At 39.5% G+C, this 72,089-nt stretch overlaps 2 protein-coding genes across 5 annotated transcripts in view; both read left to right on the plus strand.

Annotated features, from left to right (window-relative positions):
* Nucleotides 1–648: 648 nt before the first annotated feature.
* rras2 (RAS related 2) lies at nucleotides 649–42,227 on the plus strand. Of its 2 annotated transcripts, XM_056268575.1 has the most exons (7): nucleotides 650–1,010; nucleotides 11,664–11,753; nucleotides 34,270–34,357; nucleotides 35,773–35,875; nucleotides 39,015–39,123; nucleotides 40,525–40,647; nucleotides 41,240–42,227. In XM_056268575.1, the coding sequence occupies exons 4-7, from the start codon at nucleotides 35,808–35,810 to the stop codon at nucleotides 41,321–41,323; spliced, it is 384 nt and encodes a 127-aa protein (XP_056124550.1). In that variant the 5' UTR covers nucleotides 650–1,010; nucleotides 11,664–11,753; nucleotides 34,270–34,357; nucleotides 35,773–35,807; the 3' UTR covers nucleotides 41,324–42,227. The 2 variants fall into 2 exon arrangements, with proteins under 2 accessions (XP_056124549.1, XP_056124550.1); XM_056268574.1 differs by lacking the exon at nucleotides 11,664–11,753 and having other exon boundaries at nucleotides 649–1,010.
* Nucleotides 42,228–48,396: 6,169 nt separating this feature from the next.
* The window catches only part of tub (TUB bipartite transcription factor), a 125,897-nt gene continuing 102,204 nt past the window's right edge, over nucleotides 48,397–72,089 (plus strand). For all 3 annotated transcript variants that reach the window (XM_056268526.1, XM_056268529.1, XM_056268528.1), the window contains exon 1: nucleotides 48,397–48,621. In XM_056268526.1, the coding sequence (XP_056124501.1) occupies nucleotides 48,560–48,621 (62 nt within the window). In that variant the 5' untranslated portion in view covers nucleotides 48,397–48,559. The remainder of the gene's footprint in view (nucleotides 48,622–72,089) is intronic.

Raw genomic sequence — 72,089 nt, forward strand, 5'->3', positions numbered from 1 at the left:
TAGAAGATTCAAATGTACATTTATTCTTTTAGCACAAAGCAATGTAAAACTTAAACCAGCCTAAGATGGTTTGTTGGACTTGAAGGCATAGTTCACCCAAAAATTATGTAATCATTTACACACCATCAAGACAAGTTGTTCCAAACCAGTATGAATTTCTTTTTTTCTGCTGAACACAAAAAAAATATGTTTTGAAGAACATGGATGACCAAATTTGATGGGCATGGGCCCCATTGACTTCCATAGGGAAAAAATTAAATGGAAGTCAATGGGGTCCATCAACTGTTTGACTACCAACATTCTTCAAAATATCTTCTTTTGTGTTCAACAGAAGAAAGAAACTCATACAGGTAAATTATGACAGAATCTTCATTCTTGGGTGAACTATCCCTTTAACTCGTCCCCCAGCCTTGGCAGTGAATGACCATAAGATAGCCCAGGAGGACCACCATAGACAATATTCATAATATGGGTTTCTCAATGGCAGACTTAAACTTTTACTACACAATTTTTGATTTTTAGTAATTGAGATAGATCAATACATTCACTTGACGAGCTACAAACCAACACACACAGGCCGGGAATAGCAGTGTGCGCCCCCTAGCGTCTCTGCGTGTACTAGCTGAACTGATTAGCCCTATCTTCCCCTCATCTTGCAGCACAGGCAGTCAGTGCCTGGTAGCGATTTAGACGAGGGCGTATGGACTTGAGGCAGCAGTGAATGCATTTCCCACAGGCTGTGCTCGTACTTTTCTCATCTCGTACGGATTACCACTGAGTTCACACAGCGCCTTAACGCCGTATCGCATTTTTCCACTGCAATTCTCCATCTGAAGGCCTGTCACAGAGTAAAGTGGCTCGGTGTGCGTGTGTTTAGACAGCGGAGCGAGAGCAGCAGCGTGTCCCCGATGGCTGGCTGGAAGGACGGCTCAGTGCAGGAGAAATATCGCCTGGTGGTCGTCGGAGGTGGTGGCGTCGGAAAATCAGCTTTAACTATCCAGTTTATCCAGGTAAGCGGAGAGATGGCGGAATGTTATGAGGGTTTCGGCCCTTTGATGTGAGTGTGTGTAGCACATATGGGTGGATCTTGCTCACAGAAATGGGGACCCCATAAGCGGAAAGGGGGGTTCAGGAATCCAAGCGAGGCCTGCGTCAAATTAACTCTTCGCTTATATTCAAGAAAATTACTGCCTAAACGTAAACGTAAACATAAACATAGCAGGGAAAACGCAAGAGTTAATGATTGTAGGCTACTAGTTAGGGTTAAAACTCTGTAGCGATGCTGTAGTTCATAGACACGAGAAACACTTTCGTAAACTGTTGCATTTTATGCTGTTTTACTTAAAATGATTGAATATAGGACGTTTGTTTGACCTTTCAAAGGCAATATAGGGACTATAATTATATTTAAAGACTGTATAACAAAGTTATGCAACATGTAAAACAATATTGAAAGAAGTTTTTCCCCCTTCTTTTTGATATTGTCCCTTAGAAATTGACCATCTTTCTGCCAGAATACCTTGGTTAACTTACTGTAGTTTCTTCTGTCAAATCTGTAGTAATGAAAATGGCATTTCTAGTGTAAGAAGATTTCAGAATCATGTAATTTTAATTGTTGGTGACAGGGTATTTTACAATACCAAATTATTGTAGTAAAAAAATGCAGGAACAGGTTCGGTAGTTATTGTTCAGACATGGGACAAAACATGTATCCTGCCAACATTTACGCATTAAAATTAAACAGAGATGGTAACTAGAATGTTTGTAACACAAATGTACTATTTGTTTTGATTTGATCTTTTCAGACCATTAATCAGTACTTCATGTAGGCTACTCATATAAATATATTAATCTTAAGAAAACAGGTGTGTGTGTGTGTGTGTGTGTGTGTGTGTGTGTGTGTGTGTGTGTGTGTGTGTGTGTTTGTGTGTGAGTCTTTTATCAAGACATGCAGTAATTTGATAGAAGTATTTATTTAAATTAATTAATTTAATTATGCGTATGTTTATGTCCAATTATGGCATATTAAAGGCTTTAGTTTAAATGAAAATGATCCCATAATTTACTCAAATTATTAATTTACCCTCAAGCCATCCTAGGTGTATATGACTTTCCTCTTTCAGCCAAACACAATCGGAGTTACATTATAAAATATCCTGGCTCTTCCAAGCTTTATAATATGAGTAAGTAGCATCTGAGATTTTGAAGCCCAAAAAAGCACATCCATCCAACATAAAAGTAATCCATACGACTTTAGGGGGTAAGTCCTTCTGAAGCAAAGCGATGTGTTTATAAAAAAATATCCATATTTATAACTTTATAAACTATAATCACTGGCTTCCAGTGTGGTTATCACTGGCAGACCTCTGACCCAACGCATGATGTATTGACTAAAGCGGAATAAGCGCAGAGGATAGAGCAAACCAAAACACCTGTCACAAATTAGAAGTCTAAAATGAGAATTTTTAAAGAGAAATGTCAGAGGATTTCGATATGAGAAGAGGAGCTTGTGACCAGCCAGTCAGTCTCACGTCTTTCTGATTCAGAGCCGGTCCATTTTGTTGGACATTCCGGTCCATAGTGCCACATTTGAGCTTAATAATCAACATTTGTTGGCATCATGATCTGTGGCTAGCAAATGTGCTGAATAAAACACCTGTAGATAGTAATGAGAAGCAGTCTACAATTATACATTAACTAAAAAAACACACACACTTCAGCATGCAGAAAGGAAATCCGCTGTTAAGTGTGGGATGTAAGAAGATTGTGTTGAATTTCAGAGGTGCTAAATGTGTGAAAACAAGAGTAGCCCAAAGAAAACCAAAGAAGACCCTTCCTGGTGGAGTATTTCTAGAAGACTGTTCTAGTGAGAAAGCACAGCCCAGCTGTTTTCTGACTGCAGGCTTTCCCATTCAGATGTGTGTTACTCAGGGAGGTTTCATTCTGAGTCATGTTGGGTTAATGATCATGGCATGGAGAAGCCGGAAGAGGAAGTCCCTCCAATCCTGCTCGGTCTCTTGTATGTATTTGGGAATGGGAAACTATTCGCTGCCTCCTGACTCACACCTCTTTGCGGCAGTATGTTAGATGCATGTATGACATTCTTTGTTAGTTATGCTGTTGGGAAACAATTGATTGCAGTCAAAATTTGGTTGCAGAACTGCAGTGATGCATTAACATTGCTTGACTGCTATACATTTGTAAGTCGTATAGGCTACAGGGTGCCACAATGATGACTTCACTACAAAAACAGACTGGTTGATCTCAAGCTAGCGTCATGACATCGGCCATCAGCGGCAGTCAGGCATGTGACTCAGACCAAAATGGATTAGTTTACGTCATTGTGATGCAATCCAAGCTGTGTTGTAGTATATGGCCTTTCATGGAGTTTCATACAGATATTATTTAGTAGCAGATTAAATTTTTTCTTGTTTTATTGTAATTTTATGATTTATTAATAATATAATCTACTCAAGATCTCAAGTTGATTTTAGTCATTTTTTCAGTTTTAAACTTTTTTTTTATACCTTGTGTTGTGGATATTAATTAATAAATTGTTTAATTAATAATATTTGGTAATAAGGTCTCGTTTGTTAACATTAGTTAATGTATTAGCTAGCTAACATGAACTAACAATGCATTTGTTAAGCATTTATTAATCTTTTTTAATGTTAGTTACTAGTCAAGCTGAATTTTGTCATTATTTTTTTTTATTTTCTTAACTTTAAAAAATGTTGGGTGAATGTAGTTTGTAATCTTTGTGATTTACAGCTGCTAGAACATCATTGTCATCAACCTCCTAGATGGTTTTAGTGCTCAGCTGAGCTTCTTGTGAGTAACGGCTGTTTCTCATTAGCAAAAGTGTGAAAGTGAAATTGTTGCAGGCCTCACTGACCTTTTTATCGCTTCAGATGGTCTCAGAGTACACTAAGCATAGCATGGCGCTGTTGAAGGCACGATCACATGTTAGCTAATATTAGCTCTTATCACTGGCTCTCTCATTCCTTACGGCTATAGCATGGTCAGAGCTTGTGGTTATTGTACGTATGTGAGTGTTTTAGATTTAAACAAGGCCTATACTATAGAGAAAGCAGGAACAACAACGTCCAGCTCAGAGGCTCATGGTAATATTGTGAAATACTATTACAATTTAAAATAATGGTTTTCTATTTGAATATACTTTAAAATATAATTTATTTTTGTAACGCAAAGCTGAATTTTTATCAGCCATTACCTCGGTTTTGAAGTCATCGGTCGGTATGTTTTCGGTATACAGCAAGGTGAAAAAAACAACCTTTTTTTTATTAAACAGTGGTTTACTGAACAAACTATGTTTGTCTTTAAAAAAAAAAAAAGTCTGGTGCTGTTGTAAACTTGTAATTGGGGGAAGAGATTTGAAGTGCTTAGAAGGTTGGTTAGAATGTAGTGCTTAGAAGGTGGTAGGTTAGAATTATTGCACTTCCATTCTAATCCGCTCCATCTATGCGCCTCCACTCTTTCATTAAAGTCTGCAAAGTTAAACGTTGGCTCGCTTATTGTCAGGATAAAACTTTATGCGAAATAGAAATACTTGTGTGAAGTTGTAACAGTTACAGTTAAGTATACAACCGCAAGGTGTACACTGAGGAAAAGGCATCTCAAATGCATTAAACAACATTCGTATCTGAGAGTAGGCAAGCTATGTAGGTTTATGATTTAGTTTGAAGAGCTTACTATAAAACACGTCTTATGTTTAAGACAACATGGATCATGCACTTATTCAGGAGCAGCTCACTATGTGTCCTTTGTTATTTCTCAGATGTGTTCGCAACATCAAAGTAAATCGATATAAACAATATAGTCCCATTCTAGGGGGGAAACTCTTTAGTTTTAAATTATGTTCCGCACACAGAGAAGTTCTACAAATTCAGTGGATATATCAACGCTGAATTCGTTAGGTACTGACCTGTACAGATCATTTTCAGTATAAATATGTGTACTACACCCCTAAAAAGAAATGTTTCTTGAGCAACGAATGATTTCTAAAGGATTGTTTGTGTGACACTGAAGACTGGAGTAATGGCTGCTAAAAATTAAGCTTGGCCATCACAGAAATAAATTACAGTACATTAAAAAAATTAAAATAGAAACTAATAACTGTAATTGTAATATTTTACAGTATTACTGGTGTTTTTGATCAAATAAATGCAGCCTTGGTGACTTATTTCCTTAAATGTCCCTCTGTGGTGAAAATCAAGTTTTAATGGTGTTTTTAATATGGTTTAAGACAAACCATGTGCAAATTCATAAGTCAACACCATTGCTGTCACAGGAGGAAGACGAAGGTACACAGGATCCAATATGAAGTGATTTAATAATACAATAAACTGAGGAACTGACAGAAAGTGTTACAGAGGATGTGTGAAACAAAGGTTAAAACACACAACACGCAAACATCAACCGACAACTGAAAACTGAACACAGAGGAACTAAATACACAGAGGTAACGAAATAAATGATGTACAGCTGTGGTGGAAGATTAGTGTCCATGGGAACAGATGAGTGGCGCGAAACAAAGACAAAGAAACATGATTGATGAAAACAAACTGAAAGTACATGAAAGTGAAACGAAAGATGAATGAGTCCAGATAACTGGACAGAACGCCCCCTCCCAGTAGGCGTGACCCCACTCCGTAGTAGCAGAGGTGAGGGAGGGATGGAGGGATGCTTTGGAGGTGGCCGAGGTGATGATACAGGGAAGAAAGGAGATGATGGGGTGATGGTGAAATACGGACGACGAGCGGTGATGATGAAGGGCGTCCGATGGCACAGACCCAGAGCCCAGAGATGACAGCCCACAGTGGAGACAAGGGAGGGAGTAGCCAAGGTGACGTGGAGGCTGACATCAACTGGGAGACGACCGACGGAGGCAGAGCCGATGGATCCCAAGGTGCAGACGGAGAGCCAGTGGAGACGAGCGACATCGCTAGCAAAGGAGGCCCAGGCAATCCCGTGGCAACGATCGTCTGAGGAGGAGCTAGACTGCCCAAGGCCCGAGGCAATGCCGGTGTGATGGAGGACCGAGGCATACCCGAAGGGAAAGAGGAGCCTGCTGCAGTCATAGGGGTGGAGTGCAGCGGAATATCCGCAAGTCCGTGGCAGAGGAGGAGTGATGACTGACCAAGGGGGAGCCGGTGGGATGAGGGAACCCGGTAGAGTCAAAAGGCAGAGGGTGTCTGGTGGAGCCGAAAGTGGGAGGAGTCAATGTGGAGCTGAGACGTCGACAGGCCGAGACAGAGTATTGCTGAGTATTTTCTCTTTAAAACTGCATTGATCTAAAGACATTTTCAAAAACTCGGTTTGAAATCGCTAGTGTTTCTCACGTCACAAACTACCTTGTATCCAATCACGTCAACGTGCTGGCGGACTCATCACTATGCCCTGAAGCAAGGGAGTCTCATGAGAAACCAGGTTATGCCGATATTTTTTCTGTTGATATGAACAATCTGGTAAATTTAGCAATATAGCGGGTGTATGATGTATATTACGATGTTATGATGAACTATATGCCTTTCTCCTCTGATGTTCTGAGTTGTTCAAAGTGTTTCTAAGAATGCTTAAGTGTTAGAAGGCAGCTCTCTGACTCTGAGATGGGAACATGGTTTGTGTAACATTAGCAACACGATTAGATGTTTGATAACACAGTCAAAAGGCTAATCATATAAATTACCGTTATGTGTCCGACGTAAAGAGCAATACCATTGTGCAGCGTTTACCTCAATAAGTTGGCTGAGTGGATCTCTGCTGGTGTGAGTGAGTGGAGGCGGGGCTAATTTGCATATTCAAGGAACCACGTATACTAAATGAAGCAAGTGTGTAGAGTTAAATTCAAGTTATTTTAAGGCGTAAGGAAAAAAAATTCACAGGAAAAAACATTAAAATATGTCATTTTGATGATCAAAGATGAGTTTTAAGGGATGCAATTATTGACTACAGGGGGACTTTAAAAATATTTTAAAAATTGTACCTTCCCTAAACGTATGAATGGTAGGGTTAGTATCTATTGGTTTGAGGGATTACTGTTGGATCCTTTGATTTTTATCTCTTAAACCACTATTTGATGCACAACCTAGCATAAAAGGAGTTGATTTCCTTATCTTTTATATTTAGAATCGTATACTGTGGTTTAAAAGATTAGCCCCATAAAGATATTTTATTTACTCACCCTCATTTTGTTGCACACCAGTATAGACTTTCTTTCCTCCAAAAGGTTTGACTCATACACTATATTTTATATCTTCTGAAGCAATAGGATAGCTTTTTGTAAAGAAGTTGTCATTCTCTGAAAATCGTAAAACCGCTGTAGCCCTCCTTTTTGTCTTCATGAGAGAAGCAGTGATCTAGGAATGTGGTTATTTATTTTTTCAACAATGTGAATGTCTCAGTTGAGTATTGTTTGTTTGTTCGGTACATTTCATAGTGCTGGGCGGTATGACCAAAAATTTATGTCACAGTATTTTTTCAAAATTATACCGGTTTCATGGTATATGACGTTATTATTTTTTTTTTCAAGCATGACTGGTTGTTAACCACATTTTCTACTGATTGAGAGAGGAGATACTGCAGTAGATTGACTTAAAATGCCTTGGGTGCCATTCACATAGCGCCTAAAAACGCGTAGAAAACGCTAGGCGCGCCGCGTTCTCCTTTTTCCGCTTGGGCGGTTGCGCTCCGGAGGCGTCTGTCGTTGCTGTGGTTGATTCTTGTCACGTGACCTACGGTGCGCTTGCGGCATTCTGAAAAGTTGAGATGTTTTTATCTCGATGCGGCGCGGACGCGCTTGGAAAAAACAAACAGGATTTTGAAAAGTGGGACATGTCCCCCCTGTCCCCATAGGAAATTACGCCCGTGGTTTAACCTATCCATCTTCACTGTCATGTTTAGTAACACATAGGCTACTGTGCTCATATCATATCATATCATATTCATAACTGAGTTCTGAACTCTCGCCAAAACTCTCGTTATAATCAACGAATCTCTTTTTTACATCGTGTTTCCACCATGGACTGTTGCACATTGTACTGTTAGTTATGATAAAAGCATTCGTTAGAGTTTAGAAATCGAGTTTCAATGATGAGATCACTGCATTCATGCGCTCAACATGTCTGATCGGCTACAATGCTCATCACTGCAACCTTTCATACTTATTTCATATGCAAGGATGTTAGCCACTCACAGCAGTGGGCGTTTACACTGAAGTCTCACAGCAGACATGCCCCTTTAAACAGCATTCAAATCAGATTCAGCCTTTTATTTCTAAATTATGAAAACATTTTATGTAAAAATCATACTAACATTATAAGTGCACCCCAGGAAACATTATAAAACAATGCAGTTCATGATCCCTTAAAGTCAGATCTTTTTTTCTTATTAAATCGGATGGTATAGTTTACAAAACAGGTTTGAGTTATTTGTTCACAATAGGTTTGACAGTATTAAATGTGAAGGACTGTGTGTGGGAGGCTGTGTTTTTAAGTGAAGCAGCTAAAAAAGTGAGAGTATAGATGTTGTTTTCTTCCTGCAGACTCACCTGGTGATTTCTCACACTGCTGCACTGATAAAAACATGCTACTATTTTCTCTAAGCTTATGTGGCTTAGTTAAAAGCAGCCTTACCTGCTCAAATGAAGGACCTCTCAGCTTTCCCATAACTGTTATTCAAGGATGGATTAAATTGATCAAAAGTCACAATAAAGACATTTAAAACTGTATAATGTTACAAAAGATTTCTAAGCCTATCTCAAATAAATGCATGTTCTTTTCTTGAACTTTCTATTCATCAAAGAATCCTAAAAAAATGATGCAGCACTGTTTTCAACAATGATAATAATAATATGAAATCTTGAGCACCAAATCAGCATATTAGAATGATTTCTGAAGGATGCACCGGTTGACCGGTTTTTAGTTTTTTTTTTGGCTTTGCATTGCAATCATTTCCCAAAATGTAATTTGTGTAGAAATACTACGAAGTCTGTCAACAGAAGTCAGGATATTAACACAGGCCAGAGACGGGACACACTGAAGACGGACGCAAAAAGGAGAGAAAATACTGTAGGCTACCAGGCACAGCAAGCTCACTGTTCACGATTCTTGATATATAGGAAGAAAAATATAAATATTTAATTAGGGGTGGGGGGTTATATAAATTTATCTCTGGAGGGAACTGACTGTCTTCTGAAAAGTTTTGATGGCATTTTCTTTTCCTTACCTCAGTATAAAGTTGTGTTTATAAGCGCAGCGTTGCTTTGTACAGCGGTACCCAAATACATGCTGCTATTCCATAAACGCCCCCTTCTGCCAGAGAGTGAATTTGCATTTTAATTTATTATTTTTTAATCCTTCTGCTGTTTTTGTTTTGTGCAGGTGTTTTATGTAGCATAATTGCACAAATCTGAAGTCAGACCACTCTGTTTTGCTTTAAATCTTGAAATTATACAACATAAAATTATACAATCTAGTTCAAATAAAAAACAACTGCTCTTGCTACGTGTGTTAGCATCTTTGTTTGCATCATGATTAAAATGCTGTGGTTGCCTCTGATATCAAATGGTTACAGATATTTTTGGTTTAAGGCCAGTTTGGCCTCTTATAAAGCAAATAAACAACAAATAAAAAGAAAAATATCAGCAATGATTTATAGTGATGCACCGATCATGTTTTTTCATACCCATTTTAATACCAATAAATCATGCATTTTATTTAATTTATTCCCAGAGTGATAAACAGAATGGACTCTGACCAAACACCTATGAGTGGAGTCATAGTTAATGTCCTCATGTCTGATCTGATACTCTCTAGAGTAGCTGTTAGCTCAAGCCAACATTGCACTAGCTAAATATTGTTAGTTGTATGCGTACTTTCTCAGTTAGCACATAATAACAGTTTGAAAAATGTGATTGTCAGTTTGTAATGGGCCTGTTTTTGTTGGTCATGTGAACACGTTAGCACATTGTGGAATGGTCATCTTGGTGATGTTCTTTCTCTTTTCCCCAAATAATTTCTTATGTAGTGTCACACTAATGGTGTGACGTTTTGTGGGTTGTTGTTGGCCTGAAAATTGTTCACATTTGGGTGATTACAGAAACATTGTAGCAAGATACCCCCTAATGGCCTTGATTTGGATATTCTAGATTAAAGGGATAGTTTACCTAAAAATGAAAATTCACTTATAATTTTCTCACCCTCATGTTGTCAGAAGAAAGAAAGTCATTGAAACGACATGAGGGTGAGTAAATGATAAAATAATTTTCTGAATCTCTTTAAGCAGACAAAGAATGCTGCACTTTCTTTATTATTTATTCCTGCTTTTTATTTATTGCTATTTATTATTTCCATTTTTGGCGTGCTATCAACACGCATAATCGCTTTTCAGCGTGTTTATCAACGCCGTTGACTTAACGTTATATTACTGTATATATAAATATATGACCTACCCCAACCCCGACCCTAAACCTACCCGTCACTGGGGTTAATACCATTTATGAGTCTTCCCCTACCATCCTAGGAACAAAAATATCGCTCCCCAGATGTAGATCTACATTTTGCTTCGTTTCGCTCGGACATTTAACATACACGCGGAATCACTCGGACATTTAACGGCGTAGACATACACGCAAAAGATGACGGTTCGTTTCGGCGTGGACATACATGCGGATAGCTCAAAATGCGTATAGATAACACGCCACTTGACTTGAAAGTGGCGTGTATGTTTACGCAAAGTCATGATGTCATGTTGCACTTATAATGAGAACACTATAACATGTTGTAAATTCTTTGTGCTTTAGTTGCCAGTGCTTCAACGCCTTGTTACGGGAAGAGCGCATCCACAACGGGAGTTACACATTCTGACTAGCATGTAACTTAGTTCAAGTTTACTTGCATTTGCAACCTTTTATGCAGATACAAGTCTTAATGTTACGTTTATGTTGTGTATCTTTATCTGATTAATCTCATAGCCTACAGTATGTGTTCTATAGACTGGGCTTCAGTTTACTGATGTTCATTCACTCTTGAGCTTCACCTCATGCAGCTATTCATTTTAGATGTCTCTTTTTTGAGAACATTGATGCATTATTGTTAATCTAATTATTTAGAAAACCATGATACACTTGACATTCCAGAGTTCTTTGATAACAAACCCACAAACCGGTGTTTAGCATTATTTAATTCAATAATTGATTTGAATTAAATGGATTTCAGTGGAAAAATTAAGTCCTAAAAATATATGACATGACCTCTTTAAGGAATAGTACCTTGATCAGACCAGAGTCAGGAACGTCTACATGAGGCCTTTGCTTTATTTAAAATCCAGTAAGAGGCCCAGACGCCTCACCGTGATCCTTACAGAAATCCATTGAATCAAACTAGCACATTAGGCAGATGCTGTAAGCATAAACTTCTTAAAGGGGTTATGCTTCGTCCCAGCTGTATAGCTTACCCACCGCTGTGCTGACTTATCCGGTTCTTTAATAAAGCACAGCGACAGGCCAATTCATTGCAGTGTCTCAGGAGGCTACACCTCATCATAAGAAATGGAGCACATGGCGTACCTCATTTACTTGCCCGTCTATTGTAGGTTATACACGCCCGGCTCATCTAATAATACACCTCTTGGTTGTTTTTCAGCCCTCATTTAAATGAAGTCACTCTTTTCTGATTTGCCTTGCTTCTGGAAACACAGCTCTGCACTGGTTAGGGTAGCTGTTTGCAGTAGTGGTAAGTTTGGGTTACATGTGTTTTGAGTGTGTGTGTGTGTGCTTGAAGGAGAGGAGTGTGACTCTTCACGAGAGGGGGAGGGTATGTAGGCTATGTTTGTTGAGGGCGCCCACACACGTCTCTCATTCGCATACTGCCTCTTTCGTTAACTTCTGCGGCTTTTATGTGGCTCGCGTTCTTCTGAGGTATCCTGTTTACTTGTGCTAACTGCTGGATGAACATCTATTGACTGAATCATAACTCACACCTTCTGCTTCACGCTGTGCTCTGAAGATTATTCCACACCTTTTCTATGTTTCTACTCTAGAAGAAAAAACACCATTTCCATTGCGTAACAAACATATAATCTGTGGTATGCTTGAATGAGTAGATTTTGAGGTTAAACAATGCTTTTCTTGGAATTGTGCAAATTATGTTTGTTTTTCCCAAAGAATGTTTGTATTTCTATTACGCTAATCGTTTATTAGGTTTAAATGAGGGTAATATAAGGAGATCTGTCATGTCAAACAGTCTGCCACAACATCGGCTGAGCATATTCATAAGTTTGACATCTGATTTAATATCTGCTTATTGATATATCTGACATACAATTAAAGCCAAAACACTTCCAGTTATTTTTTGTGAATTTGTCTCTGTTCCAAAACAGACATGATATTTTTATTAGTCAGTTGATTCAAAATTTTAAAATTAAATTGAATAAAATTAATGGCATGATATGCTGATTAATTAACCTAATCGGTAACAAATAATAGCATATCAATATCAGATATTTGCTGAAAATACTCTTGATATTGTAAATAACTGACATTACAAAAAGTAACTTTAGGAATCAATATGTCGTTTTGATCCACAGCAATTCATTTTGCAGTGAAGTTTGTCAATATGTCCGAGGTAGACATACGTGTTGACACAGGACGTGTTCTTGCTTCCAGTCTACACTATTTAAAAAAAAAAAAAAAGAATTCTATGTACAGGTGATTCAGACTGACATCTTTGGTCAACGCATCATGTATCACAGTTATTTTCAGCATCAGAATCTATAGACACTGCGTCAAGTTTTAAGTTTAAGTTTTAAGTAGTTCAACTTTTAAAAACATGTTTTGAGACACCTGTTTTCTGTTGCATTATGTTACCAGACGTTCAGTGTTTTTTTCTAATGCTAGAACATGTCAGATAAATTTAAATATACTTTGCATTTAAGTTGTATTTCAGGCTTGAGTTGCTCTGTTGGTTGGAACATTTATTATTGGAGTATATACACTACCGTTAGTTTTTGGTTCAGTAAGAGGTTTTTTTTTTAATACTTTGTTTTATTCAGGAAGGACACATTAAATTGATCAAAAGATAAATTAAATACATGTATAATGTTACAAAAGGTTTCTATGTCAAATAAAAGATTTTCTTTTAAGCTTTCTATTCATCAAAGAATCACAGTTATATAAATATATATAAAAAAATATTGCACAAAAATATTATGCACAAAAAATATTGCACAAAAATGTTATCCATTTCAACATTCATAATGGTAACACTTTACAATAAGATTTCATTAATTAACTACTTTAGTTAACTTGAATTAACAATGAACAATACTTCTACATCATTTATTAATCTTAGTTAATGTTAATTTCAACATTTACTAATACATTATTAAAATAAAATGTAATTGTTACATTAGTTAATGCACTGTGAATTAACATGAACAAACAATGAACGACTGTCTTTTTATTAACTAACATCAACAAAGATTAAAAAATACTGTAACAAATGTATTGTTCATTGTTAGTACATGTTACTTATATACATTAACTAATGTTAACAAATGATACCTTATTGTTAAGTGTTACCTTAACGTTAATAATAATAATTATTATTATTGAAACAAATTGAAAACAGTTATCTTAAATTGTAATAATATTTTATAATGTTGCTTGTTTCCCCTGTATATTTAATCTAATAAATACAGCCTTGGTGAGCACAAGAGACTTCTTTCAAAAACATTTAAAAAAATCTTACCAACCCCAAAATATTGAAACAGAACTGCTCTCTATTCTATTTTTGCAAGCTTTGCAAGTTATTTGCTTTCTGAAGCTGGGTGGGTAACATGCAAGTCTTTATTGTGGCAGTAAGTGTGGAACAGTCGCACACGGGGGGATGTTGTGAAAGTGCTTACTTGGTATCACACCCCCAGACAATTGCAGTTGTTATTGACAAATGTACGTTTAAGCCTTTTGGCATTGCCTGCCCTGATGATTTTCCACACAGGCACGTGCCACGGGGTCAGTGGCTTTATAGGGGGCTTTGATGAAGTTACAGTTCAGCTGCTCTTTAAGTCACTTGAGTTAATGGCGCCTTCCCCCGGAAGTCTGGCCAGTGAATCAGCCCCCCTTCCCTGCATTCCTCATGTGCCCTCAGTGTTCATACATACCTCACCCTGTCCCCTGGTCTAGCCCAGTATGAGCCACCCATTCCCCTCAGCTCTAGCCCAGCATGCACCACCATCATTTAAAGTTGGCATGAAATGAAAATTCACCTTTTTTAAATGCATGTTATTGATCAGACAAAAAATGTATCCATAATTTTTCATATATATATAATAGGTAACACCAGGGGCATAGCCATCATTTCAAAAGTGAGGGGGACAGAATGTCAAGCGTTATACCATTTTTTTTCAGACCTTTGTTTACAGGTTTTTGCTTAATTGGCTTAATATGCTATTTGTTTAAAGCAATAAAACAAGAAAGAAAGAAAGAAATTCAGATGTTCTGTACTTTATATAGCACATGGTATTGTATATTGCACTATATTGTTTACATATTTCAAATAGTTTTTTGTGTAGTTGTTTTGTATGTGAATGGCACACAGTAATGGATACTTGCAAATTCACTCTACTTTATTCTAGTCCACATTTCAGGAAGGAATGTCACTCAAACCACACAATTGCAAAGATGTATTGAACTCAATTGACAAACATGTCACAGTAAGGAGACCTTAAATCAGTAGAACAATAAGATGCAATAAACAGTTAGTGTCATTTCATTTATGCCTTTCTTTTTAGGCTGGTTTGTTCAAAAGCAGCAGATTATTTGATCAAAATGAAGCCATGCAAAATCTTGGTACCACTGAGCCTGAAATTTTAGAATTTTGTCCAGAAGCTCCTGACACACAATAGTCTTGGGATCTGGTTGGTGGGGTTTTAATACAGGTACTGAAGACCCACCTCCTTTTACAACTGTCAACATGTCTGATCCCCTCTGCTCTGTCTATAAAAAAAGTACAAATTAGTCTGATAAGTCTAAGTTAAAGGTATCAGAAATATTTCAACATAGACCGTGCTGCTAAATATTTTGTATATTCCTTTCAGTTTACACATTCATACAATAAACTGTACACAACAAAGGCTTTTTTGTCTCCAAATCTAAGCCACATCCTTAGTCAATTTTAGCTAAAACTGTAGTCATAACTTTTCACAAAATGTGTAGTTACTTTGTTTTGGCTATGCAAGGCAGTGTAGACATAAAACACAATGAATGTGTAATGGAAAAAAACTAAACAATTTTCTTAACTTATTCTAGTCATTTGTTTTCCCTCACCTCTGAAGCCTCCTTGAAACTTTCTGCCTCATTCACTCTCAACTCTAAATTAACTTTTGGCTCTCTCTATTGACAATAAAGAAGCATTTGAAATATGGAGATACAGGGAATTGTGACATACAGAATAAATTAAGCACACTGCTGAACAATAACCAATAATTTGAATTAAATGATTTTTCCTATGTTTTCCTAATGGCAATTTTATGATTGGTCTATATATATATGGCACTACAAACACCTGTTGTAGATTTTATACAATGTATATAAAAAAATGCAATAGCAGGTGTTTTTAAAAGCCACACTATCACTTTTCACCTGTTTAGTTTCTTTTGTTTGTGTCATCCTCTTTCTGACCTGACAACCCTATAGGTTGCCTGTTTCTTGATCAATCTTAACACAGAAAAAACATGTGCAATAATACCAATGAACCCTATAAATTAAGACCTACATCAGAACATTAATGCATACAATTGCATACGGCATTTATATTGAATTATAGGTAACACTTTACAATAAGGTTACATTAGCTATTTTAGATCTATCTATCTATCTATCTATCTATCTATCTATCTATCTATCTATCTATCTATCTATCTATCTATCTATCTATCTATCTATCTATCTGTCTATCTGTCTATCTGTCTATCTGTCTATCTGTCTATCTGTCTGTCTGTCTGTCTGTCTGTCTGTCTGTCTATCATCTATCCTAATCTTATCTATCTATCACCTATCCTAATCTTATCTATCTATCATCTATCCTAATCTTATCTATCTTACTAAACTAAAACTTTCAAATTTAAAACCTTCAAACTTAGGGTACAATAAGGTTACATTAGCTATTTTAGTTATATCTATCTATCTTCTATCTTCTATCATCTATCCTAATCTTATCTATCTTACTAAACTAAAACTTTCAAATTTAAAACCTTCAAACTTAGGGTAAGGTTACATTAGCTATTTTAGTTATATCTATCTATCTTCTATCATCTATCCTAATCTTATCTATCTTACTATCATCTATCCTAATCTTATCTATCTTACTAAACTAAAACTTTCAAATTTAAAACCTTCAAACTTAGGGTACAATAAGGTTACATTAGCTATTTTAGTTATATCTATCTATCTTCTATCTTCTATCATCTATCCTAATCTTATCTATCTTACTAAACTAAAACTTTCAAATTTAAAACCTTCAAACTTCAAGCTTTTAAAAGTAGGCTACTTCAAACTTTCTGGTTAGGCTTTTTCAAGACAACTTTTTTATCTAATTGTAAAGTGTTACCGAATTATATATGTTAAACATCATGTACACATGTTACAACGCTGCCTGATTCAAGCAGATATAGTTAATGCATGAAAATCGAAATTCAACATTAACAATCACCATATTTATTTTAATTTGAAGGGCTTTGGTAACATATCTGTGAAAATGGAAGACATTACGAATAAAAAAACCCTGAAAATAAGTGCACGTTTTTGCGGGTAGTGAATATTTTCAATTTCCAACAAAACTTGTTAATTATTCAACAAGAGAAATAGGCAGAGTTACTCATCATTGTGCAACACATTTCGGATACCACATGACAACTTAAAGTGCTTGACGTTTTCTTACACGTCCCCCGCGTAATCTACGCCCATGGCTAACAATTTATTATTACGTAGTTACACGTTACTACATGTATTTACTATAATAATAACATTAAATTATGCATAATTATGAATGTAGTTAATTAATAATACTTAGTACTTATTTGAGTAAGTACAATGTAACTACGTCACCTTAAGAAAAAAGTGCAACCAAAAAATATCTAAGTAATTTTAAATATCAGAATATTCTGCTGAAACGACAGACTTCTCTCTCGTGACGTATGGCAGACTCCAGTCATTTCGTCCGCAAACCCTACCCCTTTTTATAATCGACTGCAAGCTCGCATGTTAGCTGTAAGCTGTTTACTTTTAGTTCAGACAAACTGATAGTAATCCAATGCCATGGATTCCTGAAATTCATTCACGTTGTCGGAGTTGACAGGAACTGAGGATTTCAGAAATCCAGGCTCAGTGATTCTAATAATCCCATTTCCTGTGACCAGCCAAAGGCCTTTGTAGTGCAATAAATGAGGACCTTTCATAATATATTTTGTATAATCATTTAATATAATCGGTATTTGTGTAATCAGTTCTGCTGCTTAATTAAAGCACACATCATCAATGTCAATGTCATCCGTATCCAACTGATCACTGTACTGCAGGAGATCTTCCCAGTCTGCTGAATCAGTTTAGACAGCGCAGCTGTTGGAGGGCTGTCGTATAGAAAGCAGGGGGCCAGAGAGCTCCTCAACAGGTGACGGACGTGTCTCACAGCCTGCTTCACGACCCAGAGAGCATGTGGCCCACTAGAACCACTTGGCCTCGGAGGACACATGTCAAGTGGGTCTGATAAACGTTTGGCATAACCAACCAAAGCATTTGATATTTTTGTTTTGCAAGACTTGACCCCAAGATTGCACTCATATATCTCTGGTTGCGGTAACCTCTAATCTTCAGCAACAAAAACATTCTTTTGGGAATTAGGATCTAATTCCTCTGTCAGAATAGAGTGATGTTTTTTATGAAAGAGGAGCGTTTTGATTTAGGGGGATCCGTATCAGCTTCCCTGGGTGTAAAATGGTTATGAATTGTACTGCTCTCTACTCTCTTTCTCAAACTTGAGGGCCCATGAGGACAGTTGGTGCGTAGTACCATTAGCTCTTATTTATTAGCAGCAGTTTGGTGCTTTAATAGCATTTCTGTTTTCTGTGCGCTGGGAGACCGCTGGCCTAAAACTGTAATGGCACTGTATTTCTGTCAGGCTGCCAAGCAAAGATCTCATTCTGTTAGTCTTTCTGGAACAACACACAAGCCTCTCTTTAACTTCTAAAATATTGTAATATTACATAGCCAGAAAGCTGTGTGAATTTTTTTTGATTAGAAAAGTCCTCTTTGGTCCTTAGAATGTCGTGGTGGCAGAGGAATTCTGACCGTGTGGGTGGTTAGTGTCGAGCAACCATAAAAGAAGGCTGTTTGATTAGACAGGGGTCGAGAGGGTTACGGCTCTCGGCCCTCTTGTGCTGCTGATAGTCGTTTTTGACACGGCTGGCTCGTTCCACATTCCAAGCATTTAATGACTGGAGTATGCTAACACATGACTTCATCCAACTCTGTGTCATGTTCTTCCTGGAATCTGAAGCGGTCCGGTAATTATTGCTGCTGGCCAAGGCGAGTGTCACTATTAGTGTTGCTCATACTTAAGAGGTGAGAATTTGAACAAACTCTTGACCCAAAGGATTCGATTTTCACACCTTTTGTGCTACAAAGCGTAAATGAACGTGAATTGTGATTTCAATTGTGTCCAAAAATAGTTTACCCAAATCTTCTTGCACATTTATGTATGGTTGAGTGAATTCAATAAAATGCATTCACCAAGTTATTGGTTTTGGTGAAAACAATGCAATGTTTAAGAAATTTTACAGTGCAGTAGGGCTAACAACCATTGCTCTCCTGTGCACATTCACAAGCCCACATTCATGTGAGATACAGAAATTTTTTCTGGGTGGGTTTCTTTTCTGTTATGAATACCATTCATAACAGAAAAGAAAGTACAGTATATATACTATTTTTTTTTTAATGACCGATACTGCAATCTTGAATATCTGCTGATACCGATGCCAATCTAATACCAGTCCTGTTTTCTTTATCAGTTTAAATATCTATAAAATATCAGACACTATCTTTTGCCAAGACGTGGGAATTAATTCAGCATTACTCTAGCAGTGCATTGATACTCGATCAGGGCTCCAGACTAACTTTTCCACTGGTTGCACTGGTGCTACCAACTTTCTCAGTTGGTCGCACCAGCATATGATTTGGTCGCACTTTTTTTTTTTTTTTTTTTTGCTACATGCCATGGGATTAATTAATGCATGCTGATGAATAGTGGTCTTTATCTGCATACCATAGTTTTGCACTGATGTAAAAAGACTGACAGTGACACAAGACCTCATGTTAGCAAAATGTTTTAATCTTTTAAAGGTGGGGTATGTGATTTTCTTTTTTGACCATTTTTTCCAAAATCACTTGAAATCCTATTCCTAACACACTTACAGCCACTGAGTTAGAAGCACTGAAATGAAAATTAAGCAATTTAATCATCTGTGGAACGGGCAGGACTCGAAAAACTCCAGCCAATCATTTCCAAGACCACCTAGAATCATTGGACAGAAAATGCGTCAATCAAACGGTCGTACCATACCCCCCTTGTGATGAAATTCATTGTCATGTCAATTTGTGCTCATTTTGACCACGAACTATGCGCTGTCACTTTAATTCAGCGCGTGCAGCACAGCAAAAATAGACTCGGTGTGTAAACGATCTCTGCACTGCTACGCACCGCTCCTGGAATGGATGCAGTGTGAAAAAACTGTGTCAGGCTACACAAATATTGATCTTGACATTGTTAGCCTCTCTCTTGTCTTTTTTACATGTCGTACACTGTACATTTAACTTACACTTATGACTTAATTCCTAATTGGCGCGTTTCACCATCAGTGTGCAATGCGCGTGATGTGTACGTTCGTTAATAAATAAACTGCAAGTGTCTTGCGGAAGAACATTGTAGCCGGAGCTGCTTCTCTCCGTTAATGTCTATGGCGAGTCACGCAGGCACTGGGCAACTCCGCAGCCGAGCCGACCCCGCCTACTGATTTCATGCATAAACCTTAATGCATAAACGCGCAGAAAGCGTTATAGCCAGACGGGATTTAAACTTTGTTGGCTGGAGACCCAAGTTTGGTTTGAAGACGAAAAACATACCAAGCACAATGTTCCACAATGTTATTTCCTGATTTCTAACAAGCACTCACAGCGTTCTGCATGGTCTTGCAGCTATCAGAGCGTTCAGGCGCATACCCATACAATTACCTGCCCATAGATCCTCCCCTTGAAGAAATCAGGACAGAAGTGGTGGAAGTGGACAATAGAGATGGATTAAAATACTGTCAGGGTCAATGAAAGAGGATTCAGTAGCGAGTGTGAAAACAACAGTATTTATTTAAGAAGATAATAAGATCAGATGACGTGGGTCCGATGAAGGTGCCCGGGAACAGTCTCTCTTGGCAGCGCAGGGACACAAATGGGCAACCCAATCCTCCGTGGGATTGGGAAGAGCGACCAGGAAGACCCGTAATCCGTAATCCAGACACGAAACACAGGGACCACAAAGACAGCCAGGACCAGGACACGTACACCGGTAACTCCAAACGATCTGACAAACACAAGGCGGATGGCAAGGACATTAAATAGCAGAGCTGATCAGCCGCAGCTGGCGCTGATGATCTGATCAGCGGCAATCAGCAGCCATACCCAGGGAGAGAGAATGAGTCAGTGAATTCATGAACCGTGACAAATACCAGGTGTAAACTTGTATGTGTCTCCTTCTTGTCTACTTGTGATCCGATTAACCAAAACGCATCTTAATACCAGGTGTAAACAGGGCCAAAGACTTAGAAAATAGTTTTTATTATTATTATTATTATTATTATTTAGTTTGACAGGGACATTGTACATTAATAAAACATTCCTGTAAATGTACCAGAATTAGCCAAAGGCTATTTTTCATCTGTAGTCCCTGGACAAGATGTTACAAGTCAACCCTAAAGAAAAAAATGATTAAAAATACATAATAGAAAATTTAATAGTTACACAATACAATAAAATCTATTTAAACAATTTTGGATCAATTAAAAACAATGCAGCAAAATACAAACAATAATAGGATGGCTAGCAGATATAAGATTCTAATGTTGACAAATCTGAGTACTGATTAACCAATTCTTCAATTAAACCCTAAATAAAGCATATGTGTCTAGATCTCTTATAGTTGTCGGAATATTATTTCATTCCAGTAGCAACCACATAGCAATGCCCTGGCAACCAGCCACAACACCTTAAAGGGCACATTGCAAGTTAGAACCCCCAGTGAGTCAATGTATAGAAAAATAATGTAGGAACTAGATTCTCTTTAAATATATACTTAAATACGTTAATAAGGCTTCTGGAGTCGTTTTTGTGAGAAAATTTTACTTCCGCATCTCGAAAACCGCCAAACCGTTACATGATGTAACGGCAGGGAGGGCGGCCAATTTGAACAATAGGAAAGTTATGGATCGCAATGACAGTTCAGACACTGAGGAAATTGTAAATGTTTACGCGTATGACGGACCTCAGCCATATAATTATGAGCCAAGAGAGCAGGGACAGGCCAGGATTTGACAAGACAACTGTCAGAGGAGACATATTGAGTTGTGGTTTGAGTAGAACCAGTGGAGAACAGGGCAGGTGTCTTGGTGAGAGACCAGTGTTAGCTTATAGATGTACACGTTAACATTAAGTGCGTTTACATGCACGCTCATAATGCAGTTATAATGGGATTTTGGCAATATTGCGATTAAACCTCATGTAAGTGCAATACTTCGATCAAATTGATGCTATTAAGCTCATAATCTTAGTAACCATGTTCTCATTAAACTATGTCGTGTACACTGATTTTAATCACAATAAACAGACATGTAAACACCTTAATCGCATTATTACTGCTCTGACCAAAGTGCACATTCTACATGGATGCCGTGTGTTGTTCACACAATTTCATGAATGAACTCTGTTCTGAACATTATTCTGAAGTTTTCTCTTCTCCAAATCGCTAAAGTTTGTCAACAGCACTCGCTGTGCAGTCTCTGCTCCGCATCTTCATCCAGACGGCACGGAGAACACGACAGCAGCAGGCAAACCCAGCATTGCGATACCAAATAATATCCAGTACGTCCATAAAAATGTATTTTGAATTTATGTTAGTAGATTAAAACAATGGCCTGTGACATGCATACTGTACTGCCTATCTGAGTGTGGTATAACCATACTTATTAGCGAATAATCAGAATAATGAAAATTGCATGTTAACTGGAGTGAAAAGTTCTGCTCGTGTCATGTAAACATCTTACTAAGCCCTTACAATGATTATTAGAAATAATCGCATTATTGGTGCACATGCAAACATAGTAATTTTGTCGGCGAGTCAAGCACCGCTCACATAAATTTTTTTTGACATTCTCAGTTTGGTTTACTTGAGGAGTAACTTGAAACTGAAGACCAACATATGGGATCCTCTGTGACTTTTCTGCTATTCTAAAGACATCACATGGAAATGAATAGATGTATTACATCATGCATAGGATATTTTTACTGCATTAGTGGAGTCACCAAGTTACTTGTGATGAATGAGGTCAAATAGTTAATTTTAACCATGGTCCATGACTGATTGGTTTCCCTGGCCAGCCAAGCAACGGCAACTGAAGTGTACTCCCCTTTAGCTTGTTGTGCCACTAAAAAGAGAATACCATAGTCCCAGCATTCAGTGACTGACGCCAACCGAAACAAAAAGTCTGTTTTTCTCTTCGCAACAACAAAATCAGAGGCCACAGCGACACCCTAGCAACATTCTCACAGGGAGGCTGAGAGTGTTTGTGCTTGATGAGTGATGCTGTGCTTCTGCTCATTTTGGTGTGATTTAAAACAAAGCCATCTACCCAGGTGACAAGGAAGTGTGTTACACAACTGGAAACCAGTTCCTCAAATTGCGGTAATATATAGGCCATGACGTAGAGCAGTCAGCCTTCGATTAAACGCGTGTTGTGTGAAAAGAGCTCTTTGAGTGTGTTGAGAGGGGCGGTTGCTGGTCGTGTGTCTTTTAGGACCCCCCGGAGAGTTCAAACTGAGCGTTTAGACCACGCTGTTCTTTTGCAGCATGATTGAAGCCCTGAAACTATTGGTGAGCTCGCTTAGTCTCGCTGTTCTTTTAAACTCTGCAGGGATGCTCCTCATGTTGGCAAGGCCATCAACAGACTCCATTGAACTACTTCAGGTTTATGAAGCTCCTCTTCAAAAACACAGGTTCACAGGTGTCCTCAGTACACATGGAATGCTATGATGGTTTGGACTTGCCAAATATCTGTTAATGTGGTTTTGTGTGACTTTAATGTGAGTTTTTACTTTATAACAAGGCACCTGTAGATTCCTTCACCCACAGTTGGAGGTTTTTATGCCTGACTCGCTCTGAGGAGTTTCCAGGGGTTTCAGATGATTTGCTCAGACCACTGCTGGGAATGATCAATGACCCTGCTAGAATCCTTGATTGCATACAGAAATAAAGAGTCATGTGTCTTCTTATTCATTCTGTTGGTTCAGCTTTCAGCCTTAAGCTGCAGTTCGTGTGATGAAAAAATGCATGGAAATGCATTTGCTCATCTGAGACACATGATGTCAACAGGAAGTTTACTGTGTCCCTCAGTTCTCGGATGAGTGTCAGTACAATTGATTTGCTGCATAAGATGCGATTAAATATGCGTATTTAATTCCTGAATTCAAATTAAATTTCAAGTTAGCTGACAGGATGCCGATTTGCAATTCAAAATGTTTTAAGTAGTAGGTCGTCTGTGTGCTTTGCTTTCATCTCCCTATACTAGGAAAATAGGCATGTTCGAATGCAGGGCATGTGTTAATTGAATTTTTTTGAATTTCAATTTTGTGAATTCCTCTTTGCGTCATCTCAATTTAAATTTAAATTAAACTAACCATGGGGTGTGGCCAATTCAAGTTACAACTCTGAATTTAAAGGGAGCCCGATTTGATTCTCTGCGCAACTCTGATTGTTTAACCTACACTTTATGATACACTACATCATTATTGAGAACATTTGCCAGAAACATTACGATCGCCTGTGTTCTTTCAACAATTACTCTCTATACACTCCTTGTTCTTGTTCATATTGTTGTCATTGAATGAACTTCTTGGCTGATGCATGAGCTCATGGGAAAAATAGGCGTTTCCCCAGGAAATGGAGGCTCTTTTGTGTGCTAGTCAGTCTGTACTGAACAAGAGGAAAATGCAGGCCCTGAACTCACTGTGTCGACACCAGCACCACGCAGTCCATCTGCTTCATCTTAACCTCACCATCACAGTTATTTGCCCGTGATTACTGACAGCTGCCAAAGGCCAAGCTCGTTCGCTAGCTTGTGAGGAGGTCAGCCGTGTGAAGACCTATGAATGTCGAGAGGTCGTCATGGTAATAAGGAGATGGTAGGTTACAGGTTGCTCTGCATGATTGATATGCTTAACTGGTTTACAGGAAAGCGCTACAAACATGGCCTAAGGGTCAATGGCTTCAGGTAATCATTCAAAAACGTATCGTAACTGCAATTTGTCACTTGTCCCTGAGCTCCCTGTCTTTACCATCATACTTTTCATCATACTTCTTTACAAGAAAAGGGTTCTTCTTGTTGTAGCAGATGGTCTCAGACTATAAGCTGACACTGTCTGCAGCAGTCTGCTACTGTGATGAATTCATTCCTGGATGAATCTGTCTTTTCTTCTCTCATTGTGTTCTGGAGCCCATACAAATGAAAACCAGTTGGCATTTTTTATTTAATTTTAACCTTCCCAGAAGTAGCATCGTCTCATGGGAGCATGTATCCCAAATGTAATGAGCTGTATTGAATGGTAAACTAGATGGAAATCCTGCATTGATGTATAATTCAGCAGAAAAGTCGATACAGTGGAGGAAAACAACCATGTTCTCTCCTTTTACTATGCTTTTGCTTTCACATTTATACGTTTTTATATATTTGTTATATCTTTAAAAAAAAATAGTGTATGGAATATTTGTTGGTTATTCACCATTATATGAAAATTATTATCATCTTATCATTATCAAGAATTTCAATGCTGGTGTCTTTCTATAAGTTTGTCTTGAGTGATTGTAAACAGCTGAGACAAATAAATCTAAAATGTATGCCAAAATTTGAGTCAATTTAACTTGTTCACTATATTCCAAGTCTTCAGATGGCATACATTATACCGTAATTCCTCAAATAAAGGCCGGGGCCTTTATTTACCTGAACTGCAGATGGTAGCCGGCTTTTATTTGAAGCAGGCTTTTATTAGAGGCAGGCCTTTATTTCTAATTCGCGATCCCCGCCCGCCCGCCAGCCAAGTTTCCATGGTGACGCATCATGCTTGGCACGTGTTCACCACAGCCAAAATAGCGCTATATGACAGATGTAGCGCTTTTATTTCTAAATATTAACAAACTTGCTTTCCATGTCATCAACTATCTTCTATTCTGACTCTCAAATCCGTGTAAGTGAGTTTGTTTTGTCGTTTAAAACCCTTTATAAATGATCTTGATCTGTAACGTGAGATGGGCACCGCAGTTCGGAGATTCCTGTTGTATTTGTTAAGTTACAGCGCGTGAATTCTTCAGTTTCTCCCGAAATACATGAAAGTAAGTGGCCGGTGAACTGGGAGAAGAATAGAGTAAACTTTATAGTTACTTACACTGTGTATCTGATATGAATAAAACACGTCGCCAAATATATTTGAATGGATTGTTATTGCTGCTTCCATAGACACCATTGTGTATTTTACAAACTATAAATTTATCGTTTTGCTATAAATCATATCTATTTAAATGTCTGAAACCTAAAATAAACATGTGGTTAAAAACACTTAATAGTTGTGATATATGACAAGCGCTGAGCGCGTCCGTCTTTGAGTGTACATTCATTTAAAGTGTACCTATTCACACTATTTTTTCCCCGGCCTTAATTTGAGACCGGCCTTTATTTGTCCGCGTTGACCACGCCCCCGGCCACTATCAGAGGCCCGGCGTTTATTTGAATACCGGTCTTTATTTGAGGAATTACGGTATTTATGTAATATTTTCTACTTCAAGTATATATAGGGGCACTTTGGATGGATGAATTTAAAGGCAGGGTAGGTGATTTGTTCCAGAAACATTTTTGTTATGCTGGTTGAAAGTCTCTTCACATCTTGATGGCAATCACTAAGTTAAGTGGTACATTTTATATAGTGCTTTTCTCGGAACTCAAAGAGCTTTACATATAAGGGGGAATCTCCTCAACCACCACCAATGTGCAGCATCCACCTGGATGATGCGACGGCAACCATACTGCGCCACCAGATTATTGGTGGAGAGGAGACAGAGTGATAAAGCTAATTAGTGTGTGTATATATATATGGGGATGATTAGGAGCCCATGATGGACAGAGGCCACTGGGCAAATTTGGCCAGCATGCCGGGGTTACACCCCTACTCGTTCGAAAGACACCCTGGGATTTTTTGTGACCACAGAGAGTCAGGACCTCGGTTTAACGTCTCATCCGAAGGACGGTGCTCTTTGACAGTATAGTGTCCCCATCACTATACCCACACAGACCACAGGGTGAGCACCCCCTGCTGGCCTCACTAACACCTCTTCCAGCAACAACCTGGTTTTCCCAGGAAGTCTCCCATCCAGGTACTAACCAGGCTCAACCCTGCTTAGCTTCAGTGGGCAACCAGTCTTGGGCTACAGGGTGATATGGCTGCTGATATATCTATCGTCTGTGGAAGACGTAGGACCATAAAATGTTCATCCAATCATTGAATTCGGTTCAAATGCAATGATACAATGTCCTAGCTGCCTGTCAGCGAATGTATTTCCAGAGCTCCGCGCAGGCATCACACGTCATCGGCGCGTTTCATTCTGTGAGTTAGACAGATGTCAGTCACCGAGCACCACAACTAAAACAGCAGCCACCTTTAACAGTTCCTCCTGAACCAAAACAACGAGCTTATGCTGCATTAACGCCATAACTACTGTAATTTTGAAGAAATGGAAACCTGTGACGTTATACTCTAGTGGTTCGTGACTCGAATTTATGCGTTTCTATAGTAATACTATCAACGCCAAAATGAATTTGCAGCAGTCAGGTGGTACAGGTCAGTGCTCTTTCAGTTGTAGTTTGTTCATTATTATTGTAATGTTATGTGCTCTGAGACATGTAGTAGTTTAATGCCGTCTCTCGGGACGCTTTTGTTTGCTCTCTGCTGTACGCGTTCATGTGTTTTGAAGGAGGCGTGGCTTTAGAGACCCTCTGAAGGGAGGGTGGGAGCTTATGCTTTCAAAGTTAGCTTGCTATTGCTAGCCTCTCCGGAAATCACCTACCCTACCTTTAAAAGAAAGTAGGTGCTTCTGTTTAAGGCCTGGCATGATGCCCTCGAGGTGGACGTGATTGGGCTGCACAACAAAAGTCTGGCTTTAATTAAAGCAGCACTACTCAGAGCAGGGTCTCCTTGAATCTAACTCTGAGCCATACACTTCTCATCTAAATGCACATTCCCTTACTCTTACTCATATATACATACACATGCACAGTAAGAAACAGAGGTAAGATGCTGATGGATTTGCTTCATTCATGCGCAGCTTAGAGAACCTCTTTAGCCATGTCAGCGTGTGCAATACTGTATATGGTGAGATGATCATGGTCACATGATTTTTCAGAAATCATTTTAATATGTTGATTTGGTTATCAAGAAACATTTCTTATTATTAGCAATGTTGAATTATTTTTTAATGAAATCTGTGATACATTGTTTTCAGGATTCTTTGATAAGTAGAAAGTTTAAAAGAACAGCATTTATTTGAGATTGAAATATTTTGTAACAAACAACAAGTCTTTACTATCATGTTTGATCAAAATTAATGTGTCCTTGCTGAATAAAAGTATGAATTTCCTAAAAATAATCCTACTGACCCCAAACAGTAGTGTGTATAATATATGCACACGCTTACATAATCACCTAAAGTTTCATCAAAGGTGAGGTGAATGCTGAGGTGAATTTGTATGGATTCCTGCAGTTTACACTGAATGTATGGTATCATATTCATATCTCAAATATGTTTTAGCTTTAGTGAATAATGAAGAAGTGTAGTTTGTTGCACTTTTTTATGTTTGTATTTTTATTGTCTAAGACAGTTACAGATACTTATCTCTTTGTGTCGCTCTAAAAGACTACAAACGCCCCAGTCTGACTGCTCTTCATCGCATTGACTGTAGTTCACCTCGGTTGACTTGGACCGATCTTCTTTTCCAAGGCAAACAAGCGCTTACTGTTTAAAAGTATGAATTCACTGAGTGGATAGAGGATGCATGAATGGATGGAGGGATAGGTGGGTGTTGAAAATCAGAAAGAAAGAGAAGTGACTGAAGTGGAAAGGAGTGTCCTTGTGTGCAGTGGGAGGGTGGGCGAAACGGGAATATCTCTTTTGTGAAATCATCACCACCCAGAGGACTGTACTTTGCTGGCTGCTAGCCCTGTAGGTGGAGTTTCCTTCCTTTAGGCCAAATGTTGGAGGTGCCCTGTTGGTTTCGACTCACTGGGGTGGGCCTTTTCCTCTCCTCTCCCAGAATGCTTTACGTCAGGTGGCTCGGATCACCCTTTATGGCAGCCGAGAGTTATATGACACAGTTGGAAACTTTGGATAGCACTCTTTAATTGGTATACCTTGGCACAGAGAGCATTTATAGAGCATTCAGGGAGTTTGGGGCCCCCCTAAAAAAGGCTGAACGACATGACTGAAGTGTTTATAGCAGGGATCGTCTGCACTGGTAGTCACAGAGCTGCACTCTTTCACACATGACAGCAACAGCTCGGCTGAATCGTGTGGGCTAGATAGTAGCTTTGTTGAAAAGAAGAGCTGTGATTTGCATTTAGGATGGTTGTTTCTAAGAACAAACACTCTCTGTGGCAGAGTTTGTGTGAGGGCCAAAGCAGATGGACCCCCCACTGTTTGAGTTAGCTATTAGTTCTGGTCATTCATACATATGATGAAGGTCAACTGGGACGTGCTGTCGCACAGAGCAAAGGTACGGCAGGTGGGCATCGGGTCGGCGATGTGTACAGGTGGGCATTACTGAACAGCAGCAGCTACTGTGTGACTTTGAACAATGCTTGCATTTCAACCACAGACCCTCTACGCCTGATCAAAGCAGACTATATGTGGGTTCACTTAGCTCTTCTTTGACTTGTCCCTTGAAATTGACAAAATTTGACAAAGTCCTCCTTTTTGACTTTTTTAGGACTTTTTTTAAGTTTATGGTATGTCATTAAAATAGCTTCACTACTACTATTCAAACGTTTTGAAGAAATTAATTATTTTATTCGCCAAGGATCCATTAAATTGATCAAAAGTAAAGAAAAGTATCCTGGGGAAATATGTATCTCAGTTTCCACATAAATATTAAGCAGCACAACATTGATAATTCTTTAGCTCCAAAGCAGCATATTTGAATGTTTTCTGAAGGATCATGCAACACTGATGACTTGAGTAATGATGCTGAAAATTCAGCTTTTCCATCACAGGAATAAAGTTAATTTAAACATTTATTAAAATAGAAAAGTTATTTAAATTGCAATCATATTTAACAATATTATTGTAATAACTGTATTTTTGTAATTACAAAATTTATTACAAAATACTTTATAGTGAGCATTTAGTGAGACATCAAAAAAATGAACAAATCAAACTTTAAAACTGTGGTCTAGGTAAGTGTGTGTGTGTGTGTGTGTGCTTGTTTTTCTATCCCAATGGGACTTCAACCTGAATGCACACTGACTCATGGGACTCGTGTCACCATGGGGACCTAAATTGATGAAACAAGCTTATAAATCATACAGAATGAGTTTTAAAATGTAAAAATGCAGAAAGTTTTCTGTGATGGGTAGATTAAGGGGTAGGTTTAGTGTAAGGGGATAGAATAAACGGTTTGTACAGTATAAAAACCATTACTTCTAGGGAGAGTCCCCACAAAGATAGCGAACCAGACGCACACGCGTGTGTGTGTGTGTGTGTGTGAGTATGTTTGTGTGTACGGTATTTGCGTGGCAGTAGGGCAGTGTCATGCTGTAAGTTGAAGCTCTGAAAGATGTTGCTCTTCAGAAAACTCTGTGGAATGTGTGAGCTCCCATGTTGCATCATGACTAAAGGTTTGGTCTGATCACCTGCAGACTGATGTTTTTCAACTCACTTTCTATCTTACTCATCAATCTTAAGGTGTCACTTTCACTCTCAATCGTTTGTAGCATTGTCACGAAATCAGGTGCCTTGTTCTTGTGTTCACATGTGCATATTTTAATGTGCGCGACTAAAATGCAAGGTGCAGTGCTTAAAATATTGTGAGTTTGTTGGAGATAGTAGCAGGTATTCTCTGTCTGTCCATCTGTCTTGCTCTCTCTCACCTCATTCTGCGTCTGCGTATCCCCATTGCGACGAGTGAGCGATGAAGTCGACTGCATATGCAGCACTGCTGATGAATTATTGAACAGTGGAAAGTGGACGTGATGGAGTCTTGCACGCAGTGCATACAGAGGAGCCACTGTGTGAAAGGATGACTGATGTCAAGAAAAGAGAGCGAGTGGTTACAGGCTCCTTTATGTCAATGCTCATGCTGCATTTGCTCACTGTCAAAAACATTTGCAAATGTACTTTGGATGCACTTTTGTTGTAGAAGTACATTGCAAATAATCCTATTCTTTTTACAGCTTTTTTGGAATAGATCACTGGAAAATGTCCATATACCTGACAGTTATCACTGAAATAGATGTCTTGTGATATCACATGTCTCTGTGACATCCAAAGAATCTGACCACAGCCTGCACAAGCCAATCTGAAAACTTGTCAGTTTAGGGCGGGAATCCCTGTTTTCAGATAAGTGAGTATTTAGGAACAGTTTTTGTAAAAGGCATTCTTTTTTACAATTCTACAATATTTCCGAATTGTACTGCAGCTTCAAAGCAAATGCATGTACCTAAAAAGCTAAATCACATAAGACAAGACTTGTTTTCATAGAATGTATCTTGAATATTGAGTGTAAATTGTAATGTGTAAATTGGCAGCTTTTTTCCCTGCAAAGTCCTTAATAAATTTGTTGAAAAAATCAGCCAGCTGAACACAAGACTTAAGCCCTATTTGGAAACTAGTTTTCTTTTGTTACATTTCTTATCACTCAACGTCTGTGATTTCATGTACCAATTTGGATGGAACCAACATCTCCATGTTTATTACAGAGGTAGGAGTGTGTTTTCTAGACGTGGGCGTTACAGAAGGTCATGTGCGTCACGTATATGTTTATTAGTGGTTGATATGATTTTAATTTATTATAATAAAAAAAAACATTTAAGTAAACTTCATGGGTTTTTAGCAGTGGCTGTTTATAATAAACTTGCATAAGTGAGCAGATAAATCTAGACAAGTATATTACTCTTACTTGACACTGGTATTAAAATTGGCAGTCTTCACAGTTTACGCAATTTTTTTCATCGGATACCATCTTGAAACTACATCAAGGCAAGGCAAGGCAAGTTTATTTATATAGCACATTTCATACACAATGGTGATTCAAAGTGCTTTACATAGAAGAAATTAAAATAATGAAAAGAAATAAGAATAATTAAAACAGTTTAGAATAAAAAATAAAATAAAGTACAGTAAAAACAGTCGGACGAACAGTGGCACAGTGCTCATTCAGTAAATGCACAGCTAAACAGATGTGTTTTGAGTCTGGATTTGAATGTGACTACTGTAGGAGCACATCTGATCTCCTCTGGAAGCTGGTTCCAGCTGCGGCTGGCATAATAGCTAAAAGCAGACTCTCCATGCTTAGAGTGAACCCTTGGTATTTCTAGCTGATGTGATCCTAATGATCTGAGTGATCTGTTACGTTTATATTCAGTGAGCATATCTGTAATATATTGAGGTCCTAGCCCATTGAATGATTTATATACCAGTAATAATACTTTAAAGTCAATCCTAAATGTAACTGGGAGCCAGTGTAAAGACCTGAGGACTGGTGTGATGTGTTCATATTTTCTTGTCCTGCTCAGAATCCTGGTAGCAGCGTTCTGTATGAGCTGCAACTGTCTTATGGTCTTTTTAGGAAGGCCAGTGAGGAGTCCATTACAAAAATCCACTCTGCAAGTGATAAAAGCATGCACAAGTTTCTCTAAGTCTTGATTGGAAACAAAGCATCTAATTCTTGCAATATTTTTCAGATGATAGTATGCTGATTTAGTAATTGCTTTGACATGACTACTGAGACTAAGGTCTGACTCTAGAGACACACCAAGATTCCTGACTTGATTTTTAGTTGTTAGACCCCTAGCGTCAAGGTATGGATTCACCTTGAGAACTTCATCTCAAGGTGCATGCCATGCCACCATGAAAGCATGCCAAAGATTGGTGCGCAAACGGTAGCTTAGGTATAGGTCAAAAAACACATGGGGAGAAGCGTTGGGTTAATACAACATCAGCAATCACAGATATTCACTTTCGGACGGGATTAGATTTCTCAGAGGACCGTTGAGTTTGCCGAAAAACAATACATAATTTCCCCTGGACTTTTTACTGAAGTTGTGTGAGAAAAAAACAGACATGTCAGATTCGGACGGGATTAAACATGAATTTCTCTAATGTCCCCCTAAAAACTAGTCCTGTCTAAATGTTTGGGGTCAGTAAATTAATTAATTTTTTTTTTTTTTAGAAATTAATTATTTTATTTAGCAAGGATGTATACCACCAGTGAAAGTAAACTGATTAAAAGTGACAGAAAATAAATTTATATTGTTACATTAGGCTTTTATTTAAAATAAATGCTGTTCTTTTTAACTTTCTATTCATCAAAGTATCTTTAAAAAAAAGAGAAAAAGTTTAAGTAGAACAACTGTTTTCAACATTGCTAATAAAAAAAGTTTCTTTGGCTACTGAAAATTCAGCTTTGCCATCACAGTAATAAATTACATTTTAAAATATATTAAAATAGAAAACTAAATTAAAATTGCAATAATAATATTTTACAATAGTACTGTTTTTACTGTATTTTTGATCAAATAAATGCAGCCTTGGTGAGTATAAGAGACTTTCTTACTGACCCCACACTATAAAACCATCCTCAGTGAATGGTTGAAGCGGAAAGGAGAACAAAACTCTACTCTCATTTTTGGAGTGCTTCTCGTTTCGCTGCTAAAAACAGATTACTCGACTAGCGGTTACAGGAACATCAATAGTCAAACTTAAAATAGGAAGCTACTGCTTTGGCATTGTTGTGTGTGAGCATGAGCATGTGTTCAGTTGACACAAAGACAAGCCTGAACATAACGTTCAGCTGTCGTCACTTAAACAGCCTCCTGGGAGGGGAGGCACAGAAAATATGTGAAAAATGTGAAAAATGCCTCCTTACAACTCCCCCTTTTATTACAAACTGATACCGTTTTCAGATTAGCATGGAAACAGCCTGTGGAAACAAAAAAAGTTTGCAGTTAATTAACCGTAATTATCAACCCCAAACGGAGGGCCACACAAATAATGTTGACATGAAGTCTGTGTTTGCACTGTACACACAAGGGCGGATGTCTTTTTTTATTTTTCAGAAGAGACAGAACAGTTTGTCTGTTGGGTTGTGTTATGAGTATAAGCCCTCATTTAGCATAGCTTTCAAAACAAGTGCTCTTTTATGCATGTAGATCCCTGAATCAAAGCTGAAGTCAATGATGTTTGTGTATGAAAGTTCCTCAAAAGGGAAACTGGTTTCAGACAAGCTTCCAAGGCACAATAACATCATGTCTAATGATCTAAATGAATTCAAGTGAGCTTTAGATATAAACAAGGACTTTTTTGATGACTACAAAGCTTATTTCTTGGTAGAAATTGAGCCATAAAGAAAATACATTTCTAAATAAAATTCTTTCAACTGTTTTTTATTCATTTCACTATCCGCCAAACGGCATGCATAGGATTGTGGGATATTATATGCTGTGAAGGGACATCTATACTATCAAAATCCCACTAGATTAAAGTATTTTTGGAGACAGGATGCGACACAAACATTGAATTTGGACGCGTCTTGATGCCTTCCTAGCTCCTCATACTGCACTTTTTGAATCTGATGTGATATTAACCTTTCTTGTGTTTATATTCTCTCTCCTTTTGTGTTTAGTCATACTTTGTCACTGACTATGACCCCACGATTGAAGACTCCTACACAAAGCAGTGTGTGATTGACGATAGGCCTGCTCGGCTGGACAGTAAGTATGCCACAGATGGATGAGAGAGACTGATTGTCAAACAAATCACACCGGATGTAGGGAAACAACATATTGCTAACCGGCAGCAAAGATGAAGCACCTTATGATGTGATAATACATAATAGAGATCAGATATATTACAGAGAAACTGGTGCATTTTGTTATTGTTCTGTGCATTATGCATACTTGTAAAATTAAGTTATAATTGTCTGGTCTTGTTTGTACTCGGACTGGACGATGGTAAAATATTTTCATAAAAAATATCACAATATCCGATTGCATAGTCTAAAAAAACGTAAGGTGAGGAGTGGGGACTTGGTTTTATCCATCGGTTGTTGATTGGATTTTTAGATGTGAGTGTTACACTTAAAAACGGAGGCAGATGAATGTGAGCATATAGGGATGGGGTTTAAAGGGTTAGTTCACTCAAAAATAAAAATGATGTCATTAATTTCTCACCCTCATGTTGTTCCAAACCCGTAAGACTTTCGCTCATCTTCGGAACACAAATGAAGATCTTTTTGATGAAATCTGAGAGCTTTCTGTACTCTCCATTGACAGCTACACAACTACCACTTTGACGCTATAAAAAGTTCATAAAGAGATTGTAAAACTAATCCATATGAATTGAGTGGTTCAGTTCAAAAAAATTTGAAGAGACACAATTGCTTTATATGATGATCAGATATAATTTAGGCCTTTATTCCATATAAACATTTATCAACTCACACATCAGTTATGGTAAACTGAAGCTCAAGCACATTTCGCTTGACGTGAGAGAACCAATAAGGTTCATTCTCGTGTGTTACGCAGACCGTTGAGCTTCCTCAAAAACCAGTGAGGTTCATTCTTGTGTTACGCAGACCGTTGAGCTTCCTCAAAAACCAGTGAGGTTCATTCTTGTGTTACGCAGCACATTTGAGCTTCTGCAAGAACCAATGAGGATCATTCTCAAGAGATTTGTTCTCCTGCGTCAAGCAAGTTCAGTTGAGCTTCTGTTTATGTTCGCTGATCAATGTTTATATGTGAATAAATTCAATCTGTTCGTCATATAAAACGATCAAGGCTCTTAATGTGATCCGATCATGAAAACAAACGAGGCCTTTGATTACTGGCATCACTCAAGGCTGTTGTAAGTTAAAAGAAGGGGGCTGACTTTTGTTACATTCATACATAAATTATTCAGTCTGCTGTTTTAGAGTCACACCTGTTAGTAAATACACTTGTCAATCCTAAACACTGCGTGAACATTGCCATATATACATGACACAGAACCATGTTAAGCCATAGATAAAGAAAAATGAATATAATAGAAGATCATTTACATAATGAAAACACTTGTAATCAAACCTATATCGGTGATGTGGCTAAAGTGAGTCTGTGGGTGACTAACATGGATGTTCTGTGTTTGTTAGTCCTGGATACAGCAGGGCAGGAAGAGTTTGGAGCCATGAGAGAACAATACATGAGGACAGGGGAGGGCTTCCTTCTCGTCTTCTCTGTCACTGACCGAGGAAGGTGAGCAATGTTCTACTCATGTTTTCTCTCAACTTTCTCTCTTTCTTCCCCTTTCCCCTACATTGTCTGTCTCAGTTTCACTTTCATTCTGTTTTTGTCTTTCCATTTTTATTAATGCCCCCCCCCCCCCCCCCCCCCCCTCCCTTCACTCATTCACATTTTCTGTAACTGTAAAATTAGAGGCTTGCTAATTTATTGCCCCAGGTTTTGTCTGAGTGAAACCCAGCACATGCATATAAACCGATCTCACACACATTGCAGTGTTTATGCTTGAGGAATTTAAGTTGTTTTGATTGATACTGTGAAGCAGCTTTGATACAATCTGTATTGTGAAAAGCGCTATATAAATATATTTTACTTGACTTGACTTGAATTTGGTGTGTGATCAGCCGTTTTGGGAGTGTTTGTGCCCTCTTAGGGTCCTTCCCACTTTGTGTTTATGCTGTAAACAGTCTTTCCTTCCTTCGTTGACATTACCCTGCTCAGAGCCGATGGCACCGGCTTCTCTGAACACACAATCTCGCAGTCTCTCCAGAGCCCATGACAAGCACTTCCTCCTCCTGCATGACATTTAAACTGCTCGAACTGTTAGAATCAACAGAGACCTCATATCAATGTCCTTCCTCCCCAGCACACACACACTGTTCTCCATATGATGGCTTCTAGCCGTTTTACAGCGTTACTGGAAAGTTTATTGGAAAGGCATGAGAACCGAGTGACCTTGTGTCATCCTGTGTACTGTAATGCAGTTCTGTGGCCCAACACAGAGAGATAGCTGCTCATCAGCTGGAAGGGTGGGCTTGCATTACTTTTAGGAAGAGCTCCGCTTTGTGGGTGTATGTGTCTGTACTTTCATTTCATTATTTCTGAAAATGCCCTTACTAGGGATGCATGATATGGTACCACTGGGGTTATCGGCCAATATGAAGACTATTTTTTTATTTTATTATTAGTTCCCCTCAAGTTGACACCAGGTGTCTCAGCAAAATAACCACTTTTCCACAAAGTTAAAGAATGAGAAAGTGTCCCAAAACTTTTTGTCTCTACTTTGAACAATATATTTATTGATTCATATATATATATATATATATATATATATATATATATATATATATATATATACACTCACCGGCCACTTTATTAGGTACCCCATGCTAGTAACGGGTTGGACCCCCTTTTGCCTTCAGAACTGCCTCAATTCTTCGTGGCATAGATTCAACAAGGTGCTGGAAGCATTCCTCAGGGAGTTTGGTCCATATTGACATGATGGCATCACACAGTTGCCGCAGATTTGTTGGCTGCACATCCATGATGCGAATCTCCCATTCCACCACATCCCAAAGATGCTCTATTGGGTTGAGATCTGGTGACTGTGGAGGCCATTTTAGTACAGTGAACTCATTGTCATGTTCAAGAAACCAATTTGAAATGATTAGAGCTTTGTGACATGGTGGAAGTAGCCATCAGAGGATGGGTACATGGTGGCCATAAAGGGATGGACATGGTCAGAAACAATGCTCAGGTAGGCCGTGGCATTTAAACGATGCCCAATTGGCACTAAGGGGCCTAAAGTGTGCCAGGAAAACATCCCCCACACCATTACACCACCACCACCAGCCTGCACAGTGGTAACAAGGCATGATGGTTCCATGTTCTCATTCTGTTTACGCCAAATTCTGACTCTAACATCTGAATGTCTCAACAGAAATCGAGACTCATCAGACCAGGCAACATTTTTCCAGTCTTCAACTGTTCAATTTTGGTGAGCTCTTGCAAATTGTAGCCTCTTTTTCCTATTTGTAGTGGAGATGAGTGGTACCCGGTGGAGTCTTCTGCTGTTGTAGCCCATCCGCCTCAAGGTTGTGCGTGTTGTGGCTTCACAAATGCTTTGCTGCATACCTCGGTTGTAACGAGTGGTTATTTCAGTCACTGTTGCCCTTCTATCAGCTCGAACCAGTCTGGCCATTCTCCTCTGACCTCTGGCATCAACAAGGCATTTCCGCCCACAGAACTGCCGCTCACTGGATGTTTTTTCTTTTTCGGACCATTCTCTGTAAACCCTAGAGATGGTTGTGCGTGAAAATCCCAGTAGATTAGCAGTTTCTGAAATACTCAGACCAGCCCTTCTGGCACCAACAATCATGCCACGTTCAAAGTCACTCAAATCAACTTTCTTCCCCATACTGATGCTCGGTTTGAACTGCAGGAGATTGTCTTGACCATGTCTACATGCCTAAATGCACTGAGTTGCCGCCATGTGATTGGCTGCTTAGAAATTAAGTGTTAACGAGCAGTTGGACAGGTGTACCTAATAAAGTGGCCGGTGAGTGTATATATATATATATATATATATATATATATATATATATGCACCAGGCCCCACGCATGTGATTAGCGGATTAACTGCTAAGTAGAGTGAAAGTTTATCATTTGGACATGTTTTGTCTTGCCAATTTACACATCCAAACGATTTTAAACACGGAAGAGGAGAAGATCGGGACTTGCGCGCTGTTACCTGTGCGCACAGCCTCACACACACACACACACACACACACACACACACACACACGAAGCGTGCGCACAGAGAGAGAGAGAGAGAGAGAGAGAGACAGAGAGAGAGAGAGGCACGTTTCAGACAGCGATCGAGCACCGAATTGCTTTCTCTTACGCTTTTACTTGTGCTTGAACGGAGACATACACACAAAATTATGTCTCGGCAAGTATTCTCTCAGTTGTCGTAAGTGAACAGTTGAGAAAGAAACCGGATGTGTGTCAGTATGTTCGGTCCGTGCATTCAGTCTTAAAGTGACAGCAGCCTAATATTCCTGCTGTTGTCTGTGTCATTAATGTTAATAAAATAAACATCATCATTATCTACCTCATTGAGAGAAAAGAAGATAGTGAGGAGAGCAGTCAGGAGGAAAGTGATGACGACAGCGTGTAGGATAAGTGTGCCGTGTAAAGTGTGAGAACCAAGCAGCATCTCCAGGTGCTCCCTTGAGAACCAGACCAAAAACTTTATATGCACCCTTGATTATATATACATATATACATATTTCTTTGTGTGTGTGAAAATGCATTGCATGTTTCAAGCTGTTGGGCCTTTAATAATGGCCATGCATCACCTTGTTTTCCTCAGCTTTGAAGAGATCTACAAGTTTCAACGACAGATCTTGAGAGTGAAGGACAGGGATGAATTTCCCATGATTCTAGTGGGTAACAAAGCTGATCTGGAGCAACAGAGACAAGTGAGTGGCATGAATCACCTCAAGTACTGTAATTTCAGAAAGCTACACTGAATTAGTATTGATACGAACATTTTTAAACTCTTTGTCTGCACTGAAATCATAGCATGACTATTGTATCTATTGTAGAGCCTCTGTCTATATTTAGTTTGTTTTAAAATTACACATTTACATACTGTACACATACATGGAGTTCCCAGAGCACAATGTCACTGTTAAAGGGATAGTTCACCCCAAAATGAAAATTCTGTCAGTAATTACTCACCCTCATGTTGTTCCAACCCCGTAAGACTTTCGTTCATCTTCGGAACACAAATTAAGATATTTTTGATGAAATCTGAGAGCTGGATCACTCCTCCATAGACTTCTAAGGGATTGAAACTTGCCGGCCTAGAAAAGTTAAAGACATCGTTAAAATAGTCCAAGTGACTACATTGGCTCAATCTTAAGTTTATCAAGCGACGAGAATACTTTTTGTGCGCAAAAAACAAACAAAAATAACGACTTTATTCAACTATTCATTTCCTTCTCTGTGGGCCTCGAGTGAGTTCACGTAGTGTAACTGCGCAAAGCTTATGTGTTGCACGTCACACGTAGGCTCACTATTGGCCAACGCTGGTCATGTGTGTGATGTGTGTGACAGTTGCGCGCTGCGCAGTTACACTACGTGAACTCACTCGAGGCCCGCAGAGAAGGAAATGAATAGTTGAAAAAAGTCGTTTTTTTTTTTTTTTTTTTTTTTTTTTTACAAAAAGTATTCTCGTCACTTGATAAATTTAAGATTGAGCCACTGTAGTCACTCGGACTATTTTAACGATGTCTTTAATAACTTTTCTAGGCCGGCAAGTTTCAATCCCTTAGAAGCCTATGGAGGAGTGATCCAGCTCTCAGATTTAATCAAAAATATCTTAATTTGTGTTCCGAAGATGAACGAAGGTCTTACGGGGATGGAACAACATGAGGGTGAGTAATTACTGACAGAATTTTAATTTTAGGGGGGAACTATCCGTTTAAGAGGAAATTAAATGTGGATGAAATTCAGTCTTGATAACCAATGAAGAGAACTGAAAGGCTGAAAAATATCACAAAGAGCGTGTGTCTGTTAAGCAGAGAGATGGTAATAAAATATACGGGGTTACTGAGTGCATTCTGCAATTGAAAGACACTCAGATTGTGTTATACTGCCACCTCGTGTCAGAACGGAGAACGTTCTAATTAACTGCATCAATTGCCTTCATTTTATGAATGGCAACTTATATAAGAGGTACTGTTTTAATCAGTATCTTATAAGAGGTACTGTTTCAATCAATATCTTATAAGATGTACTGTTTTAATCAATATCAAGCCAAAAGCAAAAATTGTTTAAAATGGTTTTATTTTAATTGAAGAGTGTTCATTTTTCAGGTTACCCAGGAGGAGGGCCAGCAGCTTGCCCGACAACTCAAAGTCACGTACATGGAGGCCTCAGCTAAGATCCGTATGAATGTAGACCAGGCTTTCCACGAGTTGGTCCGAGTCATAAGGCGAGTCTCTCATACAATACTGTGGAACCACCAGATGGTGGCAGCACTCAAACAGCAGGCTGTGGTCGGAATAGAATACTAGCATACTGCATAATGTTTTTGGAAAAAAGTGTGTAAATCTGTACACGTTTCAAACAGTATTATGCTACAATGTTGTCACATCACCTCATTATGTTCTATATTTAATACAGCAAGCGCTGTTTAGTAATCACCTCAGAAATATATGTAGTTGTTTTATTCATTTTTGATCCAATTTTATATGTAAAAATGTCTTTCATTTTGACAGTTCGATCAGATAGTTAATAAAGATATCACTGCTGGTACTTTAATTTATGTGTCATAGTAGAAATGGAAGACCATTGGAAATGCAAATCAAGCATATTGCATTGAGGGGTAATGTCTTGCGCATACTGAGCATTATATACTTACTTGCTTACATTTGATTTTATTTCAGCTTTATTTAATTGACCAAAAATGAGTTTTAGTTTAACAATAACTAAATAAATTGAAATAAATTCCGTCAGGAGCCAAGAGTTTAAAGATTTGTACACTGAGTAAAACATGATTGTCTGATTGTTACATCCTCTCACAGGAAGTTCCAGGAGCAAGAGTGCCCACCCTCGCCGGAGCCCACGCGCAAAGAGAAGGATAAGAGCGGCTGCCATTGTGTGATTGTCTAATTGGCCTCTCACTGCCGCCACTCACCCAGCTGCTGTCACCAGTCCCTGCCCCCCACCCTGCCTTCTGACATCACGTCCTGTGCGGATGAACTCGCTGCCTTTCTACGTGTGCATGTCTTCAAAACAGCAGTGTCTCTCATAGCCTTATCAGGGGCATTTGTGCCTCTAGGACTTCACTACTAGAAGAACCAAACTGACAAAATCTTGATCGAACTCACCATTCTACCTTCAACTAGAGTACTGACATCAGTGTGACCTAGAATATGGTAATCGTGCCCCCAACACTAAACATCGCTTCTTACAAATTTGCCATAAAACACACACAATTCCTTTTTTTGTATTTTGAAGGATTTTTTTTTCTCTTGCCTTGTGACATTTGTACTTTTGCTGAGATGGAAAGACTAAACGAAACACCATTGGGATTGCAGAGGACATTTAGTCACCGATCTAGAGTGAGATGATGTTCTGAAGCTTTGTGTGTGTGTGTGTGTGTGTGTGTGTGTGTCATGCCATATCTGTTTTTACTTCCATATGCTAAGCAGCGATTGTACATAATTGAAGATTTGTGTGAGTTGAGGCCACCTTTATAACGACAAAAATCAGTTGCAGAGTACCGTGTGTGAGGTTTAACAGCTTGTTTTGACATGAATTAACACATTAATGTACTCGCAGATATGTACATAGCCTTTAACATGCCAATTTTGTCAGCAGTGAAGTCAGATTCCCAACTTCTGGTTTGATCAAGAGGCCTTTTTTCCCTGTCTTTTTTGTTTGCATTGTAAGACTTCTTGGCATGTATGGATTTGATTCTTTTAAAGGGATAATTCACCTAAAAATGAAAATTCATTTACTCACCCTCATGTGTTCCAAAGCTGTTACAAACCACATTTTTTTTGTCCATACAGTGAATAGAGAATTTCCATATTTTCTGACCTGAAAAGTATAACCCACTTGAATTGCGTGAAACTTTACGGTTTTCTGCCTACTAAAAGATCTATGGTTTAATGTTAGAAAGCAAAGAAATTAAGCCATAAATATTAGAAGTTTAATTTTACCGTTGTTCTTTAAAATACAATTATTATTATTATAAAATATTAATAATATTAAATACAATAGTAATATATTTCTTTATTAGTTAATTTTTTATAATGAAAAAATAATAAATGAAAATATTTTGAATAACAGTAATTATTATTATACAGTCATGTTGAATGGGGGATAAAACTATTTCTCTTCCTTTTTGTCCTTAGCTGAGTGATTACATGCCGGATTGAAAGTCAATGTTGTTTTAGGCCAGAAACAGATTCGGAACGACATGGGAATTTTCATCTTTGGTTGAACTATCTATATTGTGAAATGTATTCTTCATGTAGCCAGATTGTTGAAGCCTTCCTGACTCTCAGCTCTGATTTCTACAGACTATCTTCAGACTCAGGTTGCTCCATTTACAGTGTTTTCACAATGTGCTGACGATGTCCGCTCGCTCAGAGCACAATAGGTTTTCTGTTCTCTACTAGGTACCCCACCAAGATCGATGACTCTGAGAAGTTGTCTCTAAAATAATTGTCTTTCTCTGACCTTGCATTTCAATTCACTTTTACACTGTTTTTTTTTTTTTTTTTTTTTTTTTAGTTTGGAAATGTATTTAAGTGACTGAAACAGTGTGAAGACTGTTTCAAAGGGACAGTTGAACTGCTGACATAACAGGCATCTTTTCATGTATATGATCAGAGAAAATCTTTTTTTTTTAAATATCATACATCAGACATCCACATTCCCTCAAGACTATTTTTTTTTATTTAATATGGTTTGACGTCTCACACTTAAATCTGGTAGTTCTCATCTGACAGGTGATCATTTTTTTTCCTGCCTTCATACTCCAAAGGTTCATATCACTATTGCATCATGTCACGTTTTATTTTCCAGAGTGCATTTCTGTATGAGGGATACAAACTGTTTTAGTTTTTGTGTTTTATCATCATGTAATATAAGAAAAAAAAGATGGAAGTGATCTTCTGAATGGACATGATTAAATGTTTTTACTATATACTTTTATACATTATTTTCTTATCAGACTAGTTAATGAGTATTTTTATATGTTTGTAAGTGAAAACGCTCTCGCGGCACAAATGTGTATATGTGAAGAGGAGTATTTAATTATATCTCGCTTTTGTTTTTAACTGAAAAAAGGCCAATGTATGTTGAACTGTGGTCCTTTCCTGCTTTCGGTGGACTGAAGCCGATAACTCACGCAAATAGTCGTCCACCTCATAGCCTAAAACGCTTCACCAGTGATCACTGGGTCAACCCTTTTTTGATGACTCGGGTTCATCTCCTTCCCAAAACCTTGTCCATTACCAGATACCAGTTATCATCAAAACAGATCAAGATGAAAGCTAGTAGGAACAGAAGTGCATGACTCTTCCTCTTCCCAGAGTCTGTGTACATCTAATCCATACTGTGTTTTATTTGTCACATCTTTCCCTCCCCCTGTATAGCCTCTGGTGCTATAATAAAATCTATGATTTATCTGTGATATATTATTTTTGCTTTTCCTTACTGAGGAACGACGGTACGTGTTGCACAAAATTATAGCTCTCGTTCTTTAAATCGACATTGAATAACAAGCGCCACCATGCGACAAGTAGATTGTTATTTTGTTGTCCTTAAGCATGTCCCCTGTGATTTACAAAACTTGTGTGCTTTTCTTGGGCAGTGTTCCGGTAATGAGCTGTATGACAACTTATGTCACAAGCTTGTTTTGATTGTTTTTGAATCTGCTGTGTATTCTTCCGTGAGATCTAAAAGTGTTAGGTAACATTGTGATGGACGAGGGTATCTTATTATCATCTTAATGAATTAAGAGGATTGGCTTCAGAAAAGCTATTGCTCTGCTCATGTCATGACAGTTATACAACTAAAGTAATGGAATTGAATCAATGCAGTGACAGCCATATGGCTTACAGTTTTATATGAGATGTTTACTATCGATTGTAAATGAGAATGTACAGTCACTATTAACGCTCACTTAGACAGGCCTTGAATGGCAAGGGCTGAGGTTCCCAAAAGCGTAGAGGCGTTTGGTGCCAGTAGTTCTATGTTCTATGATCTACTTGGGCTGCAATGATTTTTGGATGGTTTCGCTTCTAGTGAAGCTTATGATGATGCCACCCTACACTCTTAGGGGGAAAAAAGGCTCATTGGGGTTCTACATATATTCCAAGGGTTCTTGACTCAGTTTTATTGTAACCCTTTATGCCCAAAAGGTTCTATATAAGGATGTTTTTCCTCGTGATAAAGTCTGTTTACAAGCTGTTTAATTCATAAAATGTAATCAAAATAATAGGTGAATTAAAACTACATCTATAAACTGATCCATGATGAGAACCTCTAAAATGGTTAATATATGAAGCGCCTGTCCTTTAAGGTTCTATATAGAACCTTTTCATCCAAGAGTGTGTTACTGAACAGCATTACATTAACATTACAGTATGTACAGACTTTACAGAACTGAAGTCATGCAGTTACTATAATGTCGTCAATTGGTTTGGTCTGTTTCAGTCGAATGAATTTTCTCATACTCCTTTTAACAAGTGACATAAAGACTTTCATTTTCAGAGGCTTGGAGAACAAACACATTCTGAGCATTAACACCTTGACAAAATGGGAAAACACAGACTGTCTGATTTACTCAATCATATTTGTGATATCCACAACAGAATTCTTGATTTTTTTGCTTTTGATTAATGTAATTCTCTAAAATGTGCAATCTACTGGATTCAATTATGTAGGATGAATGTGAAGTAATCAAGTACGCAAAAAATATTTTTTTGCTTTTGACATTTCTGAATTTGCTGTTCCCAGCATGTTCCCAGAAAATTATTTCATGTGAAATGGGGGAGACTTGATGTTTAATGTTTAATTAGTTGTGATTTAGTATTTCATTTACACTGGTTACCACTGAAGCTTTTTCCAAGGAATATTTGTGTAAGGAATAATTGACGACAGGCCGTTTAATTATTAGAAAATAAAACACACCGAGGTGGTTAGAGAGCGGGAGACAGAGTATGCTTTCCGTACATAATAAAAGGTAATTTTGTGGCAAAAAAACATGGAAATAATTTGTTGTTTACTATATTTATTTGCTTGGTCAGTGTCGTTGTGGGTTTTGGTTCTTTTGCTGTTGTATGCTGTAAGGACCTTTGAAATAACAAATCATTTGGCGAAGTGATATGGAACTGTAATGCGGTCAAGACCTGCCTGGAACTATACTTTAGCCGTGCGTTTCCCTGAAAATAATTACAAACCTTAGAATGTTTGTCAACCAATCAGATTCAAGCATTCAACAGCCCTGCAGTATAATATCTTATAATTCAGTGATGAGACAAAATATATCAAATTGATTGAATAAATGAATCCTGTCAGGGAACCATATAAAATCATTTTGAGACTGTTTATTGGGTCTATTAAACTATTTAATTCTAAGATTTGAAGTTATTTGAACAAATTATGTTTGTGTTTTTGATTGATTCACATGTAACAAATGTACATGATGAAATCATGACACTTTTTTCAGTGCAGGAAGACTTTAAATGCTCTTAATGCATAAAATGTTTAACCTCATAATGACAAACGTGAAAGTCTTCAAAAAGGGATTTGCATAAATGTATTCTCTGGGTTGTATTTTTGTTGTGCCATTTGCAGTGTGTGGGTGAGTGCTGTGTATACTTGTCAGCATCACCATGGGTGACAACAACACACATTGACATGGATAAGTGGGCTTTAATAATCACAAACACCTCTTGGCAATGAAGGCTTATTTAAGGAATATGAAAATGAGCATCGGTGTGCCAATCAGGTAAGCAATTTGTCTGGTCTGGAATGGCAGCTTAAAACACTTTCCTGTCACCCTGATTAAGTATTCAACAAACGTGTTGATGTTCTTACGGGGTCCGAATGTGCCTTAGACGGTCTAGACCCTATTAGAACTGTTGTTTGGGAGACTGCTTTGTGTTCTTTGAGCACATCTGAGTCATGAATGGGCGGATTGACAGCTTTATTGTCACTGGCCTTGCAAATATATGTTTGAAGCTCGGCTTACCTTGTAGTGCATGTATGGAAAACCAGAGATTTGAGTTTCACCCTGGTGATAGCGACCTTATTTAGAAATCAAATCTGGCTGAGTATACAGTATAAAGAGTCGTTGGAAAATTGGGACCTATGAACCATCGGGTCTCATAACTTACCCTTTCCTATAAATCTTCCAGTTTTTTTTATTCTGTGACCTTTCACACCATTTAGTTTATCAAGTGTGGTTATTTAGTCTCGCTGATGCATAACTAGATCATTTCCTGATGGCAAAAGTCAGATTTGTGTGTTTTGATGAATAAATTATCCAGTCCATTGTGAATAGCAACATTTTTAAAGCCTGCAAATGGCTACATTAAAATAATGACTGCTCTTTACATGCAAACTGTGACCTCCTCATCATGGTGAAAGATACTAACAACCAAACTAGCATGTTAAATCAAATGAAAGATTTTTTTTAAATCAACTCTATAAGATGTCTTAATTTTTATTCTAATTTTCTAAGGATAATTTCAGTTGCTACCTATACCTTTTCGGATTTTATTTTCAAATAAACGTTTTAAAATCTTGCATTGACTTACATTGATAGAATGTTAAGGGCTTTTGTGAATAAAATTTCTAAATTCAATCTGTTCATCATATAAAGGGATCTTGTCTCTTCAGAACATTTTGGACTAAACTGCTCAATTCATATGGATTAGTTTTGCGATCTCTTTATGAATTTTTTTAAGTGTCAAAGTAGAAGTTGCGTAGCTGTCTATGGAGAGTACAGAAAGCTCTCAGATTTAATCAAAAAGATCTTCATTTGTGTTCCGAAGATGAACAGAAGTCTTACGGGTTTGGAACGACATGAGGGTAAGTAATTAATGACAGAATTTATGGGAACATCCCTTTAATTTAAGTGAATTTTGGACTGGATTCAATATTCTTTGTGTGTTTCTGTTAAAAAAATTAATTTACAGACATTCATTCATTTTGATTTGTGATGTAAAAATATTGTTTACATTCTGAAGTGATGAGGTAAAGATCACCCCCCTCATATTTGCTGCTGAAGAGTTATACATTTCACTATTTTATTTGTCATTCATTTTTCAGTTATTGTCAAAATGTCAATTTTACATAAAATATTTGACTTAGTATTTTAGGTACACAATAAGGTTTCATTTGTTAACCTTGGCTAGTTAGAATGAACTACGAATGAACAATACTTCTACAGTTTAATAATCTAATATTTTCTTCTCATATTTTATAATCTTATGTTAATTTCAACATCTCTACTATATTTTTAGATCAAAAGTTGTATCTGTTAACATTAATACACTGTGAATTAACCCGAACATTAACATTTTTGTTAACTCATACAGGTTTGGAACAACACGAGGGTAAGTAAATGATGACAAATTTTTCATTTTGGGAGAACTCCCTTTAACTAATGTTAACAAATGAGACCTTATTTGAAAGTGTTACCATAACTATTTTTTTTTTACAACTATTTGACATAGCTTTTAAAAATAGGCCTAAATGATTAAAATGATAAATTGTTTTGTAGTATTACATTTTATAAAAAAATATCAGATGACATCTGGGATTTCGGAGGCCTTTGTGCCAGAAGCGGTGCTTTTATTAAATGTATTTTCCCAAATAGCCTATTATAGGCTAGGCCTATTGTCTGTCTGATGCATCATCATAATCCACATACATGTTACACTTATCACCGGCTCTTTTTTTATCTTAAGGGGGAAATATTCACCCAGTTTGTCCGTCTCGAAGCAATACTTTACCTTCTACTCGACTACAATAGAGAGAAAATTCAATTGGTTGCTTCAAATTTATTTTTATTTTAAGTTGAAAAGACGCGAGGTTATTAATACTCTGCCAACAAAAAAGCGGATAACTGCGATATTTCGTTCAAAAAAGAAATCTAAACGTGTGCGCTCATTTTAACAACTGACATTTCCCCTCTCACAGCCAGTGGTTCAGTCCACCTATTTTAAACCCCTCAACCAAACGGTTTTCTAAGGCTACAGCTCCCCACTAGAAGCATCTATAAAGACGTTCACTTTAGCGAAGACGGAGGATTTAACACAAGACACCAACAATATTATACGGCTCGGCGTTGCTGTGTAATCGAGCAGTTGTTGACCGCAGATGGCCATGGACGGACTGAGCAACAATAAGAGCATGTCATACAGTCGATGGAGTTATGACAGGTAAGCACGCCGTCAGCATGTAAACAGACTGTAAAAATCTGTTTTTAATGTGCGTGTTAAATAATATGATCAAAGTAACCGTGACGAGAAACGCGAGCAGCCAAACCAACCCAGTCGTTCTTAACGGTGAGAGAAGACGCTGATTTTAACGACCGAAGTTGTGTACAAAGTTCGCGATTCGTCTGAGGAAAAACAACAAATGGCTTATTTTAGTGACAAATAGTTATTGTTTAGGCTACTAACCTGATGCTGTAGGCTATTTTGGTTTTTAGCGAGTAGAGTTTTTCTGAGTTGACAGCTGAATGGAGAATTGAACAGTCATCAGTCAATCACCATTCACCACATGACTGAAACCTAACGGTCATTTTTGTTTTAAAACGGTTACTGCGTATCAACATTGCTTTTGGGAACGAAACGTCTCGGTTCTATTTCAACACGTGCTCTTTCCAGCGCATCTCTCGTGTATTTATTAGTCTAGCTTCAGCATCCTCTCAGCTCCACTGTCAGCATCCCAATTCTCTTCGGGCATCATGAAATCTGCCTCAGTGCCTCTCCTTATGAACCAGAGGAAGATACTGGAGATCATCATGTCTGCAGTAGGTGACACATTTGAAACCCCAGGATGTGATTGGTATGCTATGACTGCTCTCTCACTGCTCCACAGAGGAACTACAGAAAGATCCTCTATAGCCTGAGGCTTCCTTGCATTTTTCAATGGGTATAGCATATGAAGCTCATTCTGTGCTTCACACTTCTCTAGTAAGCAAAAGTGGTTTGTTAAACGAGTAGAGTATCTAAATATGTAGTGTTTATGAATAAGTTGGTGAACAATAGCCAGATGACAGAAGTGTGCAATCAGTTACATTGCTATTCCATAAGGCCATGGGACTGGAGCTGTCAAATTCAAAAGTTAGTAAAAAAAGAAAAGAAAAAAAACCCCTATAGGATAATACAATTCCGGCCAATACGATAAGCCATTCATAATTTTGATCATTATATAGGTGACAAAAAGTCATATCTGATTTTTAATTGGGTTTTTAACAATTTAATCAAAAATGGTGACATCATTGTAATATTTGCCAACTGAATTGCAATTGGTCTTGTATTTCTTTGCATACAGTACATAAATTGTAATAATTAAGTTGTTATTATTAGTACGTCTTTGGTTAAAGGACGATATTGGCAGATGTAGTAAGTCTGGGATTGTATATTGACGTATCACCCGCATACCAAAAAACCCACTCTTCATCAGTATCGAGGGGTATACATACTCATACGATTTTGAACGCAGTATCTGACTCTCCATCTCTCTCCTCCAAGACCCTTTTGGCATAGTTCAGTGTCTGCGGATGCATGTGGGTGATAGGGCACTGAGGTAAATGTAGGAAGTGTTCCTATGGCAAAGACAGCGCTTCAGAGAACAGCTGGTGCTTCTCCTCCAAACAAAGGGAATACTATCCATCACTGAGCACCGTCTCTGATGAATGGATAAAAGAGACAATACCTGCCAGAACATCAGGCTGGAGTACATCGCAGATCATAGTTCTGTATGATGCGCAGCGAATATAGAGCTGTGCTGTGATGGAGACAAAGCACCACAATGTTTTGTTCAGCTGACTGTAATCCTTTCAACTATGCAGTAAAACATTCCCCTCACCCTTTTAATTTAGCCTCTACCTGCCATTAGATCAGCTCCAGAATGATCCCTTGAGCTGGTTTGGGATTTAATGGAAGTATGGCGCTGATTACAGTGCACAGATCATGCAGGCATTACAGTTGTCAGCCATCCTCATCAGGTCTGGAGCTGCTCTCAGGCAGTCTAATCAACAACCCTGTGCTGTGTCCCCATTAACACTGATGTAACACCCAGGTGTTTGGTGCAGATTGTTTTCGGCACACAGGCAAACTTCAATGTAGTTAAGCACTTTTACATTTATGTTAAAGAGAGGGGAGTCTGCTCCAATTATCCAAATAAATGTCAAGTGATCTCATTAGGGAACCTGATAAGACACAATGCCTGTTAGGCAGACCTGATGATAATTTATTCCTGCTTTTTTTCCCTTTCCACAGTAGTCACAGGAGTATGCAATCAATGCATGCAATTGACCCTTTGCTAAGCTCAGCCTGCTTTGTTACTGTTGCTAACTCCAACCAGCTTTACAGAACATCGTATAGGAAAGAACTTGAGAACACTGGCTGCATCCGAACACTTCCCAACTATAGACCTTATGTAGCCCCGCCCCTTTTCAGTGCTGCACTTGTTGTGTTGTCTTCCAGTTTGTATTTCCACAGCACGATCTTACGGATTTATGAATGAACCGCTCGTTTTAAAATCTTCCCGGTCTACTGACATTTGTTATGACATCATCTTCAAACACTACAATGCTCACGATAACTTTCGTTAACTCTACAATAATTCAATCCACATCACCATCTAATTACTCTTTAACAGCGATGCCATAGAAATATACAGAGCTACTGCAAAAACGGAAGTTCAAAGACAAAATTCTAAAGATGGCTGTGCGCTTGTCTCTCTGGCGCGTAAGGTCTATATATTAGGCGAAAAAACAAAACACTTAACTATCCCATAAGGGAACGGAAGAGGAGTTGTGAACCGCAGTGAAACTGTATGTCACATGACAATGACATCATGACCAATATGTCCGGATTACATTCATACACACATTTATATTTTATAAAACATACTTTTTTAATGGTTGCAAAGTAAATATTTATTCAAAAATGTATTTATGCCATTTCAAATGCAGCCTCTGTGATTTTCAAGTCCTGACTGTGGACAAGGGGAGCTGGGGATGGAGAAGGTTAATTAGTTCCGGAGCAACACGATAAAGCTGCTGATAATACTGAATGGACCTTATGCTGTGATAGGTGTTGTATTCCTATAGGTAGATGTGGATCAGCTGATGCGAGCTTGATTTAGTTGCTAACATTTCTAATTAAAGTTTTTGTTTCTAATATTTATATTTTATTTTATTTCAATTTATCAAAAATATTTTGAATAGTTTTTGTTTTAGTTAACTATAACAATGTGGAGTAAGGAAAATAAAATACTGCTTATATCCTCTCAGGGTGCCTTGTGTCACTACTATAAGTGACCTAATACCATTGTACATTCATGTACAAACATGCAGTTCCTCCATGGACTTAGCTCGTCTAAAAATGTCGGATGGCAACAGTTGTTAAGGCAGCGCTTAGCGAAGGTGCAGTTGTCTATTTCTTTTTTCACACTTTACTGTAGTAAAAAATATGAGGACTGTGATGGTGCAGAATCGGTGGGAGGCACACACATTTCATATCATTTACTGCAGCACACTGACTGAATTCCAATAGGGGTTGAATCGCTCAGTGAATTACATAGAACATCTACTGTGTTATTCTGACAGATAAGTGGAACCATTGCATGACTTTTATGTAAAGCCACGCTCTCTCTATAAGGCAGATGCTTGATTTGTGGGATTAATTTCACATCTCTGCTCAGAGCCAGTAAGATTGTTGAGATTGCTTGGGGGAAGATTTTCTAAATTTTTTCATCTCAGAAAAGGTCTATAAGAGAGAGAGAGAGAGCTATCCATTAGCATTTTCATTCATCTCAGTGGCAGTGTTGTTGGCTTGTGCTTGAACCCCCAGAAGTACTATCCTTTTTCTGATCCCCTGGTTGGTTTAGTGAGAGGTTTAGTAGCCCAACGCCCACTTAAAAAATGAGTTGCACTGATGGCACTACAATCATATTGAGTCTGATTAGTTATTGGTACCTGCTGAGGAAATCTTAGCAATAAAAAAACAAAAAAAATGCTGTTTGACACATGTCTGCTAACAACATGATAGAAAATGTTCCTTGTGGTTGGACATTGTGTCGAAATCCCATACCTTTTTTTTAATGACCAAGTTTTTGATCTTCGTCATTCATCACAACCCGATCTCACGGCAATTCGTACGAATTTTACGAGGTGGCTAATTCGTTCGAACTCATTCGACCTCACTCGTACGAATTTGTAAGTTTTTTGCTACATCTTAGATATTTTACAAGTTGCCCAATCTGTATGAATTCGTATAAAGAACTTAACTCTGACCCCGCCCCTAAACCTAACCGTCACTGGGGTTCAGACAAATCGTACGAATCAGTCACATTTTACTCACTCGTACGAATTCGTATGAATTGGTCGTGAGATAGTGTTGGGTTAATTAGAGGATGTCCATGCTGGTCAACCTAAAGGCTAGGTAAAGTGTTCTTCTCACTTCCTATCGACTTTTTGGAGCTTAGAGACCTTAGTCTGGCACAGGGGAGCAGATTTATAAGGCTTTTTGTTGATTCTGCTAACAATGCAACTCCGATCTATACTGAGAGGAGAGCACATTGCTGTGCATGTGTGTATGTGTGGGTGCAAATCTTTTGTTTTGTTTTAAACAGTAATAAGTGTTGTCCGTCAGGTCTGGCCCCTGGAGATGTGACCCTGACATGCTCAGCCTATATATGAAACATTTGAGACCGGTTTCTGTGGTAACCATTCACCAGTGATTGAATCTAAACCTCCTATTTACTGCAGCTAAACAATACATACTCTAGTTCTGTTTCTTATATGGATTGGGCTCATGTCTTGGTTAAGGGTCTTATGATTCATGCATGTTTTTTTTTTATTAGGTCACCATTCAAATTATTGAAATTTCAACAATTGCTTATTTTTATTAAAAGACTGGCAGCTTTATGCCTTTATGATTTAGTGTACATTTTATCATTGTGTTTTTGAAAGATTATATAAAAACTAGAAAGAACATTTTATTTTGCTCCTGGTTCAATCATTTAACATCTGTAGCTTTTTTGCACTATATGTTCAAATCAATAAAATTGATATACACTACCATTCAAAAAAGGGGTTAGCAAGATTTTTTTTATTAATTCTTTTATTCAGAAAAGATGCTTTACATTTTTCAAATGTGACATTTAAGATTTTTACATTATTATTAGCAAGAGATTATATATATCAAAATTATCTACACAATTAAATAACATGTTATTTAATTTAAAAGTGTTATAAGTGTTTCTTGTGGAAAACACACAAAGGAAACATACGCTGTTCTTTTGATTTCCTCACTGTAAGCTGTGAGCATAAGCCCTTTCTCCCTAATGGGCTGAAAAGGGGCACAGAACAGAGACTACTGCACTGCTCTAATTACTGTCTCAGAGTCAGAGATGTGGAGTTCGCAAGGGAAATGCATTCGCAGGCTCGAATATTTTAAAACAGAATTGTTTAAAGCAGCAGAGAGAGAGATAGAAGATCTCACCCTAACGTCCCTGTAACACATATAATATGAGTAACGTTACTCCAGCACCTAGTCTACTTCTGTCTGCTTCAAAATCATTTCTAATTGTCTGATTGTGTCTGAAATGCAGCTTTATTATAAATACTCTGGTTTTGATTTAATTACGACCAGTTACTCATCCACACATTAACTGTAAGACAGGGGGAAAAATAGATAATTATTATGATAGAGGATAATTAAGCCAAACCAGGCTGAAGGCATGTTGAGTAGTTTTAATTGTTTATTTATTTTTTATTCTTTCAGTTCACCTCAGAACCTTTCTGCCCATGAAATCTGAGGTCCCTGATTAATGTTCTCTGCTGGAAGGTAGTCAGTTTAGTCAGGTAGTCAGAAGGGAGTAAACAGGTTTTTAAAATAAAAAGGTTTTAGGTTGAAATTCTTAAAATTAGCTTACCAAAAAAAAATAGCCATCCCCATGTTCAGTGCTGTAGTCAATAGACAAAGGCTCTGAAATTACGTTGAGCTACATACATGGGGCTGGTTCACACAAACATGTTTTTGCTAATAAAATTGCGAGACGCAGGTCAGTGAAACGGAAAAAAGGTACAAGAAGTGTTTTTTAAAAGTTGAACTTTTAACTTTAGCGCCACGGGTTTAGATCAGCGTGTCATGTGCGAGATGCTGCAAAAGACGTGAGACGTGAGCACAGCGGTTAAAGACGTCCGTCTAGCGCGTTTACAAAACAATGGAAAAGTAGCGCCGTGGAATGGAAAAACGCGTTCTGTGTGAACATAGACAGCAATTTAAGGCATTAAATTCTCGATCCCAAAACAAAGGCAGTTTCAAAAGGTACTGTAGGCAGGATGATTATGCAACATTTTACCCAACATTTGTGTGTGATATGCATTTTTGTGCCAATTAGAGTGCATGTCAAATACATGTCAGCTCGACTCACTTCCCTCCAGCCTGGTTAAATCCTGCTGCTCTTCACTTGCCCCTCTCATCACTGAGATTATTCACTCTTCCCTAAGCTCTGGTTCAGTCCCCCCTTCACTCAAAATTGCCTCAGTCACACCCATTCTGAAAAAACCTGGTCTGGACCCCACTAATTTTAGCAATCTCCGTCCCATATCTAACCTACCCTTCATATCCAAAATCCTGGAAAAAACAGTCGCTTCTCAACTTCATACTCACCTCATGTCGAATAGCATTTACGAGCAGTTTCAATCTGGGGTCCGTCCCCTTCACAGCACTGAAACCGCACACATCTTATGGCTTCTGATTCTGGGTTACTTTCAATTCTCATTCTTCTGGACCTCACAGCAGCTTTTGATACCATTTCTCATCCCACCCTTCTCAGTCGATTATCATCTATTGGTTTCACTCACACTCCCATAGCCTGGTTTACTTCATACATTTCGGATCGCACACAGTTCATACAACTAAAAACCCAGAAATCCGTTACCTTCCCTGTCTCCGTCGGAGTGCCCCAAGGCTCTGTATTGGGGCCTCTCCTTTTTATCATATACATCCTCCCTCTTGGTCACATCCTCCGTAAACATAACATTAAATTTCATTGCTACGCGGACGACACCCAGCTCTACCTCTCTACTAAACCATCTTCCTTACTCCCGCCAACCTCTCTTACCCTCTGTCTCCAAGAAATTCACTCTTGGTTTTCATCCAACTTTCTCAAACTGAACAGTTCAAAAACCGAAGTCCTCCTGGTGGGCACACCCCACACCCTCTCTAAAGCTAATAAAGTTTCCATTACCATTGATAACTCAACTATCCTTCCCTCCCCTCAGGTTAAGAGTCTGGGTGTCGTCCTTGACAGCACTTTATCCTTCCACTCTCACATTAACAGCATCACCCGGTCAGCCTATTTCCACCTGCGTAACATTTCCCGCCTCCGTCCCTCTCTTACTCCAAAAACCACCGCCATCCTGGTTCACAGTCTCATCACATCACTTAGATTACTGCAACTCACTCCTGTTTGGCCTCCCAAATAAGTCGCTCCAGAAGCTGCAGCTCCTACAGAACTCTGCTGCACGCCTGATTACTCAGACCCCCCTTTTTCATCATATCACTCCCATCTTGCAACAACTTCACTGGCTTCCTGTCAAACAGAGGATCATCTTTAAAATACTTCTCATTACTTACAAAGCAGTTCATAACATGGCTCCTCCATATATCTCAGATCTTCTCCATTTAAACATCCCTACTCGTTCACTCCGATCATCTCACACCTGCTCGTCTTGTCACAATGGGGAACAGGGCGTTTAGTCGCTCTGCTCCCCATCTTTGGAATTCCCTCCCCCCAGATCTTCGTACCATCAACTCATTTAATTTCTTCAAATCCAAACTCAAAACTCACTTGTTTAGACAATCATATTCCGCCTGACCCATATCACCTCAATGTTGTCTTGCCAATTTTATTGCTTACTGTTTTAATGGTTTTTATCTGTATTGTACAGTGTCCTGATAAGGCGCTTTAAATAAAATGTATTATTATTATTATTATTAAGGGAAAGAGTCGACACATGCTCAGAGAGGCTTAAAGTGGAAATACACATGTGGGGGTCGCCCAGAGGGGGGACCATGCACACGGAGGCACCTAGCCAACGCACGTCCAGCAGCCACACGTGCAGGTTCCAAAGATCGGGACGAGGGTGCCAAAAGAGATTCTCTGCACGGGGCAGAGTTTGCTCTTCTCCCAGTTGACCCGAAGGCCCAGACGAGCTAGGTGCCGGAGCACTAGGTCCCTGTGTTCGCAAACCTGGTCTCGAGAGTGAGCTAGGATCAGCCAGTCATCGAGATAGTTCAGGATGCGAACCCCGTGTTCCCGTAGGGGAACAAGGGCTGCCTCGACGACCTTCGTAAAGACGCGAGGAGACAGGGCTAGCCCGAACGGGAGAACCACGTACTGGTATGCCTGCCCCTCGAAAGCAAACTGCAGGACCGGTCTGTGTCGAGGGAGAATGGAGACATGGAAGTAGGCGTCCTTCAGGTCGATCGCTGCAAACCAATCCTGGGGCCGGAAGAGTCCGCTGAGCAGTCACGAAAAGTCAAAGGAGACTCCCACGATCTCATGACCTCTTCATGCACGTCCGGGTAGAAAGGATTTGGGTTCGCCTCCCCAAAAACCAATCATCAGCCTTAAGTGCTCAGGACATGGCGGATGGTTCCACACAAGCCCGATACTCGCGGCGGCCCGGAAAAGCATAGCTGTCAACTCTGGATCAGACTCGTTATGCTAGCGCACCCGAGGATGGCAGCACAGACGAGCCATCATCTCCAGAGGACTCCAGCTCACCTTGTGATGCGGCGATATACATGATTTCATCAGCCGGGGAACTCATTCGAAACCACACGGGTTGCAGTGTGAAAGACGGGGTGTGGGCCGAGGATATTTCATCGGTTTAGTTCCAGACCTGCCGTCTTAGGTCATTTTAAGCATTTAGTAATTTATTTGTAATAAACACTTTAAGTGGGCTATTTAAAAAGTGTTAGGACCATATATGTTAAATTATGTTGTAAAACATATGCGTAGATTGTGATGTCATAGCTATTGTGTGTGTGCGCGCGTCGATGGTGCGCGTGAAAGAAAACGTCAGCAGCGCTCAAATAAAAAAAAGAAAATCATTCGGCCGTTCTAGCCTACTCCTGACCGCAAGTCCACCCTCAGTATACTAGCAGGTTTTTTGTTCATTTCTATTGCATTACGATTGAAAGGAGTATCAATAATGTCAAAAATATAATGTGCAGTCAAGTTCGGATGTGAATGCTGTTTAAATGAGTGTTCTTACCGACACGCTTGTTGTGATTCTTCTTCCAGTTTAATGCACATAGCCTAAGCGCTGACAAGAATCTGCATTCACACGCTCAAACATGTGTTTCGCGCTGACAACAATCCAGCGCTGGCTAGAATCACGCAGCGGAGGAATGGAAAGTTGACAAACCATTAAAAAGTACTGACTTAAGAAACACTTCTATTTTTTCAAATATTTTCAATAAATCACGTTCCCATTTACTCCGGCGACGAATTTCAAAATTAAACTAAATTCTATTCATAAGGTAAAACTTTTTTAGGCGTTAACTAGGCTAATTCCAATGCCTAATGCCAAAATGTTTTCTTTGTTCACCAAGTAATTTACTGGTCAGGCATTATTTTTAACTCAATTTGAAAATGACAATTTGATGATAATTTTTATATTATATTAATATTTAAATATATTCTGCAATCACATAGGCTATTCATTCCGCCATCACATCTGAGCGTGAAACGCTGCTTGGGTAACATTAGTTTCAAGATATAAAAACAATTAATAATACAATAATAATTAAATTGTTCATATGTGTTTATTCTTGTTAGAAGATTTTTCTTTTTACTGATTATGAAAACAAATTAATCACGACAAACCAAATTAATTGTAATTGTATTAATTATACCTGTTACCAAGGTAGGCCTATTTTTGGCCTACAATTCTAACATACATTTTCATGAAAAATCATGATTGTATTTTTTTTTTTTTCGAAAGTAAGGTTAATGTAAGCAGCTTCTTGCAATACTCTCCTAAATGCTAATAAAACCTACGTGCAAACATTACCGCTTTAATGACTGTCCTTTATTTTTCAGTGCATTTGTTTTATAATATATGGCTATTACTGTCATGGGATTAATATAATATAACTATTATTATGTAGTAGTGTAATGTAGACAAACACAACTAAAAGAGGTTTGAATTTTTATTTGTTTAATTTGCACACTGAATATGGGTTGGAGCTTTTAATTTTGAACTCTCAAAGTACACCAGATTGATGAATTTAACATTAAAATGCACACATTTTTCTTACGGGGGGCTTGTCCCCGAACCCCCCTAGAAGGTTCGAGGTCCACCCACCACAGATTAAAAAAAAATCCTGTGAGAAACACTGCTATTGCTATTCAATGCAGTTTATAGCTTGTTTTTTGGATTAATCACTGTGGAGTATAGTTCGATTGTATTAATAAATGACAATTTTGTACTTATTTCATCTGTTACTTGTTCCTGCTCGCTCATTAGTTTGGGGGTGGGGGGTGGTCGGGGATCTGGATATTGGATAGGGGGCGCTGGCCCAAAAAAGGTTGTGAACCACTGAATTAAAGTGACAGCGCATGGTTCGTGGTCAGAATGAACACGGATTGACATGAAAATGTAGCAATCTCACCATAAATGCATTTTATGAAATTATACTACTATTATTCACAGTCATCTTTTTACTTTAAGCCCAGGGTAAAGCAAAGAAAAGGAAAAAGGATTGTTTATCAAAAATAACTAATGCTGTCAAAATTATAGTAAGTGTTTTTTTGTTTTTTATGTGAAATGCCCACAACATAATATAACAAACTGTGCAGCGTGAGGAGCTTGCATCTCCACAGAAAGTGATAATCATGTGACAGGCTGGTGGTCTGAGAACTACACGGAACAAGAAGGCTGCACAATGGATGACACTCGGTTAATTGTTGAAGTGGAGAAACATTAAGTTCTGTATCACCCGCAGGACTGTTCATAAATATGCTAAGGAAAAGGCATGAGAGTCAGCTGTTTCTATCAGTTGTAAGTTTTAATTTAAAGTGTTTATGATTTTAGCATAAGAAAAGTAGGCCTACACATTTAAATGTTTCGCTACTTGCTTGAGCAACTTAATATATAAATCTATATAGAAGTACCGGTAATGCATTGAATTATATGTTGTTTAAATTTAGTGTGTTTAAACGTGAGTAGGTCTATGAAAGATTGTATAACTGTACTGTGTACAAAGAGAATCGCAATGCAGATAACTTTTTTAGTAACAACTTTTGGATTTGAATTAAAACTTATGAATAAATGTTGTGTTTGTGGTATACAGCTGTGGATCCGCGAGAAGCGTCTCACTGCAGGTGGACGTCCAACCCGGCCCACTTAGAAGCCACACCCATGTCCAAATACATCACATTCTCATTAGTGTGATTTTGTCCCCCCAAACCAGTTCAGTAGACACCCTGCCCTGCAGGCGATTCTTAAAATTATATTGGTAATGTCAATCACATTACTGATTGCCTACACCAATCACTGATCCCTAAACCTAATTGTGCTTCCCCATTAACTTTGAAACAGGAGGAAGCATCAAGAATTTCCACCGCAGAATGCTGCGAGCCTTACTTGGGATCAGTTGGTCACTGCAAACGTGGCATATGAGAAAGCACAATAGCGTGCTGCTCCTGCAATTGCATGCGTACTGCAAACAGAGTATGTGTGAACCTGGCGTTACTGCTTTAATTTTATTGTTTTAGTTTATTTTTAGAGTTTATTTTTGGCATTAGCTTTAGATATGAATGCAGTGTTGTTAAAAGATTGTGTTGAGTAATTGAAATGTAACCTGCCAATGTCAATTTACCAAAACAGTCATCTCTGAGTTATTCAGAATAAGTTGAAAGTGCTTTCTTGTATTTTTTTCTAGCACACCATTTCATTTGAGGATTTGTTTTCCTAGACTCCATTAGACATTCCTTCAGATACACCTTGAGTAAAACAAGAGGTGCATTTCAAAAGCGTTTATTGGCTGAAAAAAGGTAGAGATTTTTCTAGCAATTTAAGTTTGCTTAAATGCTGAGTCATTTTGCTGCAGGAGAAAAAGCCAGGTAAACAAATGAGCAAATGGAAGACATTGGAAGCATTATTGCCTCTTTTAGTCTTGTTAAAGGAGAGTGTGAGAGCCATACATTTAGTTTTGTAAAATTGCTCACATAAGCCTTGTGGGTGTTTACTTTTAAAGTACCCTTCTCATTCATCAATCTTCCTATACAAGGAAGGAGGTTATTGACATTATCATTTAAGAACAAAGTCTCTTTAATCTGTCACTTCTAGGTTGCCAGTAGCCATTTCACAATTCATTTAAACGCATCCAGGGCTGTCCCAAGCCCCAGAGGTAGTGGAAGCGGCATCTTATTATTTTTCCACAGCAAGAGTTGCATTAAAGGTGAATTACATCAATTTTTATTTCAACCAAGAAACTTTTCAACCATCATCAAGAAATATATAAAGCAGCCATATTAAGACTTGTAAAGAAATTGTAAAGAAGTCTACTTTAGTGGTTATCTGGGGTGCTAGAACATCTGTAGCTGGTTCAATTATGACATACAGTAATGAGCACTCTGTCAGACTCAGCAGTTTGCTCAAAGGTTAGTCACCTTACCCAACTGTGCTTCTCATAGACTGTTCTTGCAATAGAATAATTATTAAAAAGTGTCTGCTGAAAGGAAGTAACTTAAAGAGTATTTTGAAATTAACAAAGTTTAGTGGTGTGTACTGTTAGGTTATGTTCGTTTCACCCTAATACAAGCATATAAGACTATATTTAACTCAATAAGATAACAAACTATGTTTCTATGTTAAAGAAAGCTGCTACATCTGTAATGTTTCTGTGAACTTGTATTTCATTTGCAAAGTTAATTTTTATTGAGTCACAATGCTCAAGGCCATTAATCACACAATTAAAAGTGTCTACTTTTTCTTTTGAACGGCATTTAAATACTAAAATGATATGCCATTCAATGAGATTCTCAGTTGATTGATTCTCACAAAAAGGCTGGTGAATCATTCATGTTTTGGAGCTTAGTTTTCTTAGATTTACAGTAGCAATTCTAGTAATGAAGACATATTGCATGTCATACATATATAGAAGTTTAAGGGTGCATTTGCATTGATTTGGTGTCTTGTATTGTACTGCATGATGTTAGAAGACTCATCGGCAGTGAAATTCTTAAATCTTATTTACATTTAATATAAATTTGGTTTAATAGATCACTCAGATCATTAGGATCACATCAGCTAGAAATACCAAGGGTTCACTCTAAGCAAGGAGAGTCTGCTTTTAGCTATTATGCCAGCCGCAGCTGGAACCAGCTTCCAGAAGAGATCAGATGTGCTCCTACAGTAGTCACATTCAAATCCAGACTCAAAACACATCTGTTTAGCTATGCATTTACTGAATGAGCACTGTGCCACTGTTCGTCCGACTGTTTTTACTGTACTTTATTTTTTATTCTAAACTGTTTTAATTATTCTTATTTGTTTTGATTATTTTAATTTCTTCTATGTAAAGCACTTTGAATTACCATTGTGTATGAAATGTGCTATATAAATAAACTTGCCTTGCCTTAATAGGTACACACACACACACACACACACACACGTGACCCTGAACCACAAAACCAGTCTTAAGTTGCACGGGTATATTTGTGGCAATAGCCAACAAAACACTATGGGTCAAAATTATCGATTTTTCTTTTATGCCAAAAATCATTATATTAAGTAAAGATCATGATCCATGAAGATATTTAATAAATTTACTACCTTAAATATATAAAAAAAAAAAAAAAATTGTAAGTGGATGCAGAACAATCGCCAACAGAAATGGAAACCTTTAAAGGCGATTTTCTCAATATTTAGATTTTTTTTTGCACCCTCAGATTCCCGATTTCAAATAGTTGTATCTCGGCCAAATATTGTCCTAACAAACCATACATCAATGGAAAGCTTATTTATTCAGCTTTCAGGTGATGTATAAATCTCAAGTTTAAAAAATGGACACATAAGACTGCTTTTGTGGTCCAGGGTCACATATCAATGAGGAAAATAAGTATTTGAACACCCTGCTATTTTGCAAGTTCTCCCACTTAGAAATCATGGAGGGGTCTGAAATTGTCATCGTAGGTGCATGTCCACTGTGAGAGACATAATCTAAAAAAAAAAATTCCAGAAATCACAATGTAGGATTTTTTAACTATTTATTTGTATGATACAGCTGCAAATAAGTATTTGAACACCTGAGAAAATCAATGTTAATATTTGGTACAGTAGCCTTTGTTTGCAATTACAGAGGTCAAACGTTTCCTGTAGTTTTTCACCAGGTTTGCACACACTGCAGGAGGGATTTTGCCCCACTCCTCCACACAGATCTTCTCTAGATCAGTCAGGTTTCTGGGCTGTCGCTGAGAAACACGGAGTTTGAGCTCCCTCCAAAGATTCTCTATTGGGTTTAGGTCTGGAGACTGGCTAGGCCACGCCAGAACCTTGATATGCTTCTTACAGAGCCACTCCTTGGTTATCCTGGCTGTGTGCTTCGGGTCATTGTCATGTTGGAAGACCCAGCCTCGACCCATCTTCAATGCTCTAACTGAGGGAAGGAGGTTGTTCCCCAAAATCCCTGGTTGTTCCCCCGGTCATCCTCTCCTTAATACAGTGCAGTCGCCCTGTCCCATGTGCAGAAAAACACCCCCAAAGCATGATGCTACCACCCCCATGCTTCACAGTAGGGATGGTGTTCTTGGGATGGTACTCATCATTCTTCTTCCTCCAAACATGGCGAGTGGAATTATGACCAAAAAGTCCTATTTTGGTCTCATCTGACCACATGACTTTCTTCCATGACTCCTCTGGATCATCCAAATGGTCATTGGCAAACTTAAGACGGGACTTGATATGTGCTGGTTTAAGCAGGGGAACCTTCCTTGACATGCATGATTTCAAACCATGACGTCTTAGTGTATTACCAACAGTAACCTTGGAAACGGTGGTCCCAGCTCTTTTCAGGTCATTGACCAGCTCCTCCCGTGTAGTTCTGGGCTGATTTCTCACCTTTCTTAGGATCCTTGAGACCCCACGAGGTGAGATCTTGCATGGAGCCCCAGTCCGAGGGAGATTGACAGTCATGTTTAGCTTCTTCCATTTTCTAATGATTGCTCCAACAGTGGACCTTTTTTCACCAAGCTGTTTGGCAATTTCCCCGTAGCCCTTTCCAGCCTTGTGGAGGTGTACAATTTTGTCTCTAGTGTCTTTGGACAGCTCTTTGGTCTTGGCCATGTTAGTTGTTGGATTCTTACTGATTGTATGGGGTGGACAGGTGTCTTTATACAGCTAATGACCTCAAACAGGTGCATCTAATTTAGGATAATGGAGTGGAGGTGGACATTTTAAAGGCAGACTAACAGGTCTTTGAGGGTCAGAATTCTAGCTGATAGACAGGTGTTCAAATACTTATTTGCAGCTGTATCATACAAATAAATAGTTAAAAAATCATATATTGTGATTTCTGGATATTTTTTTTTTAGATTATGTCTCTCACAGTGGACATGCACCTACGATGACAACTTCAGACCCCTCCATGATTTCTAAGTGGGAGAACTTGCAAAATAGCAGGGTGTTCAAATGCTTATTTTCCTCACTGTATATATATATACCGGTATACATGCATACAAACAGCTGATGAATGCCAATAATCTGGTCAACAAGAAAACGTACTAACGTAACCTCGGTTCTCTCTAGAAGAGGGAACGAGTACTGCGTAATATCTTACACTAGGGGAAACCCTCTTTTCCACGAGATATTGAAGCCAAAAATTATCCTTAATTTTTTATTAATGTAAAACGCGTTGCGGCAGCATGCAGACATAGACAAGGCGGTTTGCGTGCCTTTTGGCTGTCCTGCGGCACCTGCTGCAGCCTATCGAGAGAGGCCCTTTGGTGACGGTCCAATGGGGGCGCTTCGCGCCCACTGCGTTACCTTCCCGCTGAAGTAGGCTTGGCCTAGCCCTATAAATATAGCTTGATGGGCTGATATCACTGGGTTCCCGCCTTACAGGCTAAGCTACTATCGGTATAAAATCAAGTACTGTCTGCCCCGCTGCTTCGGCGCAGAATACTACAATCGCTTGAGCACCGCTCGCTGACCGATAAAATTACCCCATTGGCAAAAAGTAAGACCCATACTGTTACACAGTTCAGGCCGAATGTTGTCACCCTGACTGTGTGAAACACTGTGACAGTGATTTGCTCCTTTGGGATGCTAACTTATTGGGAAGGACGCTGTTAGCCTCTTTTCTCAGACTCTCTGTGATGTCCTTGGTGATTGTGGACTATATGAGCCCCAGGCACCTGCCCTTGGGACTTTGGTGTTGGATCCCAGCACGCACGGCGTTTTACACTGTGTTCCCCTAGCGTAAGATATTATGCAGTACGAGAGAACCTCTCGTAAGAGAACGTACTCGGTTACTAATGTAACCTCGGTTCTCTCTAGAAGAGGGAACGAGTACTGCGTATCTTGCCGTGCCTGCAACACGCTCTGGTTCGCTTCGGCGATGAAAAACTCTAGGTTATACCGTATATACCCGAATATAAGACGAGGTTTTTGTCCTAAAAATAGGCTGAAAAATGGGGGGTCGTCTTATATTCAGGGTCATCTTATATTCGAGTGGAGGAATCGATTGATAGCCTTTTACTCCTTTTCTCCCGCTTGGAAAAAACGAGCACGTCGCTTTCATTATGAGCGCGCATACCGCGCGCCTGCATTTGAAATAACGAACTTGAGCGCGCAAAAGACGCAATATGTGAACAGGGAGGGCAGGTCTCTGCTCGCTTGTCTCTGTCCGCTCTGGCATCCTCTGTGAACGGCGCTTTTTCTTGCGTGGTTCGAGCAGAGGGAGAGAGAGAGAGCGGGAGCCGGATCGCCGTCGAAAACGGCCAGACGACCCCGCAGGGTGGTTAAATCCATCCCGTCGCACTCAGGGCAGCCGCAGTCATGGCCAATCAGGAAGCGCATATGTGCCGGTCTCCCCCGACGAGCGGGCCTCTACACGAGGCACAGGTGATGTGAGGCATTTGGAACAACGCCTCGGAAATTTGCTCTTAAAATTATTTTCTGTTAAAAACCAGATTTTTTCCACAAAAATCTATTTTCCCCCCCAAAATAAGTCTGGAAATGGGGGTGTCGTCTTATATTCAGGGTCGTCTTATATTCGGGTATATACGGTAAAACCTTATAAATGTAGACGGGGAGGCCCAGCCTGCCGCCATACAGATATCTTGTAAGGTAATCCCGCTAGACCAAGCCCACGACGAGGCCATGCCTCTTGCGGAGTGCGCTCTAACACCTAAAGGGCACTTAAGGCCCTTTGATGTGTATGCCAGCACTATGGCGTCAACTATCCATCTGGATAGGCTCTGTTTCGACGCGGTTAGTCTCTTAGCACGACCGCTGAACGAAACGAAAAGCTGCTCAGTCTGTCTGAAAACGGACGAGCGAGACACATAAGCTCTTAAGCTCTTAACATGGGGATTGAGGGGGGTCTGGTAGGATTTAACCTCTTAGCTCCTTTTAGGAAGCGGATGACCAGATCATTTTTCCCCAGTGACTGGCCAGTCGCGGGTTTTGTAAACGCAGCTATGGCCCCCACATAAACTTTGAGCGTGGATGGGGTTCTGCCCTTGTCCAGCAGCTCTTGAAGGAAGGAGAGCACTTCCGTAACCCCGGGGGTAAACTCTGGGATTGAAAAGCCTCGGGCTTTGCACCAGCCAGCAAACACTGACCATTTCGAGGCATAGAGTCGTCTAGTAGACGGCGCTCTAGCCTGTGTGATCGTGTTTAACACTCCCTCGGGGAGATTTGCGGGTACCCGTTGATGGCCCATGCGTGCAGGGACCACAGCTCCGGGTGAGGATGCCAAATCGAGCCCTTGGCCTGAGAGAGGAGGTCTTTCCTCATCGGTATTGGCCATGGGGTAGTGCTCGTCAGCTGCATCAGGACTGGGAACCAAGCTTGGTTTGTCCAGAGCGGAGCCACAAGGAGCACTGAGCATCCGTTTTCCCTGATTCGTTCCAACACCTGAGGCAGGAGCGAAACTGGGGGAAAAGCATAGAGTGGGCAGCGGGGCCAGACATGGGCCAGCGCATCCCTGCTCTTGGAGAAAAACTTCGGACAGTGAGCGTTCTCTTGGGACGCAAATAGGTCTACCAGCGCTCTGCCGAATGTCTCCCACAGCAGAAGGACCGTCTGCGGGTGCAGAGACCATTCTCCTGCTGGAACATTGTTTCTGGACAGTCTGTCTGGCCCCAAATTCAGGCGACCAGGCACACGTGCTGCTCTCAGTGAGCGCAGATTGTGCTGAGCCCAGACCAGGAGGCGTTCCGTCAGCCTGTAAAGGTTTCGGGATCTGGCGCCGCCCTGGTGATTTATGTAGGCTACCACAGTCATGTTGTCCGAGCGGACCAAGACGTGGTGCCCTTTTATACGGGGACAAAGGCGCCTCAGCGCACACATCATTTCTAGACAGTTTATGTGTAGGAGCTTCTCTCGTTCTGACCACTGGCCGAAGAACGGTCTGCCCTCGTGCAGCGCTCCCCATCCCGAGGTGGAGGCGTCCGTGGACACCACCTGCACACTCGAGGAAGTCCCAAGGCTTACACCTGACTGGTACCAGTCGGTCACTCTCCAAGGTATCAGAGCTGTGACGCATTTCTGATCGACCTTGAGGCGAAATAGACCGGAGGCCGAAGCTCGAGGCGGTACTCGTGCTATTAGCCATAACTGCAGTGGGCGCATGCGAAGCAGACCCAGCTGGAGTACTGATGATGCTGAGGCCATGAGACCCAGCATTTTCTGAAACCTCTTGAGCGGGACTATAGTGCCGGAGCGGAAGGATTTCATGATGCGCTGAATGTTCAGTCTGCGCTTTGGCGACAGTCGCGCTGTCATAGACAGTGAGTTCAGTTCTGTGCCCAGGAAGGATATTTCCTGACTGGGAGACAGCAAACTTTTTGCCCAATTGACTGTGAGACCCAGATTCTCGAGGTGCTCGAGTAATATGGTCCTGTGTTCTATGAGCTCTGAATGAGATCGAGCTAGAATCAGCCAATCGTCCAAGTAGTTCAAAACTCGCATGCCCCGAAGTCTCAGGGGTGCGAGAGCCGCGTCCATGCACATTGTAAATGTACGGGGTGCAAGAGACGGGCCGAACGGTAGGACTGTGTATTGATATGCCTGGCCCTCGAAGGCGAATCTCAAGAATTGCCTGTGACGTGACGCTACTTGTATCTGGAAGTAGGCGTCCTTCAGATCTATTGACATAAACCAGTCCCCTTGGCGAATTTGCGCGAGGATTTTCCTGGTTGTGAGCATTCTGAACTGGTGTTTCATAAGCACTTTGTTCAGCTGTCTTAGATCTAGAATGGGTCTGAGACCCCCGTCTTTTCTCGGTACCAGAAAATATCTGCTGTACAGACTCCCTTCGGTCTGAGCTTGAGATAAAGGCTCTATTGCCCCTTTGCTCAATAGTGTCGCTATTTCGGCTCGAAGTAGATGGGCTACTTCAGATTTTACCGTAGATTCGACGCGCGCCGAGTAGCGGCGGGGGCGTCGAGCGAACTGTAGCGAATAGCCTCTTTTTTATAGTGTTCAGCACCCATTCTGATACCCCGGGAAGCTGTGCCCACGCGTTTGCATGAATAGCTAGGGGTAGAATGAGATCTGGGCTCTGGCCGTGACATAGTGGTGACAAGGGAGCTCTGGTGTGCTGCAACGTTAACACTGTGCTTGCAGTGACTGAGGCGGGGAGCGCGCCGACCGCGGCGGGCAGCCTGACCGCAGTCGTTTCCCTTATAGCAGTTTGCTGAGAGAGAGCGAGCGGGGCGGGCCCCGTGGGGCTTAACATGTCTGTGAATGAATGTGGGCACGGGACAGCGGGCACATTTACTGCACTGAAAACACCATCGGCCAGAGCTGACTGTATGTGTGTTGGTTTCGTTGTTACAGAAACCGTGGGACATGTGGTGTGTAGTGTTTGTGGGCACTGAGTCGTGGGCACGTTCACTACATTTAATGCACAATTGACATGAGTCGATTTTATTTGTGCGAGCCCTGCACTGTGGCGGGCTGTGTTTGTGTGTAGAAATGAACACTGGGCTGTGGGCATTTTTATTACACTCATAACACCATCGGCTGTGGCCGGAATACCAGAAAATACACTGCTTATGTGATTTATCTGGGTCACCGTGGAAACGGCATTTGTGTGCAGGCAAGCGGGCTGTGGTACCGGCCTTGTTTACTGCAAAATACACTGGAACAGTCGCATTTTCTGGAACTGAACGAGCGAAAAGTTTCGGTGGAAGTCTGGCCGCGGCGAGACTAAATTTTATCTGCTGCGAGAGCCGGGATCGAACACGGGCCACTGAGCCACAGGGGGGAACGACATTAGCTTGAGCAGATAAGAGAGTGTCATCACAGTTTTGTGTTTGTCGGCGTGTTTGCAGGCGTGCGTGTTAAACAACTGGCTCATTGCTGCAATATTGACATTTTCAGCTGCTCAAACTAAGAGGAGCTGAGAAATGTTTGAGAAATGGAGATTGGTCCGGCCACGGCGGGACTAAAACACACTCTTTCCTCATTTCGCCGGTGACGCATGCCCACGGGGGGCGGGGGGCGGGGTAGCTTTCTTATAACGTAAAGAAAGCTAGCCACGGTTTTGATGCTGGCCCGTTTCCCTGACGACTCGCGGACAGAAGGGGGGGAGGTCAACAGAGCTCGCCCAATCCTCACTGTCCGACGCCAGGATAGAGCAGCTGGCCTTCTCTACAGATGCAGCTATCTCATCGTCATTAATGGCGGAAGCGGCGGCGCGCGGCACTGAACTGAAACAAGGGAACTTAGCGGGCTTTCACACTGGCAGTTAAGTTTGGAATAGGGCACGGTTCGCATGAAAAATCGCTAATGTGAACGCTGTCATGCGGACCCGGGTGCCCACTGGGGTACCGAACCCGAGACTACCTGGAGGAGGTGGTCTGAGGGGGCTTTCATACAGTTTAGTTCGGAACGGGGCACGGTTCGCATGAAAAATCGCTAATGTGAACGCTGTCATGGGACCCTAAGAGGAGCTGAGAAATGTTTGAGAAATGGAGATTGGTCCGGCCTCGGCGGGACTAAAACACACTCTTTCCTCATTTCGCCGCTGACGCATGCCCACGGGGGGCGGGGGCGGGGTAGCTTTCTTATAACGTAAAGAAAGCTAGCCACGGTTTTGATGCTGGCCCGTTTCCCTGACGACTCGCGGACAGAAGGGGGGGAGGTCAACAGAGCTCACCCAATCCTCACTGTCCGACGCCAGGATAGAGCAGCTGGCCTTCTCTACAGATGCAGCTATCTCGTCGTCATTAATGGCGGAAGCGGTGGCGCGCGGCACTGAACTGAAACAAGGGAACTTAGGGGGCTTTCACACTGGCAGTTAAGTTCGGAATGGGGCACGGTTCGCATGAAAAATCGCTAATGTGAACGCTGTCATGCGGACCCGGGTGCCCACTGGGGTACCGAACCCGAGACTACCTGGAGGAGGTGGTCTGAGGGGGCTTTCACACAGTTTAGTTCGGAACGGGGCACGGTTCGCATGAAAAATCGCTAATGTGAACGCTGTCATGGGACCCGGGTGCGCACTGGGGTACCGAACCCGAGACTGCCTGGAGGAGGTGGTCTGAGTTCGGTTGCTCCCGAACCGTGTCGCGGTTCGCGTGAATGTGAAAGCAACACGAACTCGGGTGCGCACTTGTTCAGGAAGTAAAGTGACCTGCGCGTGCGTTTTAGCTTATTGTGATGTATTCAGTTAAATAAAAATGTTGCAAGGGATGATAGTGTTGATGATTACAGAATCTCTTCAGATCCTTCAAATTCCCAGGTCCATGTTGATACACTCTCCTCAGGGAACTGGAATAGCCATGGCAGAACCTTAATTGTGTGCTCAGTGACTAATTTTTGTGTTGATTTTGATGTTTGTTTTGGATCATTGTCCTGATGGAAGATCCAACCACAGCCCATTTTCGTCAGGTTTTGATTTTTTATCTGTTGGTATTTGATAGAATCCATGATGCCATGTATATGAACAAGAAGTCCAGGACCTCCAGCAGAAAAATAAGCCCACAACATTAAAGATCCAGCTGTATATTTAATCATACACATGGGGTACTTTTTTATCCCTGTGTGCACCAAACCGTTCTCATTGGTTTTCTGCCAAAAAGCTCTTTTTTAGTTTCATCTGACCATAACCTGGTCCTGTTTGAACTTCCAGTAGTGTCTGACAACTGAATATGCTGGAGTGTGTTTTTAGACAAGAGCAGAGGATTTTTCTTGAGACCAGTGATGCAGGTGCTGTTTGATATATATATATATATATATATATATATACTATTATTATATATATATATATATTTTTTTTTAAGGATTTCTGACCCCAAAACTTTTTTATTTTCTGCAATTCTCCAGCTGTGATCTTTGGAGAGTCTTTGGCTACTCAAACTATCCTCATCGCCATGCATGAAGACAATATAGACATACGTCCTCTTCCAGGCAGATTCATTTTCCTGTTCATTGGAACTTCTTAATTATTGCAATGATGGTGCAAATGTGATTTTTCAATGCTTTAGCTATTTTCCTGCAGCCACTTTCTGTTTTGTGAAGTTCAACAATATTTTGTTGCACATCAGAACTATCTTCTTTGGTTTTAACCTATTGTGATGGATGAGTAAAGGAATTTGCTACCCGATCTCCCTGCACTGTGAATTTATAGCACGAGTTCATGCTTTCATTTGGCGTGCTCTTTATAAGCAAACAATCCACTTTTGCGTGCATCTGATACACAATACCCAGTTAAATTTAAATTATTTTTTAAAATCAATACAGAAAAAAGGAATTAGTATTAGTGTTATGATTTTGGTCGCAAAACTATAGTTTAAGAAAATGAGTTATTTAATAACTGACCACACTCCACACCCGAACTTAACTGTGTCTTGAAAGCTTTGTGATATTATTTCTCCTTTAGTGGAAGTCAGGTAATATTTACCTGATTTCTGTTCCCCTTTGCCACTCTCACTGTAAACAAATACTGATCCGAGCAGCTTTGTATCGGATTTTGATATTTTAATTTTCACCTAGCTGCACCGTGTGAGTCAGGACTGTTGAAGTTTACAGAAGCCTATGTACAGTAGTAGATGACTTTTGTGTATATAAAGAGTGCGCCAAATGAAAGCATAAACTCATGCTATAGATATACAGAGCCAGGAGATTGGGTTGGAATTTGGCCTTTTTGTTTCCTCATTTTTATACTCCCGTGAAACAGGAAGTCCCAGACTCTCGTAAATTTCATTTGTACTTAGAGTCTGGCATCGCTCCATTGACAAGCGTTAACTTCCTTGTAGGCGGGTACTCTGCTGAAGTCTAAAACTATTGGATCTGCCCAGACAGAGACACTCTGGATCTGCCATAACCAATCGCTAACGTTTGGTCGTGACGTATGACGACTCAAACTAGCGCATGACATCAACGTCATCGTTCTCAGCCACTCCCTCTGTT

Source organism: Rhinichthys klamathensis, unplaced genomic scaffold (assembly GCF_029890125.1).
Source record: "Rhinichthys klamathensis goyatoka isolate OS25496 unplaced genomic scaffold, OSU_Roscu_1.1 h1tg000275l_1, whole genome shotgun sequence".
In the NCBI taxonomy this organism is placed as follows: domain Eukaryota; kingdom Metazoa; phylum Chordata; class Actinopteri; order Cypriniformes; family Leuciscidae; genus Rhinichthys; species Rhinichthys klamathensis.

Excerpts from the sequence above, each read along its gene's own strand:
- rras2 (XM_056268574.1), top strand. The coding sequence starts at position 909 with ATGGCTGGCTGGAAGGACGGCTCAGTGCAGGAGAAATATCGCCTGGTG. Across the intron at positions 35,876-39,014 it reads TCTGTCACTGACCGAGGAAG|CTTTGAAGAGATCTACAAGT; the intron begins GTGAGCAATGTT and ends TGTTTTCCTCAG. Across the intron at positions 39,124-40,524 it reads ATCTGGAGCAACAGAGACAA|GTTACCCAGGAGGAGGGCCA; the intron begins GTGAGTGGCATG and ends TTCATTTTTCAG.